Source organism: Lepidochelys olivacea (genome assembly GCF_965140295.1).
Source record: "Lepidochelys olivacea isolate rLepOli2 genome assembly, chromosome: 6".
Taxonomy (NCBI): domain Eukaryota; kingdom Metazoa; phylum Chordata; order Testudines; family Cheloniidae; genus Lepidochelys; species Lepidochelys olivacea.
The window spans coordinates 108,944,150-109,016,238 of NC_140416.1; the positions used below are offsets into that span (position 1 = coordinate 108,944,150).

General features: G+C 44.2%; 1 protein-coding gene and 1 long non-coding RNA gene across 4 annotated transcripts; one reads left to right on the forward strand and one right to left on the reverse strand.

Annotated features, from left to right (window-relative positions):
• Positions 1-38,051: 38,051 nt before the first annotated feature.
• EIF5 (eukaryotic translation initiation factor 5) lies at positions 38,052-48,931 on the forward strand. Of its 2 annotated transcripts, XM_084630320.1 has the most exons (13): positions 38,052-38,195; positions 38,319-38,503; positions 39,402-39,499; positions 41,389-41,668; positions 42,051-42,132; positions 42,538-42,710; positions 43,133-43,244; positions 45,229-45,368; positions 45,990-46,145; positions 46,502-46,663; positions 47,069-47,233; positions 47,578-47,712; positions 48,549-48,931. In XM_084630320.1, exons 4-13 carry the CDS (start codon positions 41,597-41,599, stop codon positions 48,639-48,641), a joined length of 1,290 nt encoding a protein of 429 aa, XP_084486446.1. In that variant the 5' UTR covers positions 38,052-38,195; positions 38,319-38,503; positions 39,402-39,499; positions 41,389-41,596; the 3' UTR covers positions 48,642-48,931. The 2 variants fall into 2 exon arrangements, with proteins under 2 accessions (XP_084486446.1, XP_084486445.1); XM_084630319.1 differs by lacking the exon at positions 39,402-39,499.
• Positions 48,932-49,078: 147 nt separating this feature from the next.
• On the reverse strand, positions 49,079-56,546 carry LOC311521763. Of its 2 annotated transcripts, none has more exons than XR_014711965.1 (3): positions 56,171-56,546; positions 54,128-54,266; positions 49,079-53,682 (listed from the first exon to the last, which is right to left on the reverse strand). It is a non-coding gene; the product is annotated as an uncharacterized lncRNA (long non-coding RNA). The 2 variants fall into 2 exon arrangements; XR_014711966.1 differs by having other exon boundaries at positions 49,079-53,698.
• Between the last annotated feature and the right edge of the window lie 15,543 nt (positions 56,547-72,089).

Below are 72,089 nucleotides of genomic sequence, written 5' to 3' on the forward strand. Positions count from 1 at the left end.
AAAGTGGCTGATGCACTCTCCCGTGAAAGTTTCCCAGAATCAACTGGTTAAAATCGTCCTTGAGATGTGGAAAATATTGTTAGTCCTTATGTACTTGGTAGTATATTTAGAGATGCATGTGTCTTATTAACTCTGTTTTCCTAGAGCTCCAGGAAGAAATCCCAGCCAGTGTTTCACCCTAGCTGAGATTTGGGGGGCGTGTCATAAATATAAAGGGAAGGGTAAACCCCTTTGAAATCCCTCCTGGCCAGGGGAAAGCTCCTCTCACCTGTAAAGGGTTAAGAAGCTAAAGGTAACCTCGCTGGCACCTGACCAAAATGACCAATGAGGAGACAAGATACTTTCAAAAGCTGGGAGGAGGGAGAGAAACAAAGGGTTTGTGTGTCTGTCTGTAGTCGTCTTGGCCGGGGACAGAACAGGAATGGAGTCTTAGAACTTTTAGTAAGTAATCTAGCTAGGTATGTGTTAGATTATGATTTCTTTAAATGGCTGAGAAAAGAATTGTGCTGAATAGAATAACTATTTCTGTCTGTGTATCTTTTTTGTAACTTAAGGTTTTGCCTAGAGGGGTTCTCTATGTTTTTGAATCTAATTACCCTGTAAGATATATACCATCCTGATTTTACAGGGGGAATTTCTTTATTTCTATTTACTTCTATTTTTTATTAAAAGTCTTCTTGTAAAACACTGAATGCTTTTTCATTGTTCTCAGATCCAAGGGTTTGGGTTTGTGGTCACCTATGCAAATTGGTGAGGCTTTTTATCCAACATTTCCCAGGAAAGGGGGGGTGCAAGTGTTGGGAGGATTGTTCATTGTTCTTAAGATCCAAGGGTCTGGGTCTGTAGTCACCTAGACAAATTGGTGAGGCTTTTTACCAAACCTTGTCCAGGAAGTGGGGTGCAAGGTTTTGGGAAGTATTTTGGGGGGAAGGACGCGTCCAAACAGCTCTTCCCCAGTAACCAGTATTAGTTTGGTGGTGGTAGCGGCCATTCCAAGGATAACGGGTGTAATATTTTGTACCTTGGGGAAGTTTTGACCTAAGCTGGTAAAGATAAGCTTAGGAGGTTTTTCATGCAGGTCCCCACATCTGTACCCTAGAGTTCAGAGTGGGGGAGGAACCTTGACAGATGTCATCAATGTAGCGCAAGTAGAGTAGGGGTGTTAGGGGATGAGAGATAAGGAAGCATTGTTCTAAGTCAGCCATAAAAATGTTAGCTTATTGGGGGGCCATGCGGGTACCCATAGCAGTGCCGCTGACTTGAAGGTATATATTGTCCCCAAATGTGAAATAGTTGTGGATGAGGACAAAGTCACATAGGTCAGCCACCAGGTTTGCCGTGACATTTTCGGGGATACTGTTCCCGATAGCTTGTAGTCCATCTTTGTGTGGAATGTTGGTGTAGAGGGCTTCTACATCCATAGTGGCCAGGATGGTGTTTTCTGGAAGATCACAGATGGATTGTAGTTTCCTCAGGAAGTCAGTGGTGTCTCAAAGAGAGCAGGGAGTGCTGGTAGCATAGGGCCTGAGGAGAGAGTCCACATAGCCAGACAATCCTGCTATCAGGGTCCCAATGCCTGAGATGATGGGGCGTCCAGAATCCTTCCTACCAAAACTACAAAAAGAAGGAGCCTGCGTGGACTCCTCCTGAAGGTCGAAACAACAGACTGGACTTCTACATAGATTGCTTCCGTCGACGTGCACGGGCTGAAATTGTGGAAAAGCAGCATCACTTGCCCCATAACCTCAGCCGTGCTGAACACGCCATCAACAGCCTCAGGAACAACTCTGACAACATAATAAAAAAGGCTGACAAAGGAGGTGTTGTCGTCATCATGAATAAGTTGGCATATGAACAAGAGGCTGCTAGGCAGCTCTCTAACTCCACATTCTACAGGCCATTATCCTCTGATCCCATTGAGGATTACCAAAAAAAAACTACATTATCTGCTCAAGAAACTCCCTGAAAAAGAAAAGGAACAGATCTGTGCAGACACATGCCTAGAACCCCAACCAGGGGTATTCTATCTGCTTCCCAAGATCCATAAACCTGAGAATCCTGAATGCCCCATCATCTCAGAAATTTGCCTCAACCTCCCACCCTGCCATAAAAGTCTCCTCCTTACTCTCACAGATATTGTGGAGCACACAACAAGCAGGAATAACAATGGGAATATTGGTTTTGCTGAGGTCTAACTGAGTCAGTAAACTGCGCCAGCGCACTTTTAAATGTCCAAATGCACATTCTACCACCATTCTGCACTTGCTCAGCCTATAGTTGAACAGCGCCTTACTACTGTCCAGGGTGCCTGTGTATGGCTTCATGAGCCATGGCATTAAGGGGTAGGCTGGGTCCCCAAGGATAACTATTGGCATTTCAACATCCCCAACAGTTATTTTCTGATCTGGGAAGTAAGTCCCTTCCTGCAGCTGTTCAAACAGACCAGAGTTCCTGAAGATGCGAGCATCAAGTACCTTTCCCAGCCATCCCACGTGGATGTCAGTGAAACTTCCCTTGTGATCCACCAGTGCTTGCAGCACCATTGAAAAGTACTCCTTGCGGTTTATGTACTGGCTGCCAAGGTGGTCCGGTCCCAAGATAGGGATATGCGTTCCATCTATCACCCCCCCCCACAGTTAGGGAATCCCATTGCAGCAAAGCCATCCACTATGACCTGCACATTTCCCAGAGTCACTACCCTTGATAGCAGCAGTTCAGTGATTGCGTTGGCTACTTGGATCACAGCAGCCCCCACAGTAGATTTATCCACTCCAAATTGATTCCTGACTGACCAGTAGCTGTCTGTCATTGCAAGCTTCCCGAGGGCTATCGCCACTCGCTTGTGAACCATGAGGGCTGCTCTCAACTTGGTATTCTTGCGCTTCAGGGCAGGGGAAAGCAAGTCACAAAGTTCTATGAAAGTGCCCTTACGCATGCGAAGGTTTCGCAGCTACTGGGAATCATCCCAGACCTGCAACACTATGCGGTCCCACCAGTCTGTGCTTGTTTCCCAGGCCCAGAATCAGTGTTCCACGGCATGAGTCTGCCCCATTGCCACCAGGATGTCCAAATTGCCAGGGCCTGTGCTTTGAGAGAAATCTGTGTCCATGTCCTCATCACTCTCGTCACCGCACTGCCGTTGCCTCCTTGCCTGCTTTTGCAGGTTCTGGTTCTGAACATACTGTAGAATAATGCACGAGGTGTTTACAATGCTCATAACTGCTGCGGTGATCTGAGCAGGCTCCATGCTTGCCATGGTATGGTGTCTGCAGGAGAGCAGAGTTGCAGTGGAAGCGGTGGCTGACAACGGATGCCATGAGAATATAGATATTTATAGAGAATGACAAGAGGACCTGCGTGGTGGAATCATGAGAGCAGGAGAGCAGAGTTGCAGCGGAAGCAGTGGATGACGATGGTTAGCACCACACACATTTCCCAAGGAAGAACACACATACCCGGGAGCCCATGAGAGACAGCATGGAGAAATTTGCTATTGAGACAATAGCAGTAGAGCAGAGTTGCAGCGGAAGCAGTGTATGATGATGGTTAGCCGTCCTACTGCACTGTCTGCCGCCAGCAGCACTCAGGACACAACAGCGGCGGTGTGGGTGAGCTGAGTTGAGCGGGCTGCATGGTTGCCATGGTATAGTGTCTGTGCGGAAAAAAGGGGCAAAACGATTGTCTGACATTGCTTTCACGGAGGGAGGGGCGACTGACAACATGTACCCAAAACCACCCTCGACAATGTTTTTGCCCCATCAGGCATTGGGAGCTTAACCCAGAATTCCAGTGGGCGGCGGAGACTGCGGGAACTGTGGGATAGCTACCCACAGTGCACCGCTCCGTAAGTTGATGCTAGCCACAGTAGTGAGGACACACTCCTCCGACTTAATGCACTTAGTGTGGACATACACAATTGACTGTATAAAATGGATTTCTAAAAATCGACTTCTATAATATCGACCTAATTTCGTAGTGTAGACATACCCTTAGAATCATAGAATCATAGAGTTAGAAGGAATCACAAGGGTCATCTAGTCTAACCCCCTGCCAAGATTCAGGATTTGTTGTGTCTAAACCACCCAAGACAGATGGCTGTCCAGACTCCTTTTCAAAACCTCCAGGGAAGAGGCTTCCACAACCTCCCTAGGCAGTCTGTTCCATTGTCCTTCTTCTTACAGTTAGGAAGTTTTTCCTGAGATTTAATCTACATCTGCTTTGTCCTCACCCACAACTATTTCACAATTGGGGACAATATATACCTTCAAGTCAGTGGCACTGCTATGGGTACCCGCATGGCCCCCCAGTAAGCTAACATTTTTATGGCTGACTTAGAACAACGCTTCCTTATCTCTCGTCCCGTAACACCCCTACTCTAATTGCGCAACATTGATGACATCTTCATCATCTGGACCCATGGAAAAGAAGCCCTTGAGGAATTCCACCATGATTTCAACAATTTCCATCCCACCATCAACCTCAGCCTAGACCAATCCACAAAAGCGGTCCATTTCCTGGACACTACTGTGCTAATAAGCGATGGTCACATAAACACCACCCTATACCAGAAACCTACTGACCGCTATACATGCCTCCAACTTCCATCCAGGACACACCACACGATCCATTGTCTACAGCCAAGCTCTAAAATACAACCGCATTTGCTCCAATCCCTCAGACAGAGACAAACACCTATAAAATCTCTATCAAGCATTCTTAAAACTACAATATCCACCTGCTGAAGTGAAAAAACAGATGGACAGAGCCAGAAGAGTACCCAGAAGTCACCTACCAGAGGACAGGCCCAACAAAGAAAATAACAGAATGCCACTAGTTGTCACCTGCGGCCCCCAACTAAAACCTCTCCAGCACAACATCAAAGATTTACAACCTATCCTGAAAAATAATCCCTCACTCTCACAGATCTTGGGAGACAGACCAATCCTCGCATACAGACAGCCCCCCAACCTGAAGCAAATACTCTCCAGCAACCACACACCACACAACAAAAACACTAACCCAGGAACCTATCCTTGCAACAAAGCCCGATGCCAACTCTGTCCACATATTTATTCAAGTGACACCATCATAGGACCTGATCACATTAGCCACGCCATCAGTGGCTCGTTCACCTGCACATCTACCAATGTGATATATGCCATCATGTGCCAGCAATGCCCCTCTGCCATGTACATTGGCCAAACCAGACAGTCTCTATGCAAAAGAATAAATGGACACAGATCTGACATCAGGAATCATAACATTCAAAAACCGGTGGGAGAACACTTCAACCTCTCTGGCCACTCAGTAAAAGATTTAAGGGTGGCAATTTTGCAACAGAAAAGCTTCAAAAACAGACTGCAACGAGAAACTGCTGAGCTTGAATTAATATGCACACTAGATACCATTAACTTGGGTTTGAATAGAGACTGGGAGTGGCTGGGTCATTACACATATTGCATCTACTTCCTTAAATTAAGTGTCCTCTTACTTTCTTGTCAACTGTCTAAATGGGCCATCTTGATTATCACTGCAAAGGTTTCTTTCTCCTGCTGATAATAACTGATCTTAACTAATTAGCCTCTCACAGTTTGTATGGCAACTTCCACCTTCTCTGTATGTATATATATATATATATATATATATCTTCTTACTATATGTTCCATTCTATGCATCCGATGAAGTGAGCTGTAGCCTACGAAAGCTTATGCTCTAATAAATTTGTTAGTCTCTAAGGTGCCACAAGTACTCCTGTTCTTCTTGTCTAAGAAAAAGTGCACCTACATTTTTTTAATATCCCTTTAGAATCCCTGGGTCACCAGGAACAGGTATTTCAGGAAGCTCAAACTGAAATTTAGCTGTATACAAATCATGTGGCCTAACAGATGTGCAGACATCTGCAGTTCAAGCAACAGTATTTACTAGTCATGTATGTAGTAGACGTGCCTCCCCATGAACATTTATGTTTGCATTGTTTTACGAAAATAAACAAGGGCTTTTGGAACATACGGTGTGCAGGTCCTGATTTTTAAAACCTGCCTCCATTTTGTGCCCCAAGTGCAATTAATTTCAGGTATTGATGACAGCATATAGAAGATGATTATATACCTAATTTACAAGCACAATTAGGTAGTTATCTGCCATAGGTACATGCAGTTATTTGTGGGTGAAAAATGAGAGGCTGAACTGAAGTCCCTTTACACATCACACCCCTAAATATAGTCAAATGAATTAGACCTTGTGCAGCACATTACAGTATTTCCCTGCTTGAAATGAACATGCTGACTTTGCTATGCATGTATAAATCCACAGTTAACATTGCATTATATCACTGATTTTCTATTGTGGTGCATTGAGTCTGTAATGCCTAAGTCCATCCTGTTCATAGAAAGCAATAGCTGCATGCCACAAATTAGTTGTTAAATTTATGTGCTCATAATGAGCAAAACAAAACAAAAATCCCATAGTGTGCTGAAGGCCTGTACATTTTGTTCAATGTTCTATTCTTATGAGCAGCTGACCTAGATTCTCTGCCTGAATGAGAATGTTTCCCAGCAATTGAGGCTGTTCAGAGAGTCAGGAATTCAAGTATTGCCTGAAAGCTTATCATAGAAAGAAAATGAGGCTATAGTTTTACACTATTCATTCGTCACGTAACAGGTTCTCAAATATCCACATAAAGTGCAACACTGACTGCACTAGCTTTCACTTCAGAGTCTGACAAAGACTGTATTTGCATTTTGTCCCCACTAGGCAAACAAGGCAGTTTTCAGCACTATGCATCCTTGGAATAAACACAGTGTGAAAAACTTTGCCATATGGCAAATTGGATTTTCTGTAAGTGGTCTGGCAGTTGACTAGGAGTCAGGACTCCTTGGTTCTCTTGCTGTTTCTACCACTGAATCATTCTATGGTCCTGGGCAAATCAGTTCCTCTTTGTGCTTCAGTTCACCCATTTGTAAGATGAGTACTATAACCATTTATTATTAACCAGTAATACTTAACTCACATGCATGTGGGTTGTGAGGCTTAATTCATATTTGTAAAGCACTTTGATTTCCTGAAATGAAAGGCACTATAGAATAGCAAAGTTCCTCTGTTCTTACTCTGTGGACCATACACTTTTTTAATATTGTAACTTGCCCATTTTAAAGTACAATAAACTATGATGGAATAAGATTTCTTTCTTTACCAGTAACTCTAGCCCCCACTAAACCAGCAGTTTCCTCCCTAAGGGCTAGATCCTGGATCTATATGAGTAGGGTTACCATATTTGAACATTCAAAAAAAGAGGACACTCCATGGGGGGGAGGGGGTATTTCCTCATGCCCCCCGCCCCTGGCCTCACCCCAACTCCACCCCTTCCCTACCTCCCTTCCAACCTCTTCCCCAAAGTCCCCGCCCCAACTCCGCCTCCTCCCCGCCCCAGCCCCGCCTCCTCCCCTGAGCGCACCGCATTCCCCCTCCCACCCCTCCCTCCCAGCCACACAAAACAGCTATTTCGCGGCGCAAGCGCTGGGAGCTAGGGAGGAAAAATGGGCACTCTCTCGAGTGATCAACATTCACTTTCTTTCTCGAATGATCAACATTCACGCTCTTTCTTGAATGATCAACTCTTCTTTGAGGAAAAATAATAATGGCTAAATCCCAGACATTTTTAGATATTTAAAAATTCCTCCTGGACGGCAATTTAAGAACCAAAAAGCCGGACAGGTCCGGGAAAATACAGACATATGGTAACCCTATATATGAGAGGACTCTGGCCATTGCAGACCCCCATTCATTTCAGCACTCAAGCTGCACTTGCACATACGAATGTTCAGGATCAGGGTCAGTGATAAGACACGTACCCAGTGTGTTCATTTGGAAAGACATTATTCTTCACGGTCTTATCACTGAGCTTTAGCCACTTCTCTGCTTTGGTAAAACTTCCAGCAAGGCACTGATGGTGTTAAAATCCAATTAGCTGCTTCGAAACTCAGATTTGGTTGACTGGATTCAAACACCACATCAGACAAATGGGTTTTCCCTCACAAGCTCCTTTCTTGTGTGTGGGTAGCACACAAACTAGGTCTTTCATTTTTCTGTAAACACTTGCCACAGCTGTTATTTTTAGAAAGCTGTGTGATGGTCTGACTTTTGTTTATGAGCAAAAAAAAGGAATGCTGAATATTTTACTGTCTGTGTTGTTTGTGTTTTTTAGTTTCACATTTCATTACTGAGACCCCTTACTCTTCTGCCAGGAGACTGAATGAAGAAACCTTGCTGACAAGAAGCTTCGGCCCTCTGACAAAGCAGAGTAAAGGTGCAGGTGAGCAAATAAAACTAGTCAGGGACACTGACAGGAAGTAAAAAGGCAGGAGTAAGGATGTAGGTGGTGAGGAACCAGGAAGCAGCATGTGATGGATCTATGAAAAAGTATGCCAGAGGACACTTTGAGACTGCAGAACCCACACTCAGATCTTGTAGACCTGCTGCGCAAGGCAGAAGCAGGGGTTCTGCAGCTGAATGAAACTCAGCAGGAGTTCCAAGTTTAGCAACAAAAACCCTGTTTATGGTTTCAGGTTTATTTTCAGAAGGCTTTGGTTTTTGTCCCCCACAACCCACCCACCCACTGCAACCAAAATAATACAAGGCAGTAAAATCTCTATGTTCCCATCCTACGATACAACCGCATTTGCTCCAACCCCTCAGACAGAGACAAACACCTACAAGATCTCTATCAAGCGTTCTTAAAACTACAATACCCACCTGCGGAAGTGAAAAACAGATGGACAGAGCCAGAAGAGTACCCAGAAGTCACCTACTACAGGACCGGCCCAACAAAGAAAATAACAGAACGCCACTATCCGTCACCTTCAGCCCCCAACTAAAACCTCTCCAGCACATCATCAAGGATCTACAACCTATCCTGAAGGATGACCCATCACTCTCACAGATCTTGGGAGACACGCCAGTCCTTGCCGACAGACAGCCCCCCAACCTGAAGCAAATACTCTCCAGCAACCACACAATAAAAACACTAACCTAGGAACCTATCCTTGCAACAAAACCCATTGCCAACTGTGTCCACATATCTATTCAGGGGACACCATCATAAGGCCTAATCACATCAGCCACACTATTAGAGGCTCGTTCACCTGCACATCTACCAATGTGATATATGCCATCATGTGCCAGCAGTGGCCCTCTGCCATGTACATTGGCCAAACCAGACAGTCTCTATGCAAAAGAATAAATGGACACAAATCTGACATCAGGAATCATAACATTCAAAAACCAGTAGGAGAACACTTCAACCACTCTGGCCACTCAGTAAAAGATTTAAGGGTGGCAATTTTGCAACAGAAAAACTTCAAAAACAGACTCCAGTGAGAAACTGCTGAGCTTGAATTAATATGCACACTAGATACCATTAATTTGGGTTTGAATAGAGACTGGGAGTGGCTGGGTCATTACACATATTGAATCCATTTCCCTAAGTTAAGTATCCTCACACCTTCTTGTCAACTGTCTAAATGGGCCATCTTGATTATTACTACAAAAGATTATTTTTTCTCTCCTGCTGGCAATAGCACACCTTAACTGATCACTCTCGTTATAATGTGTATGATAACACCCATTGTTTCATGTTCTCTGTGTGTATATATATATATATATATACTTCCTACTGTATTTTCCACTGCATGTATCCGATGAAATGGGTTTTAGCCCACGAAAATTTATGCCCAAATAAATTTGTTAGTCTCTAAGGTGCCACAAGGACTCCTTGTTGTTTTTGCTCATACAGACTAACACGGCTACCACTCTGAAACCTGTCACCATGCAAGATTTTACTAAATTACTCAAGATGGTTAAGTCCAAAGCTGGCTGTGAAGAGTTACAAAGGGATCTCACAAAACTTGGTGATTGGGCAACAAAAATGCAAATGAAATTCAGTGTTGATAAGTGTGAAGTAATGCACATTGGAAAACATAATCCCAACCATACATATAAAATGACGGGATCTAAATTATCTGTTACCACTCAAGAAAGAGATCTTGGAGTCATTGTGGATAGTTCTCTGAAAACATCTGCTCAATGTGCAGTGGCAATCAAAAAAGTTAAACAGAAGGTTAGGAAACATTATGAAAGGGATAGATAATAAGACAGAAAATATCATTATGCCACTATATTAAATCCAAGGTACACCCACACCTTGAGTACTGCATACATTTATGGTCACCCACTCCTCAAAAAATAGCCAAAAAGAAAAGGAGGACTTGTGGCACCTTAGAGACTAACAAAAACTGCTTATTCATGTTTATTTGATCTACTCACACAGGAAAGGACCTTGGTAGGTATCTGGTATCTCAGAGTAAACATCTGCAATTATGCATAAGCACATAGCTTATGTACTGGATATTTGAAGGTACTGTACACAGAACACTATACTTGAGTGTTACTAACATTCTTTCTCACACCCAGAAGTCAAAGAAATAGGAAAAATATCATAGAGAAAAAATCTGAAAGAAAAAAACTTGCATCTCTTGAATGTAGAAGTAATAATTCACGGCTACCTAAGCCATAGATACATGAGCTGAGCTGAGCAACTGCAACTCCCATTCAACTTCTCATTTAATTCTTTATGTCTATTAACATTTTATGTGTCTAGTTTTAATTTTTGCTTCATTTTGCGCATACCAGAACTCCATATGCAGCCTTTGGTGGACTGGGGACTTATTTACATGCATCCCAAGTCAGAGACTTACCAGTATATCATGAGCACATGCAGCCACAGCCTCAGATCACACAACTCATTTTGCTGCCTTCTGAACACTACGATAATGCACTCACTCCAGTTTTCAGAACATCAGACACAGCCTGTTAAATTGATAAGATATAAGTGAGCTGTGCTCATGTTTGGAGAGCAAGACCAGAGAAATAAATACAACTACCTAGTTTCCAAACAGCACTTGTACTTATCTTAGGGAGGAGAAGGAGAAGCAGGAATGAGAAAAAGGAGACAACAGCATGGTAGCAAGGGTAAGAAAGTAGACCCTGAAGAGAAGAGTCTCATTAGTTTATTTTCATGGGAAAACTATCGTGAAGAAAAGATAATTCCTAGTCACAGTAACTCTGGTAGATAGGGTTGCCTGGTGTCTGGGTTTTGACAGGAAAGTTCAGAAAAGGGGACCTATACAGTGTCCAGTCAGAAGTACTGACTGGACACCAAAAGTCTGGTTACTGCCTGCAGGGGTGCCAGAACAGGGGGGGCCAAGGCAGCACCCTCCACAGCATGTGTGATCACAGCGGGTCACTTGCAGACAGCTGGGGGCAGCATGGCTGTGAGCCAGGTTGGTGCCCATCCACTCAGTGGGATTGTGTTTGGATCACATCCCATTTTCCACCCTCCTCTCTGCTCCCCACCCGCTGCAGAAACACCCCTACCTGCGTGGGAAGCCACTCCAGGGTTCCGAGACACGTGTGACTGGCACAGGTATCCGCAACCTGAGCTGGGGATCCCATGTGGGGAGGCCGCTTATCCCCAGGGCAGAGGTGATTTTGCAGCACCAGCTCCCACTTTGCCTCCCTCCCCATGCCACTTGAATGGGAGCTCGGCCTGGCCTGGGAGGGTGGGGGAGCAGCACCCTTAAAACTCAGGGCATGTGGCTCATTGCGGAGCCTGGCCTCCAGCTTGCATACACAGCGTGGGGAGGGAAGGGCATTTCCCCCAGCCCGGTGCAACCCGCCCACATATACAGACAGACAACACACACACACCCCATAATCGCTGCTGCAAACACCACTGCCAGCCTAGTCCAAGGCGCGGGGACCAGGGGCATCAGGTCATCAACCTGCGCCGGCCCCTTCTCAGTCAGGGCTGACTCCTACCCAGCTCTGCAGGTGGCGGGTGAGACCTGGGGGGAGGGGAAGCGAGCGAGCGGTGCTGTAGTGTCCGGTTTTAAGAAATTGGAAAGTTGACAACCCTAGACAAAAGTTGTCAGCACTTTTTAAGCTCCACAATTAAGATCAATGGAAAATTGGGAAGGATTTGATTAAGACACAAGACTACTGAAGCCAGGATAGGTAGGTTTTTGGGGTTTTTTTCTGTGTTCTGTCACCTTAGGCAACCCACTTAGGCCCAAATTTTCAAAAGTGACCACAGCTAGTGTAATGGCTGTACACTGCCCCTCATAGCCACTGGCATAGTGGGTGTGGCCAAGGGAAAAGGGGCACAGCCAGGCGACATCTGCATTCCAACTATTCTCCACTACCAGAACAGCCTCTTGGAGCCATAAGCAGATGGGCATCGCTTAGAACTGCTAAAGGGACTAACACACCAGGAACCAAACTAGTTCTGCTGGGCCCAGAAGCCATAAATGTGGTATAAAGCCACCGCTCCCCCACAAAAGGTCCAACACCAAAAGCAGCTCAGACAGACCCAACACAGCCTCTAACTGCAGAAGTTACCATACCACATTACAAACAATTAGTAGAGATGGGCTAAAGCCACAAATCAAGATCTTGATTTCTAATGCTGTCACAGTTCGGGGTGTTCAGATCAGGCCCATCTTTAACGTTCAGTCTTAAACCTTCAAACCACACAATACAGAACAATCATTTTGACCAAAGAAGTAATCGATAGAAATGGCTTAGGTATAAAACAAAACAATGCAATAGGAAGGCAGAGTCTATTTGATTAAGGCATCTGTAACCCACAGATACATTATTTTTAATGTAGTAGGGCAGGGTAGTTAGAACAAGAAAGGATTCTGCACTGCTATGCCAAGTTCGCAGACTTTTATAGTACATTTTACTGTAAAATAGAAAAGTAAATATAAGGAACATCCTACCCCTTGAAGGCCCAAATTGGACACAATATGGATTTTTTCGGCCAAGTCCAAGGAAAGGCTAGGCGGCATGGCCCACATCAGCCAAGTTCAAAAAAAGGTCTAATTATGTAGGTCGCTTCAGCCAAGCTCTAAAGGAGAGGAGGGGAAACATAAAGCCTAGTTCTTCACCCCTCTTCCCAGCCAGCCTTCCTCCTTTTTTCTCTCAGATTCAACCCTCAGCTCCCCCTTACAACTGGAGGGGATTGACTAATGCCCCACCGCTGCAAGGCCCTGCACTCAGAGAAAGGCCCTTAGTCCTTCCTGTTCCCAGGGGAAGGGATTTAACTAGGGTGACCATACATCCCGTTTTGGCCGGAACAGTCCCTTTTTTAAACCCTGTCCCGGCCTTGATCAGTTGGCAAGAGTAAACGGGACAAATGCCCACTCTTGTCAAAAAACTGGGGTGTGGAGGAATGTGAAGGGGGCGAGCACTGAGGCCAGCCCTGCGCAGGGTGGGTGAGATAGGGCTTGGGCGGGAAGCAAGCAGGGCTTGGGCGAGCAGTGACACCACCCCAGCCTCGTGAGGGGGGCAGGCAAGGCTCAGGCGAGCAGTGATGCCAGCCCCAGCCTCATGAGGGGGCCAAGCAGTAAGGCCAGCCCCACGCGGGGGAAGGAGGGGCAGGGCTAGGGCTAGCCCAACCTGTCCCGTTTTCCCTTTGGGAAATATGGTCACCCTAGATTTAACCCTTCTCTTCCAGCTTCCAGATGGGTCTTCACAGCCTATCACACCAAGATGAAGTGAACTGTAATCTGTTATTGAAAACACGATAGGGAATGCCCCACAGCAGTGACACTGTATTCAAGTACTCTGCCTTCTTCACCAGCCTGCATGTCATTGAGATAGTATCTGCAAAGCCAGCTATACAAATAGTTAGCTTGGCTGGGGGAGAAGTGTACATAATACAGAGCATTCAAGGCCACTTGAGTACAGCAGACCAATGCCAAGAAGTGGAGCAATATTCTCAAGGGCATGTAGGCGGCATCTGCATTTCATATCCTGGTCAAAGTACAGAGACTTTAGAGCACCGTCCCCTTTGCTCTGAATTGCAATATCTTCTAGCTTAGAAATGCCTTTCTCATCGCTCTGAACTATGCAAGTCAGAGTTCAACTTGCTCCCTGCTTTACTGAAGCACAAATGACTGGGGTCTGAGAAATGTCACAGAGAAGAGGACAGAAATAAAAATAGGTCATTAATGAGAACATTCAAACTATTCTGTGTTTGTACAGTGCCTAGCACAATAGGAATCTGGGGCTCGTAGGGACTATCACAATATAAATAATAAGAAATGAGTGTTCCTCCCCAATTATCTATAGAGGCATAGCAAACATGCCTGAGGGATTTAGGAGCACAACCCCACTTATTTATTAAAAGGCTGAGGACCTTAATCAGTCCTGAGTAAAGAGGTAAGGATGTGGCCCATTGTTAGTTATTTATTAAGAAGTAACAGCACACTCAGTGCAATACAGAACACAAAGGAGTTTGTGGTAGGCAGTATATAACTATAACATCTCTTCTTTCATTAACGTGAGTAGGCTGGTACCCTCTTGTGCTGTAGAGTCATAGTCCCATGTGTATCTAAATATGCACTGAGATTAAAGTTCGACCTTGATCAGATTTTCCACAGATCTCTCAACAGTAATGGAAGCGTTACTATGGTACACACAACTCTGTTTGCATATTGAGAGAACAATGAGGAGTAAATGGACAGAGAACAGGTAAACATTCCACAGCCTGCATTAAATTACAGAACAGCCTTTGGAAACATTTCCTAAGGAAGGGATCAAATTGTCAGTGTACAGTCTAGCCCAAAGCAAGGGCAGTGTGGTTTTCCACTGGCTCTGGAGGGTCCCAGAGCTCAGGCTGCAGCCCAGCCCAAGTGTGTACACCCCATTTAAACAGCCCCTTAGCCAAAGCTCCATGAGTCCGAGTCAGATGGCATGGGCCAGCTGCAGGTGTCTACCTGCAGTGCAGATATACCCTGTGACAAGTCTATCCACATCACCGCACACGCTCCCCAACATGCCAGCATTACTGCGCCACTGGATGTGTTGAGAGGCCCTAGCCAAGGCTTCCCCATCCCTTACCACCTGCCCAATGGGGGGAAAGTAGCAGTTCTGCAGAGCCTATTTCCCCCTGCATGCAGAAAGCAGTGGTATGGGTCACTGGGGCAAGGGAGAAGGTGGGCACCCCTCCCGCTACTCCATTGCACCAACTCACCGGACGGGCCAAAATGTGTTATTCTGAACAGAGAAGGGCTTTGAATCTCTTCATTCTGCATGGTTCAGATGTTTAGCAGACCTCTATGATAGCAGCAATAGCTGTAATACTCAAAGCTGGTTGTCTTCAAAAACACAGGAACATTTATCACATTTTTATTATTAAATATTATTCTGTAAGACCTGGGATGCAAACCCAAATGTTATCCTCAGGGCAGATGAACACCGCCACGGAGCCTTCCCAATCACAGAGCTCACCCATGGTATATACTGGTGACTTGAGACAGCCCACACAACAGTGAAATAAGCAATCTTCACAATCACAAACATTCAAAAATCATGAGTCAGACCCCCAAAATTCATGAGATTGGCCCAAGAGTGAAAGTAATTTAAAGGACTTACCGGTATGCCGGAGTCCTGAGAAGGGGCATGGCCTTGACCGGAAGAGGCGGGGCCTTTAAATTCCCAGGCCCTTTAAATCAAGATTTAAAGGGCCCGGGGCTCCAGCTGCGGTAGCGGGGCTCAGGCGGCGATTTAAAGGGCCTGGGGCTCTGACCGCTGGTACCGCCCCAGGCCCTTTAAATAACCGCTGGAGCCCCCGGCTCCCGCACTACCCCGGGACTCCGGCAGCGGGGCTCCAGTGGCAATTTAAAGGGCCCGGGGCTCCCAGCAGCAGCCAGAGCCCTGGGCCCTTTAAATCGCTGCCTGAGCCCCACTGCCGGAGCCTCTGGGGTAGCGGCGGCAGCTGGGGGCTCCAGCAGTAATTTAAAGGGCCCTTTAACTCACCGCCTGAGCCGCCTCTGCTACCCAGGGGCTCTGGCAGCAGGACTCTGGTGGCAATTTAAAGGGCCCGGGGCTCCGGCCACTGCCAGTAAGGTGCGGTGAACCGGCTCTTGCCGGTATGGCATACAGTACCATACCAGCTTACTTTCACCTCTGGATTGGCCCCAAAAACATTAGATTTAAAAATATATATATTATATTGTGGTTTTTGATCTGCCTGTTGATTTTTGAACATCCCCTGTTTACTCCCTGTGTGTGTATTTGCACATACTAATGTGTGTGCATGTGTGATTAATGTAGCCAATACAAAAACTCCTCTGGCTACTGGCTGCAGGGCTTGGGGTGGGGAGAGCCCTGCCAGTCTCCTGAAGCAGCCCCAATTAATGGCTCTTCCCGAGGAGGTGAGCAAGTGAGAAAGGCAGCCACTCAGAGAGGGTTTTTCCGAGCAGAAATTCGGGAGAGAGCTGGAGTTTCTGGAATCGCAGCCAGACTGGCTCCACCCTAATCATGTGACTAGTAAAGAGCTGACAACACGGCATAAGGAATCACATTCAACTAACCATATTCTTTCCCGATGACCAGGAAAGGATTATTTTAAAATGGGATTGTACTTCCCCGCCTCTCTTCTTTATGGTATGTACTAAGTCACTGCTTCTCAAACCTTTCCATACTGGGACCCTCTTTCCCTCAGCAGGAGCCCCCAGAATCCATCTCCCATTTCGCAATATGTGAACAACAGAGTAGTAGGTTGAGACGGCATGTATAAATAACACTAATGACCCTATTTCAGGATCTGTACTTCTTAACTGTTTGGGTTGGGGGGTGGAGTAGCCTGTGTTTGTACCTTAGAAATATCAAGAATGTCCATGGGCGGCATATCTACGAGGCTTGGGGAGGCTGAGCCTCCCCAAAAGAGACTGGCCATGCGGGAGGGCAACTGCCGCAGTGCGGGTCACCTCCCTTCGGAGGCACACTGGCCCCCTGCTTTTGGAGTGCCAGAAGCAAAGCTCCCTAGAAGTGGGAGGGCCACCAGTGCCCAGATCGTGGCCCTTTCTGTTGCTCAACCTGAGGCCCGCCCTCACACTCAGCCTCTATCCCTTAGACCTCCCCCTGACCCGCCATTCACTCCGCCACAGAGAAGTGCGAGTGGCAGGTGAGCAGGCCTCAGGGGAAGAGGCAGAGAGGAGTGAGCAGCGGGTGGGTGGCCTTATCAAGTCTGGTCAAGTCATATTTTGCTAGTGGACCTGCTGAATGCATCAAAATATGTTCCATGAGAACTCTTACATTTGAACTGAAAGATCCGTTATCCAAGTAGTAATTAGTAACTGAAGTTATCGGTGTTAACAAAACCAGATAAAAACACAGTTTTAAACAGTCTGACTAAAAAAGTCCCTTCTTTCTACTAATGTCATTGTCTCACTAGTCTCACTGTCATCTAGAGCAAGCAAGATCTGAATTTCTAATGTAAAAAGAAAAATAAAACACATCCTTGCCCTACAAAATAAAAATGTGTAATTTTTTCAGAAGCACCTATGCGCAGGTGCTTTCAAAAATATTACGCAAGCCCTTGTAGGCATGAAGAAAAAAGGCACAAACCAATTTTACCCTCATTGCAGGTCACCTTTAAAGCCCTGATCCTGCAAATATTTATGCATAGGCTTGTATGTGAGTAATCACATTGACTTCAAGCACTCAGGTGCTTAAAGTAAAGCATGTGTATAAGTGTTCATAGGATTGGGGCCTAACAACTCCGGGAGATGATGAAACAAATGTGGATATCAAGAGTATCTAGAAGATACTGATTCTAGTAACTTTGAAACAATATTCTGTTATTGAACATTTTTTTATCTGAAGGAGATGGCAAGTGTGAATCCCAATAGGGTCAGTCTTGCCTTTCCTGCTTCTAAGGAGATACATTTATTGGCATGCAGTTTTGGCATTAGGGGTGCAATTTTTAAAAGCACTCACCATTGGCCTGCCTCTGCCCCAGTGAAGCCTATACAGAGCAGAATTAAGCTCACACAGCGCTTTGGAAAATCTCGCCTAAAGTTCTCATGGAGGTATTGCCCCTCTGCCCTTCATCAAAATATCCCTTCCCCAAAGTATTGTGCATGCCCTGAGGTAGCTGCATTTGAATGGTGAATTAGTATGTATATCATTAGAAACATTTCAGGATGAAAGGTACTGTGTATGTGAACATGCACAATATGATACGTAAAGTTAAAGGAGGTAATTCATATAAAAATCAAACAGAAACAACACAAAATAATCCCTAATATAAATCCACTATGAATTTGGCTAAATGTCTTATTATATTTTACCACAGAACAAGGAAATTGATAGTACCCCTTTTATAGCAATGGCGCAGGGCAAGCCTTAAGAGTTCATCAAAACCAAAGAACTGGATATGTATAAATGAAGGGATGTCATAACAGTCTACAAATGTCAGGAGGGTGTGAACTCCCAAGAGCGGTGAGGAATTATTTAGGGTGGACATGGAGTGATATAACCAGGAATAATGGGGTAAACTATCTTGAGTATTAGGAAAAACTTCCTGACAGTGAGATATCTGATTTAAACAGTCAAATTCTCTGCTGGTATAAATGGGTACAACTCCATTTATGTCAGTGGAGTTCTCAGCACTGACTCCAGCAGAGAATTTGACCCAAGAGGTCTTTCTCAAGTCTGTTTTCTGTGTGTTTATGATTTAGCAAATGTTTGTAATGGAAAATACGCTGTTACCTATTTATCAGGTTTAATACAAAACTCTTGGCTATAGCTATAGTACTGCAGGAATGTTTGGAAAAGACAAGAGTGAAAATGATTTTGTATTTATTACATGTCTTTTAATACACCACTCTGTGGCCGAATGTACCCCCTATACACAATTGTAATAATTCACACCCTACACACTATTGTAATAATCTGTGTACAAAATATGCCATGTGAGGTATCATTTGAATACTCTCTGGTCAATAATATCATGGTGAAATGTGTGTAGCAACATTATATGTAAAGTTATTAATGTAAGCTGAAATTATGACTGAAATGTGTTTATCAGACAAGGCTGGGAAAGGGGTAAACCTGTTTCTCAAAGACAAAGGACAAGCCGACACCTCTAGCCAGGAGTCATCAAAGTTGCAATCACCTGTCAGGTTGTATTCTTTGTCAACAAAGGGGTGGAGGAACAGAAGAATCTACATTTTAGCAAGCAACACCTGGAACCTCTTTTACCATGAGACTCCATGTCACCATCCACAGCGGGAAGGAACTTTATCAAGGGGTAACCCTCAGGAAAATGGATTTCAAAGGGTGACTGGACTATAAAAATAAGAGGCAAAAATACCCCAGGTTCTCTCTCTCTTTCACCTAAGAAGACAAAGGAAGCAGCCTTTGGACTATGGGAGGGGTTCTGACGTGAAAATTTGGTCAGCCCTGTTGCTGGGAAAATGTGGTAAGGATTTTACCTTGAACCAAGTCTAGTTTGTTAAGTTTTAGTTACTAGAAAGCATTTTATCTTTATTTGTGCATACCTTTACCATGCACTGATGCCCAATCCCAGGCATCAGTGCATGGGTCAGACAGGTCCAGCCCTGCAGAGACTAGCATCCAGGGTGGCAGAAATCCAATTTGGCAATGGCTACCTTGAGCCAGTTGAGATCTCCACACAGTGGTGTGATGTCTTTATATGCAACACATGCACTGCATGCCCCAGAATTCACACACACACAAAAAGTTTTATTCTACAAAAGTATGAAAGTCCAGCATGTAATCGATCTGTTCACATTGGCTGTCTTCTTTTTTTGCTGGCAAAGCATGCAGTGCTCAAAGTTGCATCACATTGCCTAGGCAACATCACTCTGTGGGCAGCTCACTTCCTAACTGGCTGTGCTTTGGAAAAAGTAGCTAAGGCAGTCAAGTGTAGAACTGAATCATCCGTCATAGAACAGAGCTAGTGGAGCAAACTCTTCATCAGGATAGGAAGTTTAGTGCAAAATTTGTTCATTAATTCATTTTGTACAAGAGACTATGTAACAAAACCAGCAATTATAAGAAATGAAAGGTCAAAACAAAACCTGCAATTAGGGAGTACTTAGAGAAAAGCACAAAAAGAGCTGAACCAGCATTTCAGTGAAATGGTGTACTAATAGGAATGGATCCATGGTTGCGGAAACAAACAAGCTATACTGCTGGCCCTGTCTACTTTTTGTCAGTGAAAAGAATGTGTGGTAAAAGGCAGGACACAACGACCTAAACAACCTACACAATGCCTCCAGACATTACAAAACTAGCCGGCAGCACTTACTAGCCTGTAAACAGTTACAAACATTTGGATATGCTCGCATTCATCTTCAGTGAGATGAGCAATAGAGAATTGCTCTGAGACAACACAATGAAAAGGTTTGTCAGAATTGGGCTATTTTGCAAAGACTGGTAATTCGTGTTGTATGTCATCTCAGAGAACAAAAGCTGATATTTCATGGGCATAACAAATTGGATGACTCCCTGAATCAGGGCAATTATGTAGAAACCTTAGAATTAGTCTGTGAGTTTGATCCCTTACTCAAACAGCATTTAGAAACCTCTACTGGTTTTTCTGGAACATCAAACAGAATTCAGAATGACCTAATTGAAGCAGTAAGTAAGGTCCAACTTAATGCCGTTGGCAAAGAAACTGAGGCACCACCATTTGTTCCTATTTTACTTGATGAAACCTTGGATACTGTCAATAAATCTCAGCTTTCATTTGTACTGTGTTACAGGATCAAGAGTGGTGATGTTGCAGAACACTGTTGATTTTACTAATGTTACTAAAAATTGAACTGCAGCTGACCTTGACCAGCATTTGAAACTGTGTGCCAGAAGTTTAAATTTGGTGACAGGATGGTAGCTCAGACATATGATGATGCAGCAGTAATGGCAGGCAATGTATGTGGGCTTCCGAAGGTATTTGTGAAAGGTTCCCCTGTGCACTTTTTGTTCATTGCTACATTCATGTTTTAAATCTTGTCCTCAGTTTTGCAGCAAACAATATCAGAGAATGCTGGATTTTCTTCAGAAATTTAGAAGGAACAGCTACGTTTTTCTCTCAGTTTCCAGGGCTGAACTTCTTCAAAATACAGTTAAATGGAGACTGCCTTCTATTTGTATCACAAGGTTGAATTTTCATTCGAGGCTTGTACAAACCATAAAGCAGAGCGTAGAACCTCTGATTGAATTCTTCAAAAGTGTGGTACAAAATCCTCAACCAAGGGTCTTCTGACCATGCTTGATGATTTTCAGTTTGTGTTTCCAAGAGTTCTGAAGGAACTCAAATGTGAAATTGCAGAACTACTAACTGTCTGTAACCTATCATTTAAATCAGCTTCTGTACCAAATGACTGGAGGATAGCTAATGTGATGCCAATTTTTAAAAAGGGCTCCAGAGATGATCCTGGCAATTACAGGCCGTAAGCTTGATTTCAGTATCGGGCAAACTGGTTGAAACTATAGTAAAAAACAAAATTGTCAGACACATAGATGAACATAATTTGTTGGGGAAGAGTCAACATGGATTTTGTAAAGGGAAATCATGCCTCACCAAGCTACTATAATTCTTTAAGGGGGTCCACAAGCGTGTGGACAAGGCAGATCCAGTGGATGTAGTATACTTAGATTTTCAGAAAGCCTTTGACAAGGTCCCTCACCAAAGGCTCTTAAACAAAGTAAGCTGTCATGGGATAAGAGGGAAGGTCCTCTCGTGGATCAGTAACTGGTTAAAATTTAAGAAACAAAGGGTAGGAATAAATGGTCAGTTTTCAGAATGGAGAGAAGTAAATAGTGGTGTCCACCAGGGGTCTGTACTCGGACCTATTCAACATATTCATAAATGATCTGGGAAAAGGGGTAAACAGTGAGGTGGCAAAATTTGAAGATGATACAAAACTACTCAAGATAGTTAAGTCCCAGGCAGACTGTGAAGAGCTGCAAAAGGATCTCTCAAAACTGGGTGACTGGGCAATAAAATGGCAGATTAAATTCAATGTTGATAAATGCAAAGTAATGCATATTGGAAAACATAATCCCAACTATACATATAAAATAATGGGATCTAAATTAACTGTTACCACTTGTGATAGACCCAGACCAGTGGGGTACAGGAGTCTGGTAGAAGGCAAATATACTGGGCACTGGATGAATAGTTTTCTGTTCCCTGAGTGACCAGAGCAGGGGCTGCACTAGGGCAATTAGGAACCTGTTAGAACCAATTAAGACAGGCAAGCTAATTAAGACACTTGGAGCCAATTAAGAACATATTAGAATCAATTATGGCAGGCAGACTAATCAGGACACCTAGTCTAAAAAAGACCTTCCATCAGTTAGTGGGGGGGCGTGCAAGGAGCAGGGAGTGAGAAGGAGTGCTGCTGGAGGAGTGAAGAGTTCAAGAGTGATCAGGCTTCAGGATGAAGATCCTGCAGTGAGGATAAAGAAGGTGCTGGGGGGAAGCCATGGGGAAGTAGCCCAGGGAGTTGTAGCTGTCATGCAGCTGATAGTAGACAGCTGCCATCCACAGGGCCCTGGGCTGGAACCCGGTGTAGATGGCAGGCCGGGGTTCCCCCCAAGCCCCCAAATCCTGATCGGACACAGGAGGAGTTGACTGGGTCTGTGAGCAACACCAGAAGGGAAGGTCTAATTTGGAAAGGGATCTGGCCTGTTCCCAACCCACTAGGTGAGACAACAGAGACTGCAGAGATAGTTCTCCGTTTCCCCCATGCTGGCCAGTGATGAGATTAGCTCAGTGAATGGAAGGTTTGAGCCTCTAGCAGAAGCGGCCAAACTGTGGGCTGCCGTGAACCTCTGAGGTGAGCAAATCCGCCAAAAAGCACAGGACCCACCAAGGCAGAGGAGGAACTTTGTCACACATTCAAAAAAGAGATCTTGGAATCACTGTGGATAGTTCTCTGAAAACATCCACTCAATGTGCAGCGACAGTCAAATAGGGGAACAGAATGTTGGGAATCATTAAGAAAGGGATAGATAATAAGACAAAAAATACCATATTGCCTCTATATAAATCCATGGTACGCCCACATCCTGAATACTGCATGCAGATGTGGTTTCCGCATCTCAAGAAAGATATATTGGAATTGGAAACAGTTCAGAAAATGGCAACCAAAATGATTAGGGGTATGGAACGGCTTCCGTATGATGAGAGATTAATAAGACTGGAACTTTTCACCTTGGAAAAGAGACGACTAAGGGGGGATATGATTGAGGTCTATAAAATCATGACTGGTGTGGAGAAAGTAAATAAGGAAGTGTTATTTACTCCTTCTCATAACACAAGAACTAGGTGGCACCAAATGAAATTAATAGGCAGCAGGTTTAAAACAAACAAAAGGAAGTACTTCTTCACACAACACACAGTCAACCTGTGGAACTCTTTGCCAGAAGATGTTGTGAAGGCCAGGACTATAACAGGGTTCAAAAAAGAACTAGATAAATTCATGGAGGATAGGACAATGGGCAGGGATGGTGTCCCTAGCATCTGTTTGCCAGAAGCTGGGAATGGGAGACAGGGAATGGATCACTTGATTACCTGTTCCATTCATTCCCTCTGGGGCACCTGGCATTGGCCACTGTTGGAAGGCAGGATATTAGGCTAGATGGACCTTTGATCTGACTCAGTATGGCCGTTCTTATGTTCTTTTCCTCTACAGCAACATGACTGAAGTGACAGCGGTGTTGTTTGACATTCTTCAAACCAAAATGTACAATATTGGAGTTTATATCCAGCAGATTCATGAGACAATAGCATAAATTTGCCAAAAGCAACAAACTTTTGATAAGTTTTAGAAAGAGGGGTTGAAGGTAGATTCACATGAACCTTGGGAAAAAAGAGCAAGAGAAGGCCAAGCGAGATATAAGCATCTCTTCTGTGATGTTAGTGACAATATCAGCAAAGAGCTATTGGTACCCAGGTAATCTACTCTGAAGACCAGCCTATGCACAACCAGAATGTGTGCAAGGTCCTAGAAAGACTCTGCCAACACAGGCTCTATGCTAAGCCAGAGAATTGCATCCACCATGGAACTGTTAGGCTAAATTCTGTTCACTGAGGGGTCTGCATGGACCCCCAGGAGGTGGAAGTGGTTTGCGATTCAGCAACACCACAAAGCATTTAAGAAATTCAGCCCTTTATTGGGTTTGAGAATTTCTACAAATGTTTTATAGGGGATTGGTCCGAAATCCTGACCCCCCCCTATAACCTCTCTGCTGTGAAAACCCTTCAATCACCTGATGGCAGTGTTCACCTCTGTGCCCATCCTCGTACATCCCAATCCAGGTCAGCCATTCTTCCTGGAAACCAGTGCTTCCAATGTCACCCTCGGGGCAGTGCTGTCCCAGAAACAGGGCCTCGACCAAGAAGTTCATCCCTGTGTGCCAAGCACAGTTATGAAATTTCGGACAAGGAGCTACTTGCCATCAATGCGGCTTTTAGAACTTGGAGGCATTAAGGAGCTAGACATCCAGTTCAGGTGTTTACTGACCACAAAAATCTAGAATACCTGTGCTCTGATAAAGCCCTAATGCAACCACAGCATTGCTGGGATCTCTTTTTTTCTAGGTTTAATTTTACTATCACCTGGCTTCCACAATGGTAAGGCAGATGCTTTGTCCTGCAAAGGAGAATATGCCAATGATCCTAAGGGACCTGAAGAGGAACCTCCCTACATCCTGAAATGCAATCACTTCCTTGGAGGATCACCACTATCCAATTTGTTCATGAGCATACATTCCACCCTATCAAATGACCCCTTCACCCAGACTCTCCAAATTTCCAACACTGAATCACAGGGTAAGTTCACACAAAAGTCAGCCTGTGGGATTGTGGAATACTTTGACAGACGCCCAGAGCATGAGGCCAGTGGGGTCTCCATCTACACAGCAAAGCAATAGGGCTTGAACCCTGGGTCTGAGTTGTGGGTTAGTATGATTTGTGTGTAGACAGAAGGGGGATTAGGCTTGAGCCTTAGTTTGAACCCTGGGTTTACACTGCAGTGTAGACAAAGCCCTAGATATGAAGAAGGAAGATATGGAACCTCATTGACTGGGAAAGGTACAGGCTGGAAGAGTGGTCCTGGGAACCACCAGCCCATTATATGCGTGCTCCCAAAGTAGTCAGAGCCTTTAATAGACTCCATCTGGATAAGTCCAAAACTTCAGCCCCCTAAGGAAGTGGTGGGGAGATCTCAGGACCCAAGCATTGAACCCCGATCTGGAAGGTCTTTTGGTGCACCCTTAACCATTGCACCACAGTCGTGCCCTCAATCATGACATCTGACCTACAAACCCACAGCAGCCACACCCCAGGTGCCTGATTGGATGGGTAGGCAGCAGTCTTATTGGATACCTGGACTATATAAAGGCCCCAACAGGAAGCAGAAGCTGTCTGAGTGACAGACCATTGCCTGCTGGTTGCTGCCTAGACTGCCTTGCCTGACCCTATCTTGCTAGCCTGCTGTTTTGCCTGACCCTGCCTTGTTGCCTCCCTCCCTAACCAAACTGACTTGGCCCTGTGGATTGGATCTTTCCGCTATTGACCCCTGGGAGAACTCCAATCATTGCCCTAGACTCCCCCTGAAAGTGATCGACCTCCAGGCCACCCGACCACCCATGCAAACTTGACAACTGCTCTGGACTGCTCCCAGGCCTGCCTTTGCCACCAGACAATCCAGCATCACAACAAAGAACCAGGACCGAACCCATGTGAGTGGGGATGGGGAGAGAAAAACCACTCCAAGAGCTCAGGCTCCAGCCCAAGCCCGAGCCCAAACATCTACTCAGTGATTTTTCATCCCCGGAGCTCAAGCCGAAGTCAGCTGACCTGGGCCAGCTGTGGGATTTTTATCCCTGTGTAGACATACCTTTAGATGCCTTTAATGTGTAGATTGGGTAGTATCCCTTTAAAAAGTTTGAGAGCCTGCTAGTGGGCCTCCCTGTCTTCCTAGTGCAGTAACCACCAGAACCCTGCTAGAGCAACAGTATTTCTGTGTAGTTAGGCCCTGTATATTTGTATAGAGTTAATACGCATTGTTATTTGGAATCTGTGTCCCTGGGGCTTTCTCATATTGTTAACGTTGTGTACAGAGCAAAGACACAACAAGGCCATTGTAAATGGGTGTGCCTATTCTGGAGCGCTGCCTTCTGGTCTCAGGTGGCTTTGCAGCACCCTGCCTCAGTTTCCCTTCACCCAGGAGCTGATCAATTAGTCCACTGATGACTGAGTCATATAACAACACATCTTCTTGAGGATTATTATTAATCTTATTATATATCTTATTAATATACAGTAGCTTCAAGGAGCACAGTCCCTTTTACACCAGTCTCATTCCCTCCTCTTTGAGGTCTATCTTTCTCCTCTGACCTCTGACTTCAAAAGTACGCAACTAAATACAGGATTTCTACCCTCCCTGGCTGCTCCTCACTCTTTCCCCCTTAGTCACAGTAGTTACCCAAGTCCCTCTTCATGGGCCTGTGGTCTCTGGGCTTTCAGGCCACTACCTTCTGAAGGCTTCCCCAAATACTTCTCTCAGGAGCTTGGCCCCAACTACTCAGCTGCTTCCTTCAGCCTCTCAGGAGCTCCTCCCCTACCTTAAGCCACTTCCCTGCTGCTTCTCTGTCTCCAGCAGCACTTTCCTGCTACTCCTGACTGTCTTTTCCCAGGAAACTCTCATTCTCCTGTCCTCTCTTCCTTGCCTTATAAAGCCCAGGTACCTTCCTTTTCAATCAATCAGTAACAGACAATCGGTCACAGCCATACTGAGAAATCTACCTTAAAATATCCACAATCTTCCTCTCCCCTGCCATGGACTACAGTATAGAACTAAAAGTCCTGCATCAAAAAATATCTGTCTCCTGTTTCTTCTCCTTGTCAGGTCTTGATCAGGTCTCGTCTGCTCTACAAGGCATAACTATTTTTGGACTGTAGTATAGCAAAACTATGTTGTAAACAGGTACTCCACCATGATTAATATTGTCGCATAGATGAGCCCTAAGTGTCTGAACTAGTGTCAACTCTACCATGAAGGTCGAACACAGCTTGGGGCAACAGCCAGTTCCTTAAAACCTTGCAGCCCTTTCTGAAGAACTACGCACAAATCTTCTCTGGGCTGGTAATCGTTGCATATGAAAGTCACACATACGTTCTACAGATGGCTGTGGTCATTTGTTCATTAAGAGATACTTTGAGCTTTTTGGTCACATTTTATAATAAGGGTACTTTAATTATAGTACTTATTATTATTGCAATTAATTAATAATTACAATTCTAGTGTAGTTACCTTGTGGGTTTGCTTTTCAAGATGTAATTACCACTGATTCATATAATCTGAAGGTTAACTGATCATTGCCAAAGATTTAACATTCTTGCCCCTTCAGTTAAGATGTGAGAACATAAGAACATAAGACCGGCCATACTGGGTCAGACCAGAGGTCCATCTATCCCAGGATCATGTCTTCTGACAGTGACCAATACCAGGTGCCCCAAAGGGAATGAACACAACAGGTAATCCTCAAGTGATCCATTCCCTGTCGCTCATTCCCAGCTTCTGGCAACAGAGGCTAGGGACACCATCCCTGCCCATCCTGGCTAATAGCCATTGATGGACCTACTATCCTCCATGAATTTATCTAGTTCTTTTTTTAACTCTGTTATAGTCTTGGCCTTCACAACATCCTCTGGTAAAGAGTTCCACAGGTGGACTGTACGTTGTGTGAAGAAATATTTCCTTTTGTTTGTTTTAAACCTGCTGCCTATTAATTGCATTTGGTGGCCCCTAGTTCTTGTGTTATGCGAAGGAGTAAATAACACTTTCTTATTTACTTTCTCCACACCAGTCATGATTTTATAGACCTCTACCATATCCCCCCTTAGTTGTCTCTTTTCCAAGCTGAGAAACTTCTCAGTATACAGAGGAGCCCTTCAAGAAGACATCCCGCTAAACAAAGAAAGTCCAGACTTGAGCCCCGGATATTTCTAAGGTGAAAAAATAAGCAGAAAAAAATGTAACAGAAAGTTCCGATCTTCTCTATGTATCATACAAGAAGCAAAAATCCTTATGCAGAGGTGGATTAAGATTTATTGGGGCCCTGGGCGCAAAGAACTTTTGGGCCCCCACACACCTCTCTCCACAGGACCCTGCTCCCTCTGCTGCATCCTGGCTTCTATGTATGCATGTTGCCTTCCAGACCTTCTCTCTATATTTTTGCTTGCAAAGAGATTCTTTGGTCCCCCAGTATTCTACCAAAGGATCCATTAAAAGTTAGCAGAGGATTATATTATCAGGCAGTTTTTGTGAAATTGTGTTGGTGAGTGGATGTACTTAATTATCAGGTGATGAAATATTGAAAGCGCTTTAGCTTTTCACAATTTTCCCATCAAATCAATGTCTGCTTAACCAGTTCCTCCTATATTAGCCTTTCTTCCCTGCAAGCAGACTACTCAGGTTGGTATAACTTGGAGAAAGAGAAGAAATAGGACATGTACAGGTCTTGGTTTTTTCCATAGATGAGTTACTGTACAGTAAGCAGAGAACAGGCAGTCAGATCATTTAGCTAACAGTTCAAAATAAAAACTCAAAACATGAACAATGACAGTGAAGAGGGGCATTCGAACAGTGGCACAGTGGAAAAGAAAAAGTATTTTTGCTGTTTTAATGACGAATGGTGCAAAGAAAATGCATTCAAAAACTGGCTTCGCAAAATCAACACGGTTACAGCAGAATGCATTCTATGTCATCAAGGGGTTTTGGTGAAATACGAGGGAAGACGAGCGTTGACCAGCCATGCAGAGAACACAAAACACAAGGAATCAGAGAAACAACAGAAAAGAACACCACAAATCAATGGGGTTTTTTTACCCAAAGAGGTTCATCCCAAGAAAATCTGCTGACCATGGCTGAAGTGGGGTAAGTTTACCACAGTATTTCGCACCATTTAAGTTATGCAAGCCAAGACTGTGCAAACAAAATGCTTCCAAGATTTTTACTTGATTCTGAAATTGTGAGAAAAATGTCTTGTGGACAGATGAAAGCAACCAGCATAACAGACCATGTTTGGGTACCAAAATCACAAGAACTTTTGCTTAAGGACTTGGATGGTGCACATATTTTTTCAGTTGGATCCAACAAGGGAAATAAGACATTCTCACTGTATTTTCCACTGAATGCATCTGATGAAGTGAGCTGTAGCTCACGAAAGCTTATGCTCAAATAAATTGGTTTCAGAGTAACAGCCGTGTTAGTCTGTATTCGCAAAAAGAAAAGGAGTACTTGTGGCACCTTAGAGACTAACCAATTTATTTGAGCATAAGCTTTCGTGAGCTACAGCTCACTTCATCAGATGCATATCGTGGAAACTGCAGCAGACTTTATATATACACAGAGAATATGAACCAATACCTCCTCCCACCCCACTGTCCTGCTGGTAATAGCTTATCTAAAGTGATCATCAGGTGGGCCATTTCCAGCACAAATCCAGGTTTTCTCACCCTCCACCCCCCCACACACAAATTCACTCTCCTGCTGGTGATAGCCCATCCAAAGTGACAACTCTTTACACAATGTGCATGACAATCAAGTTGGGCTATTTCCTGCACAAATCCAGGTTTTCTCACATCCCCCCCACCCCCATACACAGATAGCCCATCCAAAGTGACAACTCTTTACACAATGTGCATGACAATCAAGTTGGGCTATTTCCTGCACAAATCCAGGTTTTCTCACATCCTCCCCACCCCCATACACAGAGTTTGTGTGTGTATGGGGGTGGGGGGGATGTGAGAAAACCTGGATTTGTGCAGGAAATAGCCCAACTTGATTGTCATGCACATTGTGTAAAGAGTTGTCACTTTGGATGGGCTATCACCAGCAGGAGAGTGAATTTGTGTGGGGGGGTGGAGGGTGAGAAAACCTGGATTTGTGCTGGAAATGGCCCACCTGATGATCACTTTAGATAAGCTATTACCAGCAGGACAGTGGGGTGGGAGGAGGTATTGGTTCATATTCTCTGTGTATATATAAAGTCTGCTGCAGTTTCCACGATATGCATCTGATGAAGTGAGCTGTAGCTCACGAAAGCTTATGCTCTAATAAATTGGTTAGTCTCTAAGGTGCCACAAGTACTCCTTTTCTTTTTTCAAATAAATTGGTTAGTCTCTAAGGTGCCACTAGTACTCCTTTTCTTTCTGGTAACTATGTGTTATTTCTTTGTGACAGAGGGAATTAAGCATGGCTTGCTTGATTTTTATAATGACAATGACGGGACAAGTGAGGCAATTACAACAGGGGTCTCCAGTATTCTACAGGAGAATGGTCTCAGAATTAACAATGTGTCGTCTTATGTGGCTGACGATGCCTCTGAAGTTTGGGAAACACAGGTCAGCGTATCAGAAACTCAAACAGCTTAATGACCAACTGATACAAGTGGGATGCAAATGTCATGTAATCCACAACTGCCTCAAAAATGGGATGTGAGGGCATTGAGTTTTGATGTAGAAACACTCATTCTCAAAGTATACAGCTCATTTTCCTCCTCAGCCAAGAAGACAGAGTCTCTTATGTCATTTTTCGAGTTTGTTGAAATGGAATACAAAGATGTGCATAGGCACGTACCAACAAGGTGGCTGTCACTTCTGCCCGCTATTGAATGAGTACACAAAGCTGACCAGCATTGAGGGAATACTTCTTGTCAGAGGGGGAAGAAGAATGTATCAAGATTGTGTGGGACGCATTCAGTGAGGAAGAACATGAGTCTCTTCCTCTTTATGTTTACTTTCTGCACAACTAAAGAGAAGAAGAGAAGACAAATGCTATGGAAGATCAGCCCAAGGCATTTTGGGCATCATCTCTCCATCTGACAACATAAAATTCAGAGAGGAAGCAGTTAAGACATTGACATAGTGCACTGAATACCTGGAGAAATGGCAGTGCTCTCACTCAACAACGAAATGAAATGGTCCGATTTTGAGACTCTTGCTACAGCACTCTGCATCGAGATTGACACTGACTTACTGTTTGATAACTACTGTGTTTTACAGCAGTCAAGAGAAGAGATTGTCTCAAAGGGGCAGAAAACAGATCAGAGAGTGGTTGAGGTTTTCAGACAAATCCCATAGAGCGGTGACAGCCAAATGTTAAAATTGCTCTCTTTTGCACTGTCCATTCCTGTATCCAATGCCTACTGCGAGAGAGTTTGATGGCACAATTGTGGAACAAGGACAGAAACAGACTGAGTGATAGCAACGTGAAAGCAGAGCTGCAGGTGCAACTGAACGTCAATATCCTGTGCAGACTTTCATGAGTTCTTAAAAAAGAACCCCGAGTTGCTTAGAGAAGCAAGAGGCCAGCTGAAATACAGATTTAAAAGAAAGGAAGCCAAGAGCAACAACATTCTGCAGGTGACCCAGCTTTACGGTAAAAACATAACATTTAATTATAATTAATTAAGTATTTAAGTATGAAGGTTTAAAGTTTAAAGCTATTCATTGTTGTTGCTCTGTAGCTAGCAAACTAATACTCAAAATAATGGGTAAACATGTAGAAATGTAAAATCGCTTTGAAATAAAATTATCATATTGAGAGTAACATTAGCTAACTAATACATTATTGAGATAACTTAACCCCCCAACCCAGAGCCTGCACCCCCTCCCGCATTCCAATCCCCTGCCCCAGCCTGGTGAAAGTGAGTGAGGGTGGGGGAGAATGAGCAACAGAGGATGGGGGGAAGGAGTGAGCGAGGGTGGGGCCTTGGAGAAGGGGTGGGGCCTCAGGAAAGGGGTAGGGCAGGGCTAGGGTGTTTAGGTTTATGCGATTAGACAGTTGGCAACCCTACTGGGGAGCTCTGGGCCCTCCACCTGGCCTGGGTGGTACACCCCGGGGGCAGGGACACGGGCCGGTGGCTGCTCTTGGGCCTCCCCACCCCCTGCCAAGGGCAAGTGGAGAGTCCAGGGCTCCTCACAGCAACCCAGGCTCCCTGGGAGGCTCTTACCAGGGGCCGGCTCTGACCTCTGGCCTGGCTGGGGGGCCTAAGTGGGAAGAGGAGGAGCAGGGGGCAGGGCCACAGTTCTGGCATATGTCCCCCCCCACACTTCTACCCAGGTTCCAGTGCTCCTGCTATGTCCCCCAAATTGTCCGGGGCCCCATGGGCCCATGTATTAATCCACCACTGCCTTTATGACACAAACACATGGTTTTTTACATCTTCCACCACCTTTATCTCAGCACTGCAGAAAACTGTGACTAGCTAGATAACAGCAATGGCCATGGAGTGAACTCTGTTCTTAATGAGAAGTTAACTTCAAAGCCTAGTTAGAACTATTCAAATGCTAACATTATTTTGGAATGACACGGAGAAGACCTCTGTATAAGCTCGAAAGCTTGTCTCTTTCACCAGCAGAAGTTGGTCCACTAAAAGATATTACCTCATTTACCTTGTCTCTGTGGCTGACACAGCTACAACAAAACTGTAAACATTATTTTGGAATGGCACTCTAGAAACAAACACTTGAGTGAAGCTGAGTGGCTTTAAAAGTAGTCTTTATCCTTGCCCCCTTGGAAGTGAAATGCCTATTTTAGACATGGGTTTACCAAACTCATTAGACTCTTTTTAGTGTTTTGTCAGGCCACAGCCCAGAAGAGCATCACACCTCTATTTAAGAAATCACCATGAGTTGTATTGATCTTTCTTGCTGTATACTGATCTGAGAGATTGGCATATAATATTTACACATTTTCCTCACTGTTTGCATTTGGCAGGGCTGGCTCCAGCGTTTTTGCCGCCCCAAGCAGCAAAAAAAAAACAAAAAACCTTGCCGCCGAACACGGAGGCGGAGTGATGGTGTGGCCGCTGAATTGCCATCAGCGACCGAAGAAGAGTTCCCTCCCCACCGCCGAATTGCCACCGAGCATGAATCGTGCTCTGACGGAGCAGCCGCCGAATTCCCGCCACCACCGAGGGCGGATTGCCCGACATCCTGCCGCCCCTGTACATTTGCCACCCCAGGCACCTGCTTGGTTTGCTGGTGTCTGGAGCCAGCCCTGGCAGTTGGCAAAAAATGGGTATACTCTAACCTTCTGAAAAAGGAAGTTGCTTCACCTTGTTCTGCCTTTGTTTTCTCTCTCAACCTCTTAATGTCTTGTCTATTTAGATTGTAATATAATAAGAGACAGTCCCTGTCCCAAATATGTGTCTGAACAGTTAGCACAATGTTTGATGTGGCATGCCCTCTAAGCACTACCATAATAAGTAGTAATAACTAGAAAATTATGCATTTACTGACTATACACATACCTTCTACTACACTCTTGTTCTCCTGTTCCTTTTTAATTTTGTTTATTTTTTAATTAAATAACAAAACTAGCTTACATTTATAAAGCATAAATACCAAGGCATTTTACAAACCAAATCCACTCAACAAGATGAACAGCAAGCTGCACAATAGTGGAGGCTGTGGAGATTCTGGTCAAGTATAACAGAGTAGACCCCTGTTCTGAGTGCTGCAGGATCTTTAATGTCAATGCAGAACAGACATCCAAAAGACCCCTGCACAGTAAACTGCATGATTTTCAAGACTGTGTTAACCCAGCTGGAAGCTAGACTTGTGCTTCCCAAGAGTTTACATATTCAGACCTGACACCTACATAATTAAGCTATCCTATTGCCAAGGTGTGAAGGAGAATAGTGACCCTCCCAGCTGACCTGATTACTACAGACAAAGCTCAGCTGTGTCCACACAGTAGATTTTCTCGCAACACAAGCATGAATCATCCATATTTGCGCATCTACTGCCACACTCCCCAACATGTTTGCATCAGTGCATTCTGGGAAAATCTGAACAGCTTTCAGAGGATGTGTCTCAGAGGAACAGAGTGTCCAGAGGATATGCAGGCAAAACCACACACAAGGCAATGCATTCTGGGATGCCCTACAGCACAGAGAGCTGGGAAGAAGGCAGACTGACCAAACCAGTTATACCAGCATAGTTAGGAATCCTGCCCACAGTGCAAAAAACCGTCACCAAACCAGTCACAGGAAGACAGTGTGAATAAATTTGTTAGTCTCTAAGGTGCCACAAGTACTCCTTTTCTTTTTGCGGATACAGACTAACACGGCTGCTACTCTGAAAAGTGTGAAGCTCAACACTCTGGCATGGTCAAAATGCTTTTCACAGCCATGATTGGTTATAACTGAATACTAATCATGTGGCATTGTTAGAGCCAACTATGTTACTAACTGATTACAAACTTGCTTAAAAGTTGCAGTATAGACATGGCTTAACAATGGATATCCCACTTTATAGCCATTTCAGATTATTAGAATTTCCATGCTTTTGTGGGTTTGGATCTTAATATAAATATCAATTAAATTCTTGTTTTTTAAAAATTAGCTGTATCATATGTAGCAGGTATTCACTTTTTGGGAGGGGGAGGAGATGGATTCTTTGACAAAACCTGATCAGACAATAAAACAAATTTGAATTATTCAAAGCTGAACTGAACCATCATAAAGCAGTTCTGCTATAAGGGAACGCTTACTCTAGGGAAATGATTCATTGCTGACAATTTCCTACTGTCAGTAATTAAATCACCATTAAATAAAAAAGAAACCCAGGCAGCTGGGTTAATAATGTCTCAACAATAAACGTGGAGTATAGTTATAAATTGTTTAGTTTATAGCAGTGAAATGCAAAGCTCACAAGTGGCCTGTACTTTGAAGATCACACGAGCAATTTGAACTATGAACTCTGTGACTCATTAAGGCATGACTTTAAAGAAGGGGAAAGGTGATTTCTGTCTTTTCAGAGCCCGTAGTTTCTAAGTGTACAAAATTAAAATGACTTTCAGTCAGTAAAAGTACTTGACATCTAAAATCAAATTTAAAAAGATTGTTTTGATCAGATGAAATGAAAAACTAGGCTCCCCCAAATAGCAAAGAATCCACAATTTTTGTATATTTTGTATAAAGATTGCTAACAATAATGTCCTCTGACATCACCCATATTGGATTAATTCCTGCAGTATGCATTAGGACTAACATTTTAAAACAGACCTATTAAATTAATTATGTCACTTTTTATACTATAAAATATAGGTCTAATCTGCATCTCAAGACCGTGAAATCAGACCTCACTAGGGTCATTCATTATGTCAAAATGCTGCAAATTCAAGGTCTCTGTTGCTCCTCTGCCATATCATGAAGCGGTGTTGGCAGCAGCACATTTTTAGTACTGTAATTTATTAACCTCAGATGTGTTGTACCATGAAAGGAAAGTCACAGAAAGGAGGCATTGAGAAAGTTATAGGTCCACGCATAGTGTCACAGCAGAGAAGTTTCCTGTTGTACTTTTCTTGCATCCCACATTCTGATTATTTTTTTCCTCATGATAATTGCCAAGTCTGACATATTTTGGAGATACGTTTCCTTGTTTGGGGTTTACATTTTAAGGCAGTTTTTAAAACCTCTCCCTCTTGTGGGGAATGATTTTATTGTGCACATTTCAAAGAGACATTTAAAATTTCCCTCAGGATTTATTGTACCTCTCCCTAATTCAGTCAGAGCTCAACATAGCCCTGAATACACAGTTTATAGGCCAGTGTCCTGCCCTGAACACTTGCTATTCAGTAGACTGAGAACTTGTATAACTAGGGCAGCAGCCATGATGTAGGAGGATCTTGTTAGAACGCAGCACTAAGCACTGAGAAAAACACACACTCATTCTCTGGTAACTGTACTCCAGCTCTGCTGCTGCTGAAATAAGCTGTTTTTCATTGTAATGTGTCACTGATCATGTCCTTAATAATGGCCTGACTTTTCCTTTGTGTCTTCTAGGAAAATCACATTTATAAGCCACCTTTGCATTTGACTGTTGGTCTTTTTTCTGCCAGACCAAAAAGAGCATTCCAGAGTCACAAAAGGTCTAACAAGAGTCCTCTGTCTGTGACAACTTGGTACCAGTGATGGCCTAATTTAAAGATGGCTTGGAAACCTAATTTTGTAAGTATTTTATTAGCTATTGTTATTAATCATTTTATTTTTGAAGTGGTCCACTCCAGCCTATTCTCCTCTGCTCCTCTAGACAGCCCTCAAAATACTGTACAATATTATCATTAAAACATGCCAAATGACAAGGACTGAGGTTTCTTCTGCTGTTGTCTGAGTGCATTTATAAGGAAGCAGAGAACAGTAAGACAGAAAAGTGATTTGTATATTTAATTGCCATGATAATATCTCAGAAATGCCCATTTAATGCCTTTCTGCTTTAACATTATTTGTATTATACAATAACAAAAATATTAAATTCCTACTTTATTAGGAGCCTTCAAAAATCCTAATGCTGGCCTTGCTTGGTGCCATTTAGGAGGAGTGGAAGAGAACATGCATTAGTAGTAGCAGGTAGCAATTGAGATACTTGGTTAGAGGGAGTGGAGGATGGGAAAATGGGTAGAATTTCATGCCCTTTACAAGACTAGTATTTTTTAAAATGAGCCCCCAACTCCTAAAGCTGGACCCACTCAATGCCTCTGTCCACTCAGGAAGGGAGCTAGCAGTACTGGTGACAGGAATAGTAACTGTCTGCAAGAAACAGGGGTTGTATCTTTTCCTGGGCTTTGCTTTTATCAAAATCAAGACCCCGTACCCTGAAGACAGCTCTAATAGTTTGTCCAGTAAGGAAGAAAGTTAGTGGTAATGGAGACTGTATATGTGACAGGGAGAATTGGAAATTCATGCCCTTTTGTGGGGTCAGGCCCTGCTCAGTGCCACATTCCTATCAGAATGAATTAGCAGCAAAAAGGACAATAACTATCTGTGTGACAGGGAGAACTGGGTGTTCATGTCTCCTTCTTGGGGAGCAGCAAATGTAGGAGGCTGTATGCCTGTTTTTGGGGTTAGCATTTTAAACCCCACTCTAGATGGATTCCTTATTGGCTGAGTAAAATGAGGCCTGACATTGAACTTGATAACATTTCTCTGTCGGTATGGAATGCAATAACTTTTGGACACTGCATTCAAACAATTCCAAAATGTCAGGGAATGTTATAGGCATCAATGGCCAAAATCCTATTGATTTTGAGGAAAACTGGAAAGGGGGACATGCAGAGCTCCTTCTGTATGATTAGCAAACCCAGCAGTTTCATTCACATTTGTGACAGGTTTCAGAGTGGTTGCCATGTTAGTCTGTATCAGCAAAAACAATGAGGAGTCCTTGTGGCACCTTATGGACTAAATTTATTTGGGCATAAGCTTTCATGGGCTAGAACCCACTTCATCTGATGCATCTGATGAATTGGGTGCTAGCCCAAGGAAGCTTATGCCCAAATAAAATTTGTTAGTCTCTAAGGTGCCACATGGACTCCTCGTTGTATTCTCCTTTGTAACTTTCTAGAGATCAAAGAACTGGTTGACAGCAGCCATCAACACCTTCCAGCATAACAACAGCAACTATGTTCATCATCGCAATAGTTTAAAATGTTAACAGTCTGATTTATCTCCCAAACAGAAAGGGGTAGGGGGAAAAGGAGGGCAGAGGAACAGGGGGCACATGGGAATCCCTGGCACAGGGAGAGAATAAGGTTGGTATGGGGAAGGAGAGGAGAGCCCTTGGCATTAGAGGGAAGGGGGGCCATAGTGCCCTGGCATTTGGCAGAGAGGGGGATGGGGGGGAGACACAGAGTCTCTGTCATCATAGGGAAAGGAGAATAGGAGGCATGGGAGAAGGGGCACAAGGAGCTCTTGCCACGGGGGGCAGGCAAAGGAATGGGCGGGGCACAGAGCCCCTGGCATAAGGGCTGGGGCAGTGATTGCAGGGACGGGTATTAGAGGCGAGCACACAGGGCTTAGGAGGATGAAAGGAGCCCCTGGCGGGTGCAGTAGCTCAGCCTACAGAAGCAAGGAAGCGGGCAGCCCTCTAATACGTATATGGCGGTGACCAGCACCATTTCTGTGCCCTCGGCCACACCAGGGGCCAAAGAGGCCAGCCACCCTGCTCCTCCCCCACTCGACGCACAACCCGGCCCGGCTGTTTCAATGACTCATTCTTTTCTCTCCCGTCCCTACCCCCTTGCTCTCCTTCTCGCGAGCTTTGGCCACTATAGACGCGATGTCCTTTAGAGTGCTGGGGGGAGGGGGGGAAAGGGCGGATTGATTGACCGCAGCGGCAGCCAATAACATAGGCGGATGGCGAGCGGCGAGCTAATGGTGGGGCGAGGGAGGTGCGGCCCGCCGCTGGCTGATTGATCCCAGCCGTGGCGTCGCTCAGTTGGAGCGAGAACATTCTAGAGGTGAGTACGCGGCGCCCATCGCAGGGGCAACCAGCAACCGCCCCCTTCGGCTTCAGTTGTGCCCGCCCCTTTCCCTTCCCAGGTGCCGCCGTTAACGGTGCCCTGATTGTGTCTCCCCCACAGATTGACTGGCGCCGCCGCTGCTGCTGATTCCGCCCGCCCCAGGACGCTCGGACCCGGCGGCTGCGGCGCCCGCCTTCCCTCCGCCCGGATATAAGCGCCTCTCGGCCCCGTTCTCCTTACACACTCGGCTTCGTCGCAGCCCGGGGCGAGCAGCGTTGGGTTTATGTCTTTATTGGACGAAAACGGTGAGTGGCCGCCAAGGGGGTGGCGAGGCGCGATGTGAGGAGAGCGCGTCTGGGGACGTGGGGGAGGATCTACAGGCCGGGGTACCCGGGGTGGGGGCGGCTGATGGGGGTCCGTGCAGCCTCGACGGGAGTGGCTGAGGTACTCCCGTGCGGGGGGAACAGGCGGCGCTGGCTATCCCGGTCGGGTGGTCCCCGTGCGACGAGGCAAAATGGCGACGGTTGGGGCTGCGCCTCGTGATGGGGGGTGGAGGGGAAGCTGTGTGGCGCAGTTAGAAATCCGCAGCGCAGGGGGGGAGGGGGCTGCATTCCAGGGGTTACATCGGGAGGGGCGAGTTGGGGGGGGCGGGGGGGCTGCCTGAGAAACCGCGGAGGCCCCCGCATGCGCAGTTGGAGGGGGTGTCGTCCCCCCCCTTCCTCCCACCCGTTCTGTGAAAGGCTGACTCAGTGCTTAATCGCTGCATTTATGAGTCATCCCAGAGCGGAGTGGGGCGGTTCGGCGGGAGGGAGGCTGGCTGCTCGCTCAGCGCGACGGGCTCGGGGGCGGTGTCGGGAGGTGGGTGGGGGCTTCGGTCGCCAGCAGACAAAAGCAGCGATGTGGATGAGGCCACACGTCTGTCTTCCTTCCCCTGAGGTACCTGGTTCCTCCGTTCCTCTGCAGCCCCGTGTGTAGGCCACATGATGGCTGGCTTTAGATTGGCTGTGGAAAGCACTGCCACGTCTGTTGTGTGGTGTCTGTTTTTTTTATTATTTTTTTTTCCCTTTATAAAGGGCTCTTTCTAGCTGTTCTGGGGCAAAACTAAGTCTGTCGATCAGGTCCTGTAGATCAAGTAGTGTAAGCTGATCCTTGCAATTTACAATACAAAGGACTTGTAAAGATATTAGTTGGTTTTCACTCCAGGGATTTTACAGGCATCCCAGGGGAGAAGAGCTGCTTGTTATATTGGAAAGTGAACACCTAACTGCCCACATCTCCCTAACTCTCTGAGGAAAACAAAGGTAGAGAAACGAAGGGAGCATTATTTATATCAAAACAAGCTAATACAGGGGTTCTCAAACTTTTGTCCTGGTGACCCCTTTTACACAACAAGCCTCTGAATGTGACACCCCCCCCAATAAATTAAATACATTTAGAAGCATTATAAATACTGGAAGCAAAGCAGGGTTTGGGGTGGAGGCTGACAGCTCATGATCCCCCGCCCCCCATGTAACAATCTTGTGATCCTCTGAGGGGTTCTGACCCCCAGTTTGAGAACCCCTGAGCTAATACCTTTGATATGTCCCCTGCTACACCTCAGGGTTCACACTTAGCTGCTTTTTTTGGTCAGCAACTGTAAATGACTTCCAGTTACTACGACTAACTAAATGTTGGGGAAACTGTTGTTCAGTATTGAAAAATACATTCTTGTGCTGTTTTGTTGCTGTTATAGATTGAAGTATTTTGTACATTTCTATCAAAACAAGTTACCTAAACACCTCCACTTGAAGTAGCAGTGTGGTAGCATGTACAGCCATTCTAAAGAGCTGGCAAGAATAAACTTGTCTCAAATGTGGTATCTAAATGGTCAGTCAATATTTAATCACAGTACAGCTTAGAAACTGAATTGTAAATGTATAGCAGAAGTGATGCAATACTAGGGTGCTTCTGAGAAATCAGGGAAGCATTGGGTAAGTTAATGAACATCTATGTACCACAGAAGTAGGAAGCCTAGAAATGCAAAACATCTTAAATATTTGGGGGTGGGGAGGTGGATGTTTTGGTACTACTATGCTGAATCAAAGGTGCAGAAGGAAGTTTCTATAGAAACAAGATGGGGCTGCTACACTTATGAGATCTTATGAGTGGAAGGAAGCACTGGTTAATTTAACAATTTTAGCCGCTTAAGTCCAGGAGAAAAGCAAGCTGTTGGCAAACAACAACACTTTATAGTTATATAGAAGTGACAGTATAGTTTGCTAAACACTACTTATTCATGTTGAAGGTAGGTATTTCACAGCATTCTGGGTGACTAAATACAAATAAGCCACACACTTCACTTTAAAATGAGTCTATTCAGTTACACCATAACCAAGGATTTAAGGGCTGTTTTTTCCTTGCCTCCTTCTTCCAGAGCAGTCAAACTTTCACCCCATGTGACTCTTTCAATAGCAAGGCTGTTCTGTGACCCGTGACAGGGTACTGTGCAAAGGATTGCAGATCCAGCCCTTTGTCATGCCCGCTCATTAGGGGAACAAATTGGAGTGGGCTGGAGGTAACCTGGCCCTAATTGGGGAGACAGACGGCTGCTACCTAATTAGCCTGGGGCTCCATAAAAACCTCAGGGGAAAGCCGGAGGAAAAGAAAATGGTGGAATAGAAGCAGGGAGGTAGCTCTCCCCTCCCACCTGCCTGCAGAGAGTGAATGGTAATTTGTATGTGGTGGGAACAAGCCTGAGAATAAAGTGCACCTGTGGTTACAAAGCCCAGGGTATCAGACTGACTTTAAGCCTAGCAAAAGCCAAAGGGGATCTGCTGCTCATTCCCATCCATCTCATAATATAACATTTCTCTGGTAACCTTTTACATGGAAAACTCATTCTTTAGCTGTGTCTGTGCGCTCTAGTAGGCGAAAAAGGGGGAAACTTGTACCATAACACAAATCAGCATTCTACAGGACAGCAGAAGTTGACAGTCTACAGCTGAGGAACTGCTGCTTTAATGATACAAACTGAGACTACGTAGTCAAATAACTGACTTCATGCATAGGAAATGCTTTTATGTCCAGCAGAAATAAGACTTAGAGAACATAACTAAAATTTCAGATCCAATAACTATTAAACAGTGTCCTTCAGCATGAATATACTTCATGAAAAGTTTTAGACTGAACTTCTTTTTTTAAACACTTGCAGAGCTGTTGCGCAGCCATTGGTACCTGTATTGGGGGAACATAGCATACAAACAAGAACCTTACAGCCTCAGTGGCGAAAACTTTTTCATGTCAGAGACCGAGAACTCTTGCAGTCGTTTATGTCATCCCGTCTTCTCCAGACAGAAGATACCAAAAAGCTGCAATCAAAGATCTCTTCATCTTATTGATAAAGCTACTAATAAGACAAAATGTCTGTCAATGTCAACCGCAGTGTTTCGGATCAGTTCTATCGCTACAAAATGCCCCGTCTGATTGCAAAGGTAACTCTTCCTAAACTCTGGTAATCAGAATATAAGCGCTATTTATATAGAGCTTTTCATCAGTATGTCTCTTGTAGATCATTTTGAGAGAGTCGGTATCATTATCTCTACTTTACAAATAGGAAACCAAGGCAAAATTAAGTGACTTGCCCAAGGTCACTCAGCAGGCCAGTGACAGAGTCTGGAATAGAATCCCAGTGTCCTGTGTTCTGGTCTGCTGCTTTATCCACTATACTACACTACCCCTCTTCCATAAGTAATGATACTGCTTTAAGCAGTGTTTAACTTTGTAAGCATTTCTTAAATGACTTAGACAGTGGTGTGGCATTGACCTTCACATGTATACCTAATTGTGTGAATTTGATTTTTTTTTTCCTCTTAGGTTGAGGGCAAAGGAAATGGAATAAAGACAGTTATAGTCAACATGGTTGACGTTGCAAAGGCGCTTAATCGGCCTCCAACGTGTAAGTAACTCTTAAAGTAACATGAAATTCCCTCATGGCTCTTTTGGTCCCCAAGGATTGCTTGGATAACATATGGTGAAAGCAGGGGGCGGCACTTTTTTAGAGGTTTCATATGCATATTTTACTAGTGCAGCACTGACACAGGCTCCATGGGCCTTAAAGTTTAATAAAGGGAAATATATTATTTCTAGGGTAAAACACTACTTGGGTTGAACTTTTCTCTTAGAAAGACATGACCCAGTACAGCTAAGAACCATAAGAGACATGACCTATTAAGAGTACTGCCAAGCATTGTTAGTGATAGTGAATTATATTTGAAAGATGAGCACTAGTATACAGGTCAGGCCTGGCTGTCAGGATCTTACTGGCAGGCTTTTAAATGTGCCAATTTCTGTCTTTTGAAAGATCCCACCAAATTTTTTGGTTGTGAGCTGGGGGCACAGACCCAGTTTGATGTTAAGAATGACCGTTACATTGTCAATGGATCTCATGAGGCGAATAAGCTGCAAGACATGTTGGATGGATTCATTAAAAAATTTGTTCTCTGTCCTGAGTGTGAGAATCCTGAAACTGATCTGGTGAGCATGCTTAAGTTTTTTCCTATAACCAAACAGGCTTTTCTGGTATTAAAAACACCCACGACTGTCTTATTCTTAGATAATGTGCACGCAAGTGCTAATGCATGCAAGATTGACTACTTCAAGTCAATTTCATGCTGATGCTAGTGTGTAGGTGAAAGTTCATTGTAATATAATTCAACTTCTGAAGTGTTCGTCTGGAAATGTTTCCAGTCTCAAACCCTAAAATTTCAGGATTGAGAAATTTAAAGAATTAGTTATGTAAAAGTTAGCATAACTTCCTTATACAAATTATGATAAACAGCCTGACATGAAAAGTTTATCTGAAATCTCTATTGGCCTCTTTGGATGTTTAAGTTGTGGCATAAAGAAGTAATATCAGAGTTGAAATAAGGTTTTAATTTTGACTTTCCCTCTGGCAGCATGTCAATCCCAAGAAACAAACTATAGGTAACTCTTGCAAAGCCTGTGGCTATCGAGGCATGCTTGACACAAACCATAAACTCTGCACATTCATTCTCAAAAACCCACCCGGTAAGTGTTGCATATTTTTGACTCTCATAAAGGAAGCAATCCACATGCTAAAACATCCTTGTAGCTGAAATAGACTCTAACTTCTACCTCTATGTTGGAGGGGTTAGCCAGTGGGATATGAGGTTGGGTGAAGTTACAGACAAGTTTATTTTTTGTCCTTCACTGAGAAGGACTTAACTGGTTACTCTATGCAAGCAACACTCTGTGGCAGATATCCGGTTGCCTGTCTCAATTTAAGCTTGCTATAATAAAAAAGTCTAACCTATTCCAGTGGTCTCTACTAAATGAGGTCATGTGTTATATAGACTCTAACAACCTATTTGAACTTGCAGATCAGGAAAGTAATATTTGTGTTACCACACACTAGCCAACTTTGTGGGCCAGACTGCTTCCCAGTTAACAATTGTAGGTTAATCTTGCAGGCACCAGATTGATTTATGGGAAGCAAAGTCAAAATGAGTAGTTTTAGCTCTGCATGCTAACTGCTGCTTTTAAATGCCCTACACAGGGCTATAGTGCTTAGTACCAAAACCATTACATGATGGCAGAATGGCTCCATGTCACACTTTCCAAAATAAAGTTTTTTTTTCCCCCTCTGCTCTGGAAGTCTTGCAGAGAGCACTAAAAACAAAGTATGGCTCAGTCTCCCAAGCTGCAACTCTCACTTAGAGGGATTTCAGCACTCTGAGCCTGAGGATGCAAAGGACCAAGGAGACATCACTGTTTCTGCTAATAAGATTAGTGATGGGTACAGGGGTCTTCAGTCTATTTCTAATCTGTGAAAGTGGCTTGACTCAAGTTTTGAGACTTAATATGTACATTTAGATCTCAAAATATAAGTTTGAGTTAACTGCTTCTGCAACTTCAAAAGTGACTTACTATAGTAATTTTGAGGCCATAACTGGTTGGCCATGGCCAGCCAGTTACGGAGACATCTGATAGAGCTTTTGCTAAGCAGACAAAAGCATAACTAGACTAATGGCTGGAAACAAAGCTAGAAAAACTCAAACTGAAAAGCTGCCCTCAACAGAGAGTGACAAACTACTGAATTAGCTTACCAATGACCTCAAGTCCTCTATTTCAAGTATTTAAATCAAGCTTGGATTTAGTCAACTGTGAGGTAGTGACTCTAGTTCAGGAATTACTAGGTGAAATTCTGTGGCCCATACCAGTGGTTCTCAACCAGGCATATGAATCTCTGGGGGATACCTTCCAGAAGGTACATCAGCTCATCTAGATAGTTGCCTAATTTTATAACCGACTCCATTGGAAGAAAGCACTTGCAAAAAGCCATTATATGGCGCTCTAAAATGTCATGCATACAATGACTAGTATAGTTACTATCAGTGTTTCTCAACCTGGAAACTGTAATTTTCAGTAATGTGCTGTGACACTTTCTTGTAAAGTACTTTAAGTGGGATGAAACCTGGGGTACATAAGACAAATCAGCCTCCTGAAAAGGGTACAGTAACCTGGAAAGGTTGAGAACTGTTGGCCTATGCTATGGAGGATGTTGGACAAGAGGAGCATAGTGATCCCTTCTGGCTTTAAACTCTCACCAGGCCCATTCACTGGAGACCTTGTAGATGTGATATGCACACTTCACCAAATCATGGCCCTGATATTTAAAACGGAAGGGGGGAGGAGGAATAGTACTTAATGTGTAAACCTTAAAACTAGGTCTCCAATATCTGTCAAATTGTGGCTGTTGGCTTCCAGCCTTGTTGGACACAAGGGATGTTGTCTTAAGACTAACTTCATCCCATGCTATGTGGGGTCTGCAGTGGTGGCACAATCTTCACATTGAGGGAGAGGTGGCACTATGAAAAGGAGCCTTGGAATACTGAATTAAACTAAAACTTCTTCAAACTAGGTTCTGTAGGAATCTGATACATTTGAAATAGTGCTGACAAATTGTCTCACTAAGTGGAAGTCTTGTTCCCACTTGGAAACAAATTAAAGTATCGAGTCTATTTTCTTCCAGAGAACAGTGATGCTAGTACAGGAAAGAAAGAAAAGGAAAAGAAGAACAGAAAAGGCAAGGATAAAGAGAATGGTTCTGTGTCTAGCAATGAGACACCATTGCCGCCACCACCAGACGAACTTGATGCTCCACGTGCAGTGGTAAGTAGACTTTCCAGAGACTTGTAAAGAACAGTGAGGTTGGCTTATAAATTAGACTTCAAAATTAGAGTCAGGTAACACTTCCACTTATAACTGCTTTCTGAAATGGTGGTGGCTCCCTTTCAGAGCTGCACTGAAAATGAGCCGTATAGGTAGCCCAAGCCATTTATGCTGGCTTTAGTGATGGTAGGTCCTTACCATCCCATGATACTGAAGCATTCTTCCTTCCTGTTTGTTTGGATCTCAAACTGTTAGGGGGGTGGGAGGGAGTCTCGTATCCCATCCCCAGCTCTGCAGTTTAATCCATGAAGTGGTTAATGGAATTAGTCTACCACTAGACCTACTTTCTGTGGGGTGGGGGCAAGCTGGAAATATGGCTAAAATACTAAGCTCAGTATTAGCTTTTTTTCTGTAGGTAACTGCTATAGGACCATAGGGTTGCCCCTCACTGGAAGTTATTCATGAGGCATCCCTATGAATTTGAGTACTCCCCATCCCCCCATCAAAACTACAGATTCACAGTAGAATACCTTGGAATGGCATTAGTATTTAATATGCCCATAAGCAGAGCATCACTTGCCCTTAAGAGCTCATTAACTCTGTGTGAATGCTCTTCTTCAGGAGGATGATGATGATGACTGGGGTGAAGACACAACTGAAGAAGCCCAGAGGCGCAGAATGGATGAAATCAGTGATCATGCAAAGAACCTCACACTTAGTGATGACCTAGAAAGAACAGTAGAAGAGCGAGTCAACATATTATTTGACTTTGTTAAGGTAAAACTGCAGTTCCTCTTCTAAAACATTAGCTCAAAACCATACTTGATGTCATTATAGTAAACCGTTCTAAGGTGAAAAAAGGAGTTCTTGTGGCACCTTAGTCGAACAAATTTATTTGAGCATGCATCCGATGAAGTGAGCTGTAGCTCATGAAAGCTTATCGGATGCATGCTCAAATAAATTTGTTAGACTAAGGTGCCACAAGTACACTTTTTTTTTTCTTTTTATGGATACAGACTAACACGGCTGCTACTCTGAAACTTGTTCTAACTGTAACCTGGTGGGGGGAAGGGAGAGTGACTAGAAGTACAGGCTTGTTAGCATTGGAGTTGTGACTAATTTCTCATCTGCAGAAAAAGAAGGAAGAAGGTGTCATTGAGACTTCTGACAAAGATATTGTAGCAGAAGCGGAGAGACTGGATGTAAAGGCTATGGGCCCTCTAGTTTTGACTGAAGTCCTCTTTGATGAGAAGATTCGAGAACAGATAAAGAGATATAGACGCCATTTCCTACGTGTAAGCTTTTTAATCTCCAACAGTTTTACTGGCCTCCATATATAAAGTCTGACACTTTAGTGGCTTTTAGGAGCAACAACTACTTAAATGAAGCTCTGAAAACTGGTAGAACAAAAGTCTACAACAGAAAACTCATTCTCTTGTCCCTAAACTCTGCAAACCAGTGGTTCTCAAACTGCATTAAGACCCCAAACGGGTTGTGACCCTGTTTTTAATGTGGTTGCCACAGCTGATAGACTTAGTGGGGTTCAGGGATGACCTCCAAGCCCTGCCACCCTGGGCAGCCGGGCTCAGGTTACAGCACCTTGGCTGAAGTATATTGTACAGAAGGCTTGAACTTAGAAGATTAGCGTCTTACCTGCCCACAAAGAAACTAATATTGACAATTGTATGGCTTTATTACAGTTCTGCCACAACAACAAGAAAGCTCAGAGATACCTTCTTCATGGCTTGGAGTGTGTGGTAGCCATGCATCAATCTCAGCTTATTTCTAAAATTCCACATATCTTGAAGGAAATGTATGATGCTGATCTTCTGGAAGAAGAGGTCATCCTTAGCTGGGCAGAAAAGGTACTTGGATAGTTCCACTATTAGGTGGACACGGTACTATATCACAGTTTCTGAGGTTTGCGGGGGGGGGGAGTATGGTGTGATGTGGTCTCTTCATATAGTGTTGTACAGTGCATGTCTCCTGAAAGTGTAGACTGATTAAGGTGGTGGTTTTTTGTGGGGTGTGGTGTGTGTGTGTGGTTTGTGTTTTTTTTGTTTTTTTTCAGGGTGGCTGGGCTTGGCTTTGAGTTTCTGAGAAGTCCTTATAGAACCAGTATCACTCCTCTGGCTAATATGTAACTTTTTTCAGTCCTCATAGCAGCTTCTGCACTAGAGGTTTTTAAAATACTCTTCCTTTCTTGTAGGCCTCTAAGAAGTATGTCTCAAAAGAGCTTGCTAAAGAAATCCGCATCAAAGCAGAACCCTTTATCAAATGGCTGAAGGAAGCTGAGGAAGAGTCCTCTGGTAACGAAGAAGAGGATGAAGATGAAAATATTGAGGTAAGAAGATTGGTTTGTGTGTCCATCCATTGTTCTTCTCCCTCCTCCCCCCCCTCCCCCCCGTTCATTCTTCTTGGGCCTGCATGCCTAGGTGTGGCCTAAGACTAGCTTTTCCTCTGAGGCATATGGCTAAAACCCCACTACTATTTGTGGGGGAGTTCCCCAGTCCACATAATCGTCCTTTCCCTCTGTACACCCTTGGATTCCTCCACAGGCTCCTGTCTTCCCCTAATAAAGACAGGATAAAAACTTCACCAGCTAGGACAATGAGTAGTCTTTTTTCCATTTTAAGCTTCCAAGGTCTAGATGGTTACCTTGTGAGCAACACAGGATGCTCATAGTGTCAGCCTTTTAAAATAAGGACTTCTAGTACAAGCAATGAAGGTTGAATTTAAAGAGCAAATTGTCTAGCCTCTGCTGAGGATGCAAACCTCTGTTAATATATGGTGCACCATTACAGAACCAAGGTAAAATGTCTTGTGAGCTGGTAAAATAACATGACAGTTCTTTGCATGTCACATTTAGCATGTCTCCCTACATCAGTAAGACAAACTTAACTACCTTTTGAGTAATGGGGGTGTGGTGACTAGTAGAACCAAACAATTTGGAATAGCTTTTAGAAGAGGATTCCTGACACAGTGCTCTGACTATGGTTTCAGATATGCTGTTATGCCACAAGGAGACAAGTCTCCCTAAAATGAATTACCTCCATACAGGCTGTGTACATATCTTATACCTTAGCTAAACTTACTTCATTAAGTAGATAGAGGGTGTCAGCATCATTATGGAAGATTGTCAATGGATGTCCTTAAACACTAAATGTCTTGTCTCACTAGGTGGTGTATTCCAAGACTGCCAGTGTACCTAAAGTTGAAACTGTGAAGCCTGTAAACAAGAAAGATGATGACATAGATATCGATGCCATTTAAGTGATGTGACCTAGCTTCCAGTGTAATACTGAAAACTGTTCTGCATTTTTCTTCCAGAAGTGCAACATGTACATGCACAAGCTGAAATGGCTTAATATTATGCTAGTTAATACTCAAATGTCTCTTACTGTGACTGGTCTTGTGTAACTATAAGCCGAACACCAAGGAGTCTACACATGAGTGAACCAATCTAGTTTGTTAATGGCATGTTTCTTTTTAAAGTTGTGTTGGACACAAATACTTGGAACACATTTATACTGCTGTGGGAATAAAGGATTTGGTTTTGGTCAGCCTAAAGAGTTATGTTCACCTTGGAGTGAGACCAGCTTAACAGGTGTCTGTTTGCTGGCAATGGTATTCTGCTCCTGTCTAGGAGGGAACAGAAAGCTGCTCTGAGGAAAATAGATCCCTGGTAGAGAAACCAGTATGCAATTTTTCTAAACTTGAGTGTCTCTAGCAAGCTCAAAGAGCAGCAAGAGACACTAGTGACTGGGTTTCAACTGGCAGACAAAGCTAGTCTAGCATTCATATGGTCATAGGGCTAAAATTTGTGTGATTAAAAAATATATATACCTCTTCATCTAGCATCCATATTTTTGGCCGACCATATTTGGTGCTGACTATTTCAGACTGCCTTTGATAAACAGCTCAAAAATTGCAAGAGGGAAGATCAAGACTTGCTCCAAAAGTCATCTTTATTCCATTCTAGTGTCCAGAGTTGATTGTAAATATCACACTTATTTTAAGTGAGGTGTCATTCTTACTACCACTGTGACAAAATAGCCAAATCAAAATCTTATTGAAGTAGAAGAAATATCTAAATTCCTACTCTAGCTATAATTCAAATGTCCTTTTTGCCAAGAGCAATACATACTTTTTTTTCTTACAAGTTAAAAATCAACTGAGGGAAAAGTGGTTGAAGATTAACTTAAAATTGGGGTGAGGAAAGGAATGGTCCGAGCAAAAACAACTTTGGAGACTAATTTTTGCTTCATGCAGTGTAAAGACTAAAGTAACTTAATTATTTCTCTAAACATACCCAGCCTTTGCTGTAGTAAACTTCAAGGTTGATCTCAGACAAAAGGCCAAAACTTCAACAAAAGCAGTTTTCTTAAGCTAGGAAAACAGTGGTTTTCAACATGTGGTCTGTAGACTGACATAAGGGATCTGTGAAAGGTGACTTATGGAAATAAAGTTTCAGATGCTAGAGAAGGCTGTTTTTTCTGATGAGTCAAAAGTATGTGACTATCGCCACCTACAGTTCACAATTCAGTGTTCATCTACAAGTTTATACCCTTCTCATGCTGTGTCAAATGCTGAGCTGAACATCTTAAACATTAATAGTTGAACTCTATACTCGGTTTTCAGTCTAACTTCTAGACTAGGTGACATACTGAATTTCCAAAGGAGTCCACACCTCCATTTGAAATTTTGTAGGGGTCTGCAAGTGAAAGGCTAAGACAAGAACCATCCCCCCCACCTCAAGTAGAGGGGTTTTTTTTCCTATTATCAAAGGCTAAGTTAAGCTTTCGTGTAATTACATCTATACATAGGTGTTGCTCAGCTCTTTGTGTGGCTTTTAGCTTTGCATAGAACAAACTTAAAGGAGTAAGTCTAAAGCTATTGATGAGAAATTGAAAAGCCCTGCCCCCTTTGGAGGAATTCTATATCTGATTCTTCAGTAGAGGTGGCCTTGTCCAAGTTCCTGTTTTAGTCACTAGTGGCGTATGCAAAAGGTCAGATAAGTAGCATGGCTTCTGGGTTATGTCTCACCAATATTGGGGTTCTTAGCACCTGTTATGTAGACAGGCTATTAAAAATTCTACTGGCTTTGGAATGGAGAAAAGTCTGGATTTTTAAATCTCTCTAGTTTTGGTTTTAATATAATGTGTGGCTGAGATTTGTAGGGATGCCCTTGTGGAAGAAAAACAGTCTTCACTCTTAGGTTGTTTGTAACAAGTCAGAGACTGTTTATTCTCAAGCAGTTGCAAAGGGGAGAGTGCACAAACAGGGATTCCCCTTTCCTAGGCAGGTCGCTGCCAGATAAACAGTTAGGGCAAGCATTTATACCTTTTGTTGCATACAATAATCAACAGCCCTGTCTTTATTTTAATACATATTCCTTCCTGATCTCTGTCTTTTCTAAGCAGTTCCTCCTAGTCTGCATTCCATTCTTATCTGACACAAGCTCAAAACAGCATCTCTTACAATTTTCCCACTCGCCCAGGCTGTGCTTCAAAGTCTGGTGTTATTAGAGTTAGTTAGCCTGACTCTTGCTCTATTCCTAAAATGTCTGCATTCAAGTTCCCTTTTTCCACTTCCAGCACAACTATCAGTCTTAAACCTCCATTTTCATCAAACCTTATATTGCTGATTCTAGATCAAATGGTTCAGCCTCATGGGTTTTGGTTGGATGCAACGACAATGCATAGTTAGTATGAACATAAAAGGTGGTGTTATTACATCCTTTACAACAACCTAATCCTAAACTGAACAACCATGAAAGCATTAACATTCCCTTTGTAATATGATGGGGTTGTATAGCCTTAGTCACAAAACACAATACATAGACACTCTATAGGCTGTATGAAAGGCATACTTTTCAATTGGATATATATTTTGAAGCATATGAATTTGACTTTGTAATTCAGAGATTTCTCAGTCCTCGGGTAGGAGTGAAAGCAAATTTTGGAACCAGTCAGGTACTAAGGCAGTCCAATTAAAAGATATCTGAAACCTAAGGGCTGATTGTAGGATTCTATCCACAGGCCCATAAATAATGTTTGCCTGCAGCAGTGGTGAGATTAAAATGTATGTCTTGCAAAGTGGTGGTCTTAACATACAGCTGTCATTAGCTTGGAAAAGCAGCTGTCCTGTCAGGGAAGTTCCTTGTCCCATACCCTCCCTACAAACATAATGAACAGTGACAGCTTCCCCTGGCTTCAGTTTTCATACACACTGAAGCTGTGTGGGTTCTGAAGGCCAGAGTGTCTATTGACTCCCTATCCAAATGTCAGGTGTTATTCCAGGAGCACTGACTATAAATCAGGCATACCAGGTAGTTTAATTTCCCAAATGTCTCGGTGAATTATCCAATCCCACATCCATCCTCCCCATAGACGTGGCAGGATTCAGTATGTGGGAGCCCACATCCCTCCAACTGGTCCATGTGCTTGGAAGGAGCACTGCGAACATCTGCACTTCCACCCAGAAAATCTCCAAGTATGTCTCCGTAGCCACAGATCAGATGATACTCCTGAAGTATCTGTAAGGGAAGTGGGCCAAGCCTGATGCACAAGATCACTCTGAATGGCCATGAGCTGGTCATTCAGGAAATCCTGAATTTCTGAACAAGCCGGATCCCACTGTAATGCCTTTGCAGCCTCAGTGATATTTAATACCATCGTCAGAAGTTTCTGGGTCACTGAACTAAGGACGGAGATAACATGTAATTCATCGACTCCAGCCTGTACCTCAGTTAACTGCTCCAATAATAAGACCTGTGGCTTTTTCCAATTGTCCTAATTTTTCTTCATGTTGTTGGCCTTATAAATATTCCAAATTGCAGCTGCACTATTAGCACCATCCCATAGGTGTCCAGTCAAGTCCTTCTTCGTTCTAGAGGAAACCCAGGCCTTTTGCTGTGCTATCTTAATGGCAGCCCCTTTTGAGCAATTAGGATATGTAAAGGTGACCTGAAAACTGGATACAGGCAGCATGAATTTTATAGTCTCTAGTGTAGTATTAATCACAGTCCATCAATAGCCTAACACATCTCTCTTTGATGAAGTACCATACCATATCTGTTGGCTTAACACTTTCATTTATTTCCAAGAGGCATTAGCATTAATAGCATAGGAAGGGGTATACTGCAATATGGTGCAGGTTAAATTATTAGTTACTGGGATTATTTCAATGCAGATAAAATTTCCAGTGGCAGAACAGACTCTTTGAGTGTACGTTTGATTATTCACTAATTGGGTGACCAAATAACAGTAAGGGCCTCTTTCATCTAACATACTGCAGACTCCAGGAACGGCCGTCATATCTACCTCACTATAGAATCCATTAATCTCAATTTCCAATTCTTGGGGCTCATTTGTAGTGATATATATTTCTATCATCACCAACCCATTTGTTTTCCACTCAATTATTCGCTCATATGACTTATTCTGAACTTTAAAAAATACATTTTCTGAACAAAATTTCAGTAAATTACTAAGATTTGAAAGTCTTGGCCATTGGGTTTCATTAGAATATACAGTATTGTCTGTATTTGGGTAAATTACAGGGGTGGTGGCAAAGGTGGAGGGGATGGTGGGGATAATGTTCATGGCAGCAAGGCATCTTTGGTATTTGTCATCAGGAAGCCATTTAGGGAGGGCAGTATGTTCTGATGGTACTTGTCCGTAAGCACAAAGCCCAGACCCTGGGAAAAAAATCCAAACCACCACTCAACTCCAAATTCCCAAGAATGGTCCTCGCAGTTCCCTCCCTGCCAATACACAATACTCCGTTTCCTCCACCAGGGCCAATTGTTAATGTCCTTTGTCATCAGGAATTTCTGGACCTCGGTGGTTTCAGCAGAGCGAGTGTTCCTTCTTCTCTCTTGGAACAGTTGTGGTTTAGCATTATGCAGGGGAGAGGTTACTAGCACATCACCCTGTAATAATTTGGTTCTAGTGAAATCCTAATGCATGATAGTTCTGTCAGTGGACATGGGAGAGGTTACTAGCACTTCACCTTGTCCTTTTCTCCTGCTGTCCAGAAGGAACAGCAGCACCAGAAGGAGAGAGAGACCGATCATCAGTCGGAGAGTCATCTCGAGGTGGAGGGGCCTTTTTGCAGTGAGAAGCATGGGTCCAGACAATCAGTCCTTGGCACTTCACAGCGGTGTTGGTAGTTAACAGGTTTTTTGGTAAGGGCCTTTCAAGTGCAGGGTCAGGGCCGTCTTTAGCTGATGAACCTTTATGTAGACCCAGTCTCTTGCTTCCAATTAGTGGCAGGGTTACTCAAGATCCTTGGGTAGTGCTTCTTTCACCTGTGTATAAAGAGACCTAACGCATTTCATTAGAGCCTAACAATAATTAAGCATTGTGTCATCCATTAAATGAATGTCCATCTGGGCGAGGGTCAGTGAGGGTACGCGAGCAAAGGGGGGATGATTGCTGTAGTTAAACGAGACTAGTTTGCACCGGATTTTTCCTCTGTGGCCCAGCACTACTGCCAACAATGTACGACCTGCCAGCAGCACAATGTTGGTAAGGCTGTTAAAGTTAGACAGTCAGTGCGTCCCCCTCCCTGGGGACCTTTTGTAAATATTCAGATTGATTTTATTCAAATGTCTAAATGTTGTAATTATGAGTATGTGTTGTTTTAGTTGATGTATTTTCAAACTAGGTTGAGGCCTTCCCTTGCAGAAGGGCAGATGCCAAGACTGTTGTGAAAATTTTGCTTAAGGATTTTTATACCAAGGTTTGACATACCTGTTGGTATCAACAGTGATCGGGGTACTCATTTTACTGGACATATAAAAGAATTATGTGCAGCCTTGCAGATCCAACACAACCCCATTGTCCCCACCACACGCAGTCTGCTGGGATAGTGGAACGTCAGAATGGGATCCTGAAAAATAAACTGGCTAAGATCTGTGCGGAGACAAACTTAAATTGGCCAGATACCTTTCCACAAGACAAAACACCACAAGGACATAGAACACAAAACACGTCTATTGTGCCAGTAAACGCATGGTATGTTGGATTGCTCTTTAGCTGGCATCAGCTTTCTCTGATTTTCTGAAAAACTGCCAGAAGCTACATTGGATGCCCTGTCAGGATCTCAAGAGGGCTGAAAAACGAAAGAACATATTTCTACCCCTTCTGGGGCAATCAGTCATTGCTTAAAATCTTACTTTCTTATACAAATACCCTTGCAGATTGCAGGCAAAACAGAGGAATTACCCCCATATTTTCTGTGTTTGTTTCATAGGCAGGCCAGGTTTCAGTGGCTCTTATCTTTATCAGTTAAGTACTTTGCATAAACACAGATGTTTTCTGGATTGCTTTTGGATCCAGAGCCAGTCACAGATTAAAACTTTTACTTAAAAGGGACACAGTTAACTTTTACCAGAGTTCTGATTGCCTTTTACTTATAACTCCTGCTTTCAAAACACACAGCGATCTGAAAAGGAAACACCACCTATTGTAGCCACTTGGAGCGTAATAGGATTTTAATTAAGTAGCATTGTATATTTACATTCCTTTCACCTCTTCTACAATATACACTGCACATGTTCTTGTCCTTAACATCCCCTGTATACATTTTGGGCGGTTAAATTCCAACAGACACCCCGTATGTTCTTTTAGCTAATCTGACTAAAATATTCATAGCCAAATGATTTCAATCAAATAGTCTTTTTGCATGGATTTATTTACAGACATTTCTTTGGGAAAAGGGCCCATTTTTCCTTCAGAATGGCTGCAAAGAAACCAAGAATTATTTTCTTTTTAGCGTTTTTACAAAATCCAACTGATAATTCCCTCCAACAACTACAGAGTTAACTTTTCACTCTCGTTCCTTTAATCACTTGCTTATTCTCCCAAAACGATACGCTATCAACTCAGATTTTTACCATTCAGATTATTGTTGTAGGGGTTTAAATTTCCCATGCCTATATTTACTGCTTTCCCTTAGTCCTTCCACCATGCCCCTCAGGGCTTCCAACCAGTTTTCCATTTTTTTTTTCCTCTGCCTGCCTGTCTGCTTGTCTGGGCCCCATCTTTTTTTCCTTGCTGCACCATCCCTTTCCCTGGGCACAGGCTTTGTTCCACTACCAATTTAGCAAGGTGGGTGGGCTCCTCAACCAGCCCGCACCCCTCCTGGTCTCTCTCCTTAAACATTCTCACTCACAAGGGCTACCCAAGTCCTCCCCCGTAAGGCTTGCCACCTGGACAGAATGCACAGCCAATTGGTGTTTTAACTGTTCAATTTTTCCTAGCTGTCAGGTACACATCTCTTCCCTTTTCCCCAGCTCCTCTTATTGCCCAGTCCTGCTACGACCGGGAGTAGACCCACCTGCACCCTTTCCCCGTAGACCAGGGTGGAGAGAGGAATGCTAAACCTCTCTCTGGTTCTCAAGCATACTGCGACTGAGAGTGGGGCTCACCTTTAATTATGCAATCCTCAACATAAAATACCACCAGTGCTAGGCAAACTAACGTGAAATGTCAAGGGCAAAACAGAGAGCTGGTGTGCGCTCTGCGGCACTCCTCCCCCCCACCCCCCCCACGCACAATTCTCCACCAAAACTGTGACAGATTTCCGTTACCAATCTCCTTGTGCCTCAGTTGATCAGGCTAAGACCGCAGGATCATAGGGGTGGAGATGAAGAGAACACACCGTATCACTACATTTTAAAGCTTCATTAATAAAATAATAAAAAACAGTGGTGAGTGCGGGAACTGCTTTCACGTCACTCAAAGGAAGGAAGAAGCATTAGTGCTCAAACCGTGACCCACTTTCATACTCACAAACATGCTACCCGGGCTGGCCAGGCCCGGGGGTAGGAGAGACAGAGAGAGAGGTGGACGGGAGGTTATCCTATGGACAGGTTGTCCAGAGATACACTGCAAAAATCTCCAACTTGCTTCCGCTCTTGGGAGGGATTTTTTACGCCCTGGGGTCTCTTGGGGTGTCCCTTTCAGAGACCTTTGCTTGGTATTCCAGTCCAGGCTGGCTGCCAGTGGCTTCTTCAGCATCCCCAAACCACACCAGCTCCAGGGTCGCAAAGGCAGACTGTTGGGTCTCACTGGGTGGCCAACCTTTGCAAATGTAATCTCAGTCCTGCAACTTGTTTTGCCTTTGTTTTGCCTCTGTCTATATTTTTCACAGCCAGCTGAGGCTGAAAGCGGTTTGTGTGTGTGTGTGTGTACTTGGCATGGTCTGTGTTGATTCTTGACCTTGAACGCAGAGCAGCTTTCTCTTTATCTCTAGGTCAAGCTGACTTTTCATATTATTGTTCCATGGGTTTAAATTAATATAATGTGTGGCTCAGATTTGTAGGGATGCCCTCAATTCTAGATCTTCCCTGATTTTGAGATAAGATCTAGTTCAGTATGAAAAACTATCTCCCCCTGCATTTGAGACTCCTTGGTCATCTCCACCTGGAGTAATTCCAAATTTGAGACACCCTGTCTCCCCACCAAGGCTCATGCCCCAGAATACCACTCTCCCAATTTCAGATGTACATGCATACACACAAGCATCTTCCCTCTGAGGTATCAATCCCTACTATCGTCTGTTAAGCATTTAAGTGGTTTCATTCATCCTAGCACAGAAACTATGTAATGGTAATGGCTATGGTAATTTGTTGGAATTCCATGAAATATCCTTCATTCCAATGAGCACACAACTATGGATCATATTCAAAGATATGCAGTAGCAAATAGGATAAATGTTGGTATTTCAGAAAACTGTCAAATAGCTGCACAATCACAGAGCATTGCATGCAATGACTGGGGCAGCTCAGACATGTCGGAACCATTGTTTCAGGTTGTTCATGGACTCAGATGAACAAGTTTACATTGGTTTGCAAGGTTATCTTTATAACCATAAGGCAGGGGTGGGGAACCTACGGCCCCCAGGCCAGATCCGGCCTGTTGCTTAATTTCATCCGGCCCACAGCAAGTATTTCTAAAAACACAGACCTATGACAGTAGCCTATGGTGGGTGGAGACAGCGGAGGAGATGAGGAGGGAGGTGAGCGGCAGGCAGTGGCTGTAACTGCAACACTGGGGCAAGGCAGAGCCTCCAGCCACTCTCGTGTGTTATGACCTCACAACGGCTGGCCCTGGAGCCCGGCAGCGTGTTCCTCAGCCCGTGCGTGCTTCCAGCGCTCTAGTGCGGAGCAGCCAGTAGCATCCCCAAGCCGCGCACATGTGCATGCCTATGGTGGTGGTTGGGTTGCAAGAGTTGGGTGAAAAACTGCTATCTGACTTAATTTGCAACCTCCACCATCACACTAAAAAAGCGGGTGAGTTGAACGTTTTATATTTCTCTCTCAAACAAAGCTTAAATTAAGTTGCTTTTTACTTGTGTGTGGCCCGCGATTGATTTTTAATGTGGGTCAATGACCCGTGATAGAAAAAAGGTTCCCCACCCCTGCCATAAGGGGTAAAAACTTCCTTTGTTAAAGAAAAAAAAAGAGATTGAGTACAACTCCACAGTCAATTCTGCAGTTGCAACAACAAAGGTGCTGGCAGTCAACCTACTATGTTCAAGTTTATATTATGCAAGAGATCCTAAGTTTATGCGCTTAAAATGGTAGTGGATGGTAGTGGAAAACAGCTGAACTCATTGCCCTCTGTGCTTCAGAAGCAGGACATATCCCGCCCAACCTCTTGTGGCCCTTTGCTTGCTGGAGAAGGTACTTGACTAGAAGAGCTTGAAAATCCACCTCTTGTTTATTCTCTCTGCCCACTCAGCCTGTTACGTGGCTGACCATCTCCCTGCAGCACAATCATCTCCTTCCCCTCCAGTCTTCTGCCCTGCAAAGATACGAGGCAGTCATTCTATACTGGCAACCCTGGTAAATAGGGTTTAGGAGGGAAAGCGAAGAGAAAAGTAGATAGAAAGTAAAACTGAAATGATGAATACAGGAAGGAAAGAAGGTGGGATTATTTCATCTTTAACCACAGATCATTGTACTGGAATGACAGCAATATACAAGACAACTATATTGCTAAATTACAACATATCTGATTAGGTTCAGATTTATTATTCGCCAAGCAAACCACTGTTCAGCCCTTCTGCTCATTTGTCTCAGTATTTCCTCATTTTTTATAGACCTTTTGTCCATTAAGGATTGAGTCTTTTAAGTAAGATATACAAATCTTGTGCAGGCAATCTCACTAAATAGCCTAGAAAAGGTAGCTTAACTTCCATTGATCCTTTCAAAGAGTGCCACTTCTTCTATGCGTGAGCACGTGCTCTCTCTCTCTCAGAGCACTATCTGTTATCACATTAATGAGCATTTCACAATAGGGATTCTCTCTGCCTGGCTGGAATGCAGTTTGGAAAATCAAAATTCATAGACAATACAGGCCTCTTGTTGCAGTGGCAGAGGAGCTGTTGTGGAGCTGATTACTTCTGCAGGTCTCTGTCTCTGCCACTATGTAGACTGCTGTAATCTATGCTGGCTGGCCATGATTCCCAAAGGGACCATATGCCAACTGGAGATAGCCAGAGCCAGCTGGGGATAGGAGCTGGCAATGTCCACTGGGGAAAGGAGGGCAGTCTCTGCCCATTTTGCGCTGCCTGAGCACTAGAATAAGCCAGAGCATCCCGCCCAACATCCAGCATACCACTATACCATATACATTTCATGTCAGAGAGCAAGACTGGGACCAAACATAATACATAATAAAACAAAGAAATCAGTGATAATTAATCCCTAGCCACAAAAGTGTCAAGCCACAGGAGATCCCTCGTGCAGTCCGTAATTGTTTTACATAGGAGTTGTACACGTTGGGAGTGATGGGGTCACTTCTTCCTGTGACAAACTCTCTGGATGGGACATTGGTGGGGAAGATAAGAACCTTGCAGTTTCCCACCGATCGTCTCACCAGGATGGCGGGTTCAGCTTCATTGTCCACCAAAACAGGCAATGTTCAGGGTCCAAACCCTTGTGGATCTTGGAGACCTGCTGGCGGTGCAGGAGCCATTGTGCCTTCTACACAGTTCTTCCAGCTCACTGGCAGTATGGCCTCAATGGAGCAATGAAACCAGGGCTTCCCTGCCACTGCACCTCTACCCCAACATTGCAAAAGCTAGAGCACCCTCAGTCTGTATTACTTTCTTAGTGGATTTTCTGCTGTGGATAGAATGATGAACTGAGCCTCAGACTCACGCTGGGTCCTTCACCAGGGTGCGGGGCTGAAAACGTAGGTGCTACGTCTATCTGCACAATAAGGGTGAGAGCTGTATGCAGAGGATCCCCTCTGCTTGTGGGTCCCCGAGGAATCTGTTGCTCTTGGAGGGTCCAGATTCTCAATAGCCATAATTTGATGTGGTTTCACAGAAACCAGTGAAGCTATATTGAGGATCTGGCACTAGGACTTCATTAGGAGGTTTCTGTTTGAAGCAAGTTTACCTGTTGTTTGTCAGAGCCCTGTGATGTGATAAATATTCAGCTGTCGTATTTTTGTTTTCTTTGAATACTGAAGTCCTTGTCATCTTCCGAATCACTCTTAACTGGATTAGACTCATTAAATCTTTACAAAAATGGGGTACAACTGATTTACAGTCAAGTTATCCTGTCCTCTTATTTCCTGGCCCCCAATAAGTGACACGTATGCATCTTTTCATGTAGGCACTGGTGTTTCCATCCCCGAGTCTATCTCATAGAATGATCTGGGGGCCAATGCCACCTCCCGATTGATTTGAGCTGCCACTTTGTTCTTGTATCTTTAGGGAAGGTGGAAATCTGAGATTTAAAAGATTCCTCAAGTCTTTGAAATTTATCACTACTGCATAATAAACTAATGAATAAATCTTCAAAAGACAACTCAGCATTTAGATGCTGTATGGGCCCAAAGCTTCAAAGAAACTTCTGACAACTGGAAAGGAAATACTGGCTGTGCAATGATTTCCTTCATTTCTGAGCCAGCATAGTCCCTCTGATTTAATACCCAGGATGAATGCTTTCATTTTGCTGGTAGACAGGTCTTTCTGCAGCTCCCACATCCATTAATCTTGGCTTTATAAATCTTGAACATCTTCCTGCAGTCTGGAGCTTTAATTCACCTTGACAACTTCCATCAGTGGCCCCCTTGTCATCCAACAAGACAGGGAGTTTCTCAGGAGACAGGTTTGCCTGGTACTGTGTGATAGCAGCGTGAACAGCTGAAAAAGACTGACAAGTTTGTGCTGGGGCTTGAAATCATTTCTGTTGTTTAATATTAATAAGGACAACAAAGTAGTGTTGTTATTACTGAATGCCCAGAGGCCCCAAAAAGGGATCAGGACTCCATTTTGCTAGGTATGGTACACACACATCACATGAAGAGACAGGCCTTGCCCCAAAGCTCTTAATCTACATCTAGGATGAGACAACAGGTGGACATATGTAAGCAGGGACAAGGACAAGGTGACAGTGAAATTATTATATTAGGTATTTAAAGCATAAGTATCAAGTTCTTTGTAACTTAGTCTCTGTATTAGTGCTGATTTCATGTGCCAACATATAGCCAAAACCTGAGACGTCTCTAGAGGTCATCTCAGCCCATCCTCTTCTGAACAGAGTGTCATGCAGTTTACTGCAGGGCGTCTTTCACAAGAGACCTGACAAATGTAGAGCCTGTCTTCTTCATTTGCACTGTATAATAGTAATAGTAATTAATAATACTCACCTCTACAGTTCCTTCCATCCAAGGATCTCCATGTGCTTTCCAAACATAGCCCTTGGGAGGTAGGTAGGTATTGTTATCTCTGTTTTACAGATGGGGAACTGAAGCCCAAATTAGTTAGCCACCTTGCCCTGAGTCAGTGGTTCTCAAAGCCAATCCGCTGCTTGTTCAAGGAAAGCCCCTGGCAGGCCGGACCTGTTTGTTTACCTGCCGTGTCTGCAGGTTCAGCCAATCGTGCCTCTCACTGGTCACGATTCACCGCTCCAGGCCAATGGGGGCTGCGGGACGCCTAACCTGCGGACGCAGCAGGTAAACAAACTAGTCCAGCCCACCTGGGGCTTTCCCTGAACAAGCGGCGGACCGGCTTTGAGAACCACTGCCCTAAGTCACACAAGAAGCGTATGGCGGAACCAGGGATGGAATTCCTGTCTCCTAGCACTGTGCCTTAAGAGCAAGACTATCATTCCTCCCCTTTCAGATCCCAAGTCTTTTCATAAGAAAGTAATGTCCAAAGTGCAGATGCTCCCACCATTGAATGTAATGGGCCACGGTGTCCTGGGCCCTGCACATTGCAGAGTTGGCTGCCCTTTGTGAGGAAACTCTCCAGGGGAAGTTTGTGAAGTACTTTGTTATCATTTGGTTGACAGTACAATATTGTTATTATTCTCCTCTTACAGCTGAGTAGATAAAATACCCCTGGAATACTCCAGTACAAAGCAAGTTTTTACCCTTGATGTTGAGAAGGAGTCATGAATGAGAATCAATCAGTAAAGTGATTCCATACCAAAGCTGCACTCTCTCTTTATGGCTGTCACACAGTAATGTGCCCCCAAAGTAACTTGATTTCAAAGGACAGATAGAATAAAAGTATTCCATTTGCCACTTAGACGCCAAAATTGCAGCAGGTGTTTTGTTCTCAAACTAATTACTCAGAAAGAACTGGGTACAGTTGTACCAAGTGACAAGGCTAGACTATGAAGATAATGAGCAGAAACTCCAGAAGGAAAAACAATCAAAGGAGAGGCTGTGTGAAAACAATGCCCCTTAAGGCCTTGATCCAGCAAACATTTGCTCACATGTTTGTCAGTCTGTGGATAGTCTTACTCAAGTCAATAGGATTACCTGCATGCTTAAAGTTCAAGTGTTTTCAGGAGTATAGTCTGATTGTGCTGTCATTGTTTTCTCTATATACAGTGCCCCTTGCAACCCATGCAAGTGGGAGCTGGGAGGCATTAGCTTCTCTACTCCCATCCAGAGCTAGATGAGAAATTGTTTTGGTGCTAAAGAGCTGGCCATGAATATGTTTGCACTCAGTGAGCCTGATTCTCCTCTAGTTCACACCACCATAAAACAGGAATAGCCAGTCTGAGAGAGGAGAATCATGCTCACACAAGGGGCCAGTATCCCAGCTGGTGTAAATCAGTTGTATCTCCAAGGCTTTTGTGGAGCTGCTCTGAGTTACAGCAGATGAGGATCAGCCCAAGAGATCAGCTGAAGCTCCCTTTGAAGTCAGGGTGAGTTGCAGATCCTTAGAGTCTCTGAAAATCAGGCCTTCAGTGTCCCAGGTTGGGAACCCAAAAACTGAGGCTCACAAAATCATTAGCCAATTTTGAAAATATCTCAGTTAACTTCTTTGTTCCTCAGCATTCCTATCTGTAAAATAAGGATAACAACTCCTCCATCCTGGGGTGGTGCAAGAATTATTTTATTGATGTTTGTGAGAGGCTGTGACTGGGGTCCCACTGGGGGCCACTCAATTAGGGTAAACTGCAAAGAATGGGGCAGATAATCTCCAAAGCTGGTGGATATTTTCCATACTTAGATTTACCAAGCCAGCATAAAACAGCTTCTTTATTACCTCACTGGTTGTCCGGAAACCAACAACACAATTCCCTTAAAGTAACCCAGCCTCCGGCCTCCATCCAGGTACCCAAGTCAAACATGATGAAGATTTTGAAAATCTTTTCATCATATAAAAGAAAAGGTTCTACCAATCCCAAAGAATCATATACATTGTCTCCCAGGTTATTGAATATTCCAGATCTTACCCAAATACATACATACAGCCAACTCTTACTAACTAAACTAAAGAGAGAGAGTACGGTTAAAAGATCAATATACATACAGACATGAGTTCAATTCTTGAGGTTCAGATTCATAGCAGAGATGGTGAACTTTGTAGTTGCAAAGAGTTCTTTTAGAATTTAGTTCATAGGTTATAGTCAAATGTCCAATATCAGATCCAGGGTGTACCAGCTTGACTGGGATCTCATCTTGCGACTCAAACTGCGCCTGATGAAGCTTAAGCAGAACTGAGATAAAAAGAATCAGGATCCAAGGATCTTTTATACAATTTCAGGTCTTCTTTGAGAAGTTGGAGTCCCTCGGGGAACAATAGGTAATTAGGGCGAGTTTCAAGGGGGTCCATCACCAGTATTTTAGCTGTATGAATTAACACAAGACAATCCCCTGTTCCTCCACCATTCACTGATCATTTGCTATAAATTTCAAAGAGAGATGAATACAGATATATCCCGTGTTTACACTTCATTTAAATACTAGGATGTTCTTTTGATCTTTGAATTAACAGAATACAGCATAGACAGGGACAGTTGATTACATTGTTGACCCTACTTATATATATGTAAATACACAAAAACACAAACATCTCCCCACATGTCTTTAAAGGTTGAATTTGAGTCATTTATTTTGCAGGATGTTTAACCCTTTCTGGCCATGCATCACAGAGGCACATTGATGTTTGTGACCCAGAAAAAAACAATAAATAAGCAACTCTCTTCTGTGAAGGTTGGCAAGGATTCCTCTGCCTACAAGTGCTTCAAAGTTAGGGTCTGTTTGGTGTCTCATCTTCAGATATTGATGCTGTTAAATAACTTAACCATGGCAACAAGCTCTGTTGCGAGTTTCTGTGAAGCCTGGAGACCATTCTTATGAACCTTACTAGACAGCCCATCATGTACTGCAAAGATGATTCTTTCATGTTTCTAACACCACCTCATGACCCCAGTGATAGGTATACTGTGGAAGCAGAGAAGGTAGAAACTAGATTGGTGCGAAGGGAGAGAATTTTCTGTTGTATTTTATACACAATATTTTTCCTGCAGGAGAGAGGAGTAGGTAATGCACAATGGGGTCCTGGGCTATGACTCAGGCTTCTTGGCACTGCTGCAGTAGGAATAATGAATAATTAAAATGTAAATCAAAGGGAACCCCCCATGTGAGATTTAAGATGGTGTTGCACATATTTGGCCATATTTTGATTTACTAGTGGAAATCCAGACTAACTCCCCTGAAACCAGTTGAGCTCCTCTGGATTCTGAGATCAGAATCTGGCCTCCAAAAGAAACTCAGGAGAAAGCAGGTATTGTACTACATGATAGTACTGCATGCATTTTATTTCAGGGGGAATTATATGTTTATGATGTGTAAGAGACATACTTATGAACAAAGTTGCAGGTTTTTCAATTGTTACTTGGATAGCTAATTTATTTAAAAAAAATTAAATAGAGACTTGGGCTTGTAGCTCAAATCTGTGATGGTGAGGAATATAATTTTACGAAGTCTTTTGTCTCCAGCCTTAGCATGTGTTAACATTCAAATTCTTGGTCACTCCTGAAAATCAGTGTGGCGATCTCAGCCATTTGTGTACAATATAAAACCACCCCACAGTTTGGTACAATTATACACAATTGATAGTCTAAACCATCAAGAGAAACCTAGGAGTGGAAGAGCAGGCAGTGTTGTGGGTCAAAATGGAGGGGCAATACAGATCCGTGGGTGGAAGTTTGCAGTGTCTCCAATATCTATGTTGTGAAGCAGCCTCTGGTCTCTCTTACACCAGTATAAATCAGGAGTACCTAATTTGGAGTCAGCACTGTTATCAACCCCAAACAGTCAAAAATCTTGAGTCAAAGTCATGGAAAATCAAGAGACTTGGTTAAAAATCATGAGATTTTAAAGACTAATACATTTTAGACTCTTATTTGCTTTTCCATCTTTGATCCTTTAGGGTTTGCATTTTCCAGCTTTTCTATGCAACCCAGAGGGCTAGACACTTTTTATTTTAAATGAAAGCTGAAATTCTTGTGTAATCACTTGAACCCAGAAGATGAGGCTTTAAGAAAAACACCAAATATCACGAGACTTGTGATAAAATCATGAAAGTTAGCAATATTGAGTCAGTGGTGTAAAAGTGAGATCCTTGAGATAAGAATCAGGCCCTGACTGTGCCGGGCTCAAGACAGCACTGAAATTCCCTCTTAACTGGCAAGTAAATCTGGAGTAGTCCAAAGTAAAGAGGAAACCTTTGTTTAAAAAGAAGCAGACTGGACCCTAACAGGTGTCCACTATCAAGAGCTCCTTTATAGTCCATTTAGTTGTAAGTGCTGGAGGTTTCCAGCTGCTGTGTTGTTTCGGGGAGCATACACCTAACAGGGATGATATTAACTGGAACCAAGCATCCAGAAAGGGGAAAGAATAACATTAAAACACTGACAGAAACAAGCAAAGCTAATTGATGTATATTCTCTACAGTAACTAAAATAAACATGGGGAGGGAGCTCACTGAATCACTGAGCTGGATGCTGATCTTGCTTATGCTAAGGTAAGTCCACTGACTGGCAGGATTACTCCTGCTTTACACCTGCATAAGTGAGATCAGAATCTGACCGGTTGGTCACAGAAATAACTGACAACAGAGACCAAGCAATGTAATTAGCTAGAGAAAAGATAGACCAGAGGTGGGCAAACTATGGCCTGCTGGCCACATCCGGCCCGCGGGACCCTTCTGCCCGGCCCCTGAGCTCCAGGCCGGGGAGGCTAGTCCCTGGCCCCTCCCGCATTGTCCCCCCTCCCCCGCAGCCTCACCTCGCCGCTGGCGCAATGCTCTGGGTGGCAGGGCTGTGAGCTCCTGGGAGAGCACAGCTGCCGCGCCCAGCCTGACCCAGTGCTCTGTGCTGCGAGGTGGTGGCAGCGGCGTGGCTGGTGCTGGTGCTTCAGGCAGCGTGGTAAGGGGGGTTGGATAGAGGGCAGGGGAGTTCGGGGTGGTGGTCAGAGGGTGGAGTGTGGATAGGGGTTGGAGTGAGAACAGGGGGTTGAATGGGGGCAGGGTTCCCGGGGGGCAGTCAGGGGAGAGGGAGAAGGGATGGTTGGATGGGGCAGGGGTCCTGGGGGGGCAGTCAGGAAGGAGAGGGGGGATTAGATGGGGGGGTCTGGGTGGTCAGGGGACAGGGAGCAGGGGTGTGTGGATAGGGCAGGGGTCCTGGGGCGGGGCAGTCAGGAAGGAGAGGGGGGTTGGATGGGGCGGCAGGGTGCAGTCAGGGGATGGGAGCGGGGGTGTGTGGATGGGGTAGGGGTCTCCGGGGGGCCATCAGGGAACTGGGGGGGTTGGATGGGGCAGGAGTCCTGGGGGGGGACAGATAGGAGGTGGGGGCCAGGCCACGACCCCCTCCCCTAACCGGCCCTCCATACAATTTCCGAAACCCGCTGTGGCCCTCAGTACAAAAAGTTGCCTACCCCAAGATAGAAGATGCTCTTTAAAATTGCCTTTCTCTAGCTCTCTGTTCCTAGGAAACATCCTCACTATCATTAATTACAGGGGGGATGTCACTGGCTGAGCTGGCCCTGGAAGGGAGTTTGGGCCCAATTCAACCTGCATCTGGTTTTCTCCTGAATTGGGGCTGAGGAGCCTTCAGGTGAAGCCCCTGATCTGAGGGATCATGTGGTCAGGAAAGCTCACTGGACTAGGGTCAGGTGACTACAGGCTGGCAGCAGTACCTACTACACAAGGAGCTGCCCTTGTCTTAGCCAGGAACAGCCCAGGGCTTGGGAAGGGCCTAGGACAGGGGCAGGTAAACTTTTTGGCTTGAGGCCTGCATTGGGTTTTGGAAATTGTATGGAGGGCCGGTTAGGGGAGGGGATTGTGGCCATGTCCCAGCCAGCAGTATTGTAACTTGAGCCCAGTGTTATAGCATCTCAGCTCAAGACTGGAATATAGCATGCTGATACCTGTAATCCCCGCTCCCGCATCAAAGATGAGAGCAATTAGGTGCGGTGTTCAGGCTTTTGGCAAGCTGTCAGTGTTGCTCTGAGATGGGCAAACTTTGGGCATCCTGGGCTTAATGGTGGCAGTGGTATTAAAAAAAAAAAGCACATTAGTAAGTAAATACTAAGAGTGCCAGAAGACCTGTTAGCACCTATGTGGGCACCTATGTTTGGCTTGTTTTCTTAGTTCTTAAACACAAGCTGAGCTTTGTGTTCCTCAAAAGCAACATCTTCTGGCCAGGGCAGGGCATTAATAAGAGAGGAAGAACGGTCCACCTCTCCAAGCAAGAGGAAAGCTGAGCTACCATGCTCTTAATGGGAATCTCTGGTGATAGTGCTCTCTGCTGCTACATGGAGCTGCTGCAACGAAGAGGTAAGGAGACAGACCTTCATAAAGGTAGTGAGGCATGATTAAAGTGCCCTGTTACCTAAAACTTAGGTTCTCACAACTCCTCCCAGCTGGAAGGACCCTGAATCCCAAAGGCAAGTTAAGGCAATTTGGTGTCAATTTGTGGCTAGTCTGAAAAAGTTGTCAAAACAATGACTAAAGTTATGGACTAATATTTACAGTTATGCAGACACTTTTCAGTTGAAAATTGTTTGCCCGTGCAATTCCTTTTCTATGCACAACTTGTATACGTGTGTCATACTGTCATGTAGATAATCACTGGGGATTGACCCTCGGCCCTCCAGACTTGAAAGCATGAGTCTCTACAGCTTGAGCTGAGAAACTATTTCATGTAAGTGGAAGCTGTAGCAGACTCTCCTCCACAGTGGATGGGACACAGAGGGAGACATGCAACGCATGGAAGAGTGGGTTACATGTGTTATGTACTCTTAGTTTTACTCTTAGTAGTGGAGGGGAGAGTTCTTTGTGGAGGGGTGAGGGGGGACTCAAAAGAGGAGGTATTCACTCATCATGAGGGAGGCTTTGGTGTCAAAGTGACTGGGAGCTGCTGGTTTTGAGAAGTCTTGTTGACTTGTAATCGGGAGCTGTGGTGCCTCATTAGGAAAACAATGGTGCTAATTCTCATGGTTGGTTTGGTTTTTGTTTTTAAAATCATGAGTCTTGTGATATTTGGTGGGTTTTTTCTTAGTCCTAGCTCCTGGAGTCAGGTGATTATGTGAGAATCTCAGCTTTCATTTTAAACAAAAAGCTAATCTCTAGTCCTCCTGAGTGCAGAGAAAAACTTGAGAGCGCGACACTACTGTAACGGTAAAGGCTCAGAAACCAGAACGCAAAGATGCATATGACTGAGGTTTAGGAGCTGTGACTTCTAGTTCTTGTTTTCCTAGTCTGTCTTTGTGCCTGTGGGAAGTCATTTCACTCATCTGCACCTTGGTTTTCCATCTATAAAATGGGGATAAATTCCATGCAAATATACCAGGGGTGGCCAAATTTACTGAGCTTCTGAGCCACATGCGACAATCTTCAGAAGTTCAAGAGCCAAGGCACACCTGCCAGGGCACAGGGCTTCTAAGCCCCAGCAGGTGCACCCCACTGGGCTGAATCCCGTACCCCACTGCAAGGCAGAGGTCCTGAACTCTTCCCCCCCGACCCACCCACTGAAATATAGTATAGAGAGCAAATAACAGCATAGAAAAGAACAAATCCTTTCAGATTGAATTCATATAGTGCTCAACTGCTGAACAACCACAAGGGGGCATATCTGTAGACATAATGCTGACAATAATCTTCCTAAAAAAGAAAAGGAGTACTTGTGACACCTTAGCGACTAATAAATTTATTAGAGCATAAGCTTTCGTAAGCTACAGCATACTTGTGACACCTTAGAGACTAACAGTCCTTTGTCTGCAGGTCAAGATTCAACATACACATCAGAGGACTATGATGTGACTGTGTCCCATAAGTTAAGAGAATGGAACTGTAGAACTCAAGAAACTTGCATTCAGCATTTAAAATAGGGAATTGTATACCCCTCCCCTTCTAGCATATGAAAGAGGAATGGACCTGATTAGGCACTCTGGGAAGTTCCTATATGCAAAAAGCAACCAGTTCCAGTAACTGAGGAATCGTTAAACATTCATAGTGTCTATGATGAGAGGTTATGTTAAAAAAATCCCACAACAGAAAACCAGATGCATTTTTTGTTAATTAGGAGCCATTCTGCATGAAAATTAAGACTCGGTATGAACATTTAGCTAAAATTTTGCTTAGACAGTTAACAGGAAGATCATTTTCAGAGTAGCAGCCGTGTTAGTCTGTATCCGTAAAAAGAAAAGGAGTACTTGTGACACTTTAGAGACTAACAAATTTATTAGAGCATAAGCTTTCGTGAGCTACAGCTCACTTCATCTTGACCTGCAGACAAAGGACTGAGGTCTTCTAGCCTCATTCAATCACCTCCCCAAAATTGCCAGGCCATAGGCAAAGAATGCAATATCAAAAAGACAAAAAATTAATTGAACCCTCAAGAGGGCACATGGCTCACAAAGTATCCTTGAGATCTTTCGGTCTTTATCCTTCCTCCCTTTTTATGACCCTTCCTTGTTGTGTCATAGAAAGTTAAGGGGTGACTTGATAATGGTCTATCGGTACCTATAGGGTCTCTAAGGGTATGTCTACACTATGAAATTAGGTCGAATTTATAGAAGTCGGTTTTGTAGAAAGCGTTTCTATACAGTTGATTGTGTGTGTCCCCACACAAATGCTCTAAGTGCATGTAGTCGGCGGAGTGCGTCGAGGCAACCGTCGACTTCCGGAGCGTTGCACTGTGGGTGGCTATCCCACAGTTCCCACAGTCTCCGCTGCCCATTTGAATTCTGGGTAGAAATCCCAGTGCCTGATGGGGCTAAAACATTGTCACGGGTGGTTCTGGCTACATATCGTCAGGCCCCTGTTCCCTCCCTCCCTCCCTCTGTGAAAGCAAGGGCAGAGAATCGTTTTGCACCTTTTTTCTTGAGTTACCTGGGCAGACGCCATACCACGACAAGCAAGGAGCCTGCTTAGCTCACTGTCACCGTGTGTCTCCTGGATGCTGGCAGACATGGTACTGCATTGCTACACAGCAGCAGTTTATTGCCTTTTGGCAGCAGACAGGGCAGTATGACTGGTAACCGTCATCGATGTAGTGCTGGGTGCTCTTTTAACCGGGTGCTGGGCAAACATGGGAGTGACTCAGCCAGGTCATTTCCCCTGTTTCGTCTCGTGGCGATTCAGTCCCGCACTGTCTTTTAATCTGCAGCCAGCAGAAGATGACGGCCAGTAGTCATACTACACAGTCTTCTGCCGAGCACCCAGGTGTTGATGATGGCTAGCAGTCATACTGCACAGTCTGCTGCCAGCAAGATGTATAAAGATAGATGAAGTGGCTCAAAACAAGAAATAGACCAGATTTGTTTTGTATTCATTCTCCTCCCTCTGTGAAATCAACGGCCTGCTAAACCCTGTTTCAGAAGCTGCAGGAAGGGACTTTATTCCCAGACCAGAAAATAACCTTTGGGGATGTTGAAATGCCTTAGTTATCCTTGGGGACCCAGCCTACCCCTTAATGCCATGGCTCATGAAGCCGTACACAGGCAGCCTGGACAGTAGTCAGGAGCTGTTCAACTACAGGCTGAGCAAGTGCAGAATGGTGGTAGAATGTGCATTTAGACATTTAAAAGCGCACTGGCGCAGTTTACTGACTTGGTTAGACCTCAGCGAAACCAATATTCCCACAGTTATTACTGCTTGCTGTGCGCTCCACAATATCTGTGAGAGTAAGGGGGAGACGTTTATGGCGGGGTGGGAGGTTGAGGCAAATCGCCTGGCTGCTGGTTACGCACAGCCAGACACTAGGGTGGTTAGAAGAGCACAGGAGGATGCGGTGCGCATCAGAGAAGCTTTGAAAACCAGTTTCATGACTGGCCAGGCTACGGTGTGAAAGTTCTGTTTGTTTCTCCTTGATGAAACCCCCCGCCCCTTGGTTCACTCTACTTCCCTGTAAGCTAACCACCCTCCCCTCCTCCCTTCAATCACCGCTTGCAGAGGCAATAAAGTCATTGTTGCTTCACATTCATGCATTCTTTATTCATTCGTCACACAAATAGGGGGATAACTACCAAGGTAGCCCAGGAGGGGTGGTGGAGGAGGGAAGGAAAATGCCACACAGTACTTTAAAAGTTTAAAACTTTAAAACTTATTGAATGACAGCCTTCTGTTGCTAGGGCAATCCTCTGGGGTAGAGTGGCTGGGTGGCCGGAAGCCTCCCCACCGCATTCTTGGGCGTCTGGGTGTGGAGGCTATGGAACTTGGGGAGGCGGGCGGTTGGTTACACAGGGGCTGTAGCGGCAGTCTGTGCTGCAGCTGCCTTTGCTGCAGCTCAACCATACACTGGAGCATATTGGTTTGATCCTCCAGCAGCCTCAGCATTGAATCCTGCCTCCTCTCATCACACTGCCGCCACCTTTCAGCTTCAGCCCTCTCTTCAGCCCGCCACCTCTCCTCCCGGTCATTTTGTGCTTTCCTGCACTCTGACATTGGCTGCCTCCACACATGCGTCTGTGATCTGTCGATGTGGGAGGACAGTATGAGCTTGGAGAACATTTCATCACAAGTGCGTTTTTTTCACCTTCTAATCTTCACTAGCCTCTGGGAAGGAGAAGATCCTGTGATCCTTGAAACGCATGCAGCTGGTGGAGAAAAAAAAAGGGACAGTGGTATTTAAAAAGACACATTTTATAGAACAATGGTACACTCTTTCACGGTAAACCTTGCTGTTAATATTACATACATAGCACATGTGCTTTCATTACAAGGTCGCATTTTGCCTCCCCCCAGCACGTGGCTAGCCCCTCCACCCCGCCACCCAACCCCCGGCTAACAGCGGGGAACATTTCTGTTCAGCCATAGGCAAACAGCCTAGTAGGAACAGGCACCTCTGAGTGTCCCCTTAAGAAAAGCACCCATTTCAACCAGGTGACCATGAATGATATCACTCTCCTGAGGATAACACAGAGAGATAAAGAACGGATGTTG

Excerpts from the sequence above, each read along its gene's own strand:
- EIF5 (XM_084630320.1), top strand. The coding sequence starts at position 41,597 with ATGTCTGTCAATGTCAACCGCAGTGTTTCGGATCAGTTCTATCGCTAC. Across the intron at positions 42,711-43,132 it reads AGAATCCTGAAACTGATCTG|CATGTCAATCCCAAGAAACA; the intron begins GTGAGCATGCTT and ends TCCCTCTGGCAG. Across the intron at positions 47,713-48,548 it reads ATGAAGATGAAAATATTGAG|GTGGTGTATTCCAAGACTGC; the intron begins GTAAGAAGATTG and ends TTGTCTCACTAG.